We start from the raw sequence: 59474 nt of genomic DNA, 5'->3' as shown, positions 1-59474 counted from the left end.
ACAGCTACCCATGCAAAAATGCATGTATGCACTCGTGACAGTGCACTTCAGAGCACTAAAGCACTAAACCATTCACTTCACGGCACCTGTTAAAACCTTTTAAAACCTGGTTATACCGAGAGGCAGGTCCTAGTAGAGCATTCTTGTCCAGAGGTCAAGTGGCTAAAGAAACCAGCCTTCAACTAAAGTTGTGATTTTCTTTGTGTGTCCTTATACAACATGCCCAATGCCTGCCTGCTCAGTCTCTGTATCTCAGTCACTGTGGACAAAAGCGTTGGCATACTTGGCTAAAATGTAAGATGCATCTGTTTCTGTGAATAAACCAGGGGCAACAGACAGATATAATTTAGAAATTCCTTCCTATTTAATGTCGCTGTTGTGTCTGAAAGACAAGGAAGAATCCTTGAATGTGCTTGGGTTTTCCTCTCTCCACGATGTCTACAGTGCACATTTTCCACCCCTTTTTTTACAAACATTCCGTAACAGTAACAGCCCGCCGATGAAGGGCTCTTCTGAGGACGACCACGTAGTAGTATTTGAATGTTTTAGACAGAGCAAAACTGTTGACACTGTAGGTCCCAACAATGTGAGTCTATCTCTATATAATAGTACACATATCATAAAAAATGGTTTACAGCTGAAAGGAAAAATATTTAGCTGTACTGTAAGTCAAATGAACAATATCCGGTTCTCCATTCCTTGCTGTTCTGACAGCCTCAATCAGCCCTCGCAGGTATCTGACAAAGTTGTCTTTCTTTGGCTCTAAAAGTCCAGCTCCATCTCGCCCTGTTCCTTCTCAATCTTTTCCTCTGCCTGTTTTCGGACCTTGTCGGCATCTGGTTTCAGGCGCTTGGTGACCAGCTTGAGGTTGGCCTCGTGGATGATGACCTGCGTCAGGTAGCGCTCTCGTTTGATCTGCTCCTTGACCACCTCAGGTACATCTGGGATCACGTAGGACAGGACAAACTTTGTCAGGTAGACGATGTGCTGCAAAGGAACAGAGTGGAATAAACAGTTCCATTAGACAGAGGGACAGACAGATAGACAGACAGGCAGACAGACAGACAGACAGACAGACAGACAGAGAAACGCATTCTCTCATTAAATGTAGCATTTGTCTTGTGCATTTAATACACAGGTTTTTATTAATTCAAAATGTAAGTTATAGATGACACAGCATTAACCATTTCATTTTCCTCCTCTTTTTTCTCAGAGACAGTGGCATTCGTTACTCACCTCTAAAACAATTATAAAGGCCATTTTGGCGGCGACGACATGCCAGTAGTAGGTATTGTACTCATATTCTCTGTGGTGTCCTGGTGGATATCGGAAATCTCGGTATCTGACAGGGGACAACATTGTTTGTTACACGAAAACCAAAGAGAGCCCTTCTATATAGGAAAAGATAAGATAAGATGTCTTAGCAGCGGCAACAGTAAGTGTGAATCGAAAGGGCTTTTCACACTGACACATATAGTACAGTAATTAATTTTCAGTGAGAGGTGAGCGGGCAGGTAGGAAGGCATGGGCAAACCGACAGGTTCCAGTATACTGTACATACAAGTGACTGAGAGCTCATGACATAGTCTTGCATGTCAGGGGCGCTGATTTACGTTTCTGCCGGTGGGTGATCAAAACAGTCGACTGACAACTTGTCTCAGGAACCAGTCGGTGCACAATGCGCTCTTCTGACACAAAGACCTATAATCAGTGGGTAGATCCATCACAAACAACTCGTCGACCAAGTTTTAACCCTTTAACTAAATAGTAAGGCTACAGTTTTTACTGAGAGACAAGATGTGGGCCTTTGTGACACACATCTCTCTCTCCTGGAACACGGAATCGGCACCTATGGCGCTTGTGCTCGTCTCATGCACACGCTTGCCTGCATCAAGGTGAATTGTGGAGACGTGCATGGTTTACTCGCATAGCATTTGTCTGCTTTATTTTACATGAGAAGCACAGTGAGACCCGCCTATCCAAGAACGCAGGCGTTGTGTTTCTTCCCGAGTGAAAAGGGTCTCAACCTACAATTAGTCCTTCGCTAAGCCCCTCCCCAAAAGCGATTGTCCAATGCTAGCTTAGCAACCACTGCTAAACTGGCAGCTTGCCATGGCAAGCTTCCGTCAGCAGTCATACAGTAGCTGTCAATGTTATTTCGCCCGCTCACACATAATGAAGTTAAAGTTGATTGAGTTGATACTGTTTCTCCCTCTAGCCCTGAAACATGACGGTCGTATCTCACGGCCATCATGGGTCCACCTCACCATTTTAATCCAAACGTTTGCTATTTTCTAAAAATGTTTTAATGTATCAAAGTGCAGGATACGATACGACTGTTCAATGTTTATTGAAATAATGTCATGCACATTTTTCCAGTGCATAGCCTACTGCAAGCCTTGTTGACTAGATTTAGGAGAACTTTTGAAGCTTTTCCTCCTGAAATGATAGATTGAGTAACTCATTGCTAACGTGGTATTGGACAAGGATGGGTTGGGGAGGGGCTTAGTGAAGGCCTAATTTGAATGAGTCAAAACTATGCCCCTTACCTGCAGGTGGTGCTGTTGTTGAACCAGTTCGGCGGTGGGTTGATGGGTTTACTCCGATTCTTGAAGTCTTCTATGTTGAACACAGACAGGGTGTTATTAATGTATCCCTCCATGGTGTGGTCGCTGTGGTCTCCGTACGGGTGGACAGAGAAAGACCAGTAGTACACCAGACGAGGGATCATGTCTGAAGTGAAGGCGATGATCATTGCCTGAGTGAGAGGGAGACAGAAAACAGGAGCCTACCGTAAATGTCGATGGTAAACTTTATATGCTCAGAGAACATTGGGTATAAATTCATATGGGCAGTTGTTGACGGAAATGAAATAGTATTTGTTGTTAGATGTCATGGTTTATTGTCATGTTGTAATATAGGACAGCGTTTGTTGCAACATATATACAAATAAGAAAGGCAATAGTACTAAAATGAAATGATATCCATAATGTCAGTATGTCAGTATGTAGTATTGAACATTAACAGTGAAGCAGTAACTAGGAGCATCTGTGTGTTGTTTCAGGGGGGAAATGGCAAAGATCTGTTGAAGAATGAAGGTAATTTGTCAGTATGCATCCAGATAGTAGAACATGCAAAGTGTAGTGTAGGTAAAATAGAATGATAGTCTGCGAAGTGTCTCTATAGCAGTAGTAACAGCAAAGTAACATATTTAATGTACGAAAGGCTGTTTGAATGATTGTCTTTGGCTAATTAAAGGAGTTCGCTATAAACAATGTTGTCAGTAATGCGTAATGCCCTTGTCATTATCCACAATGAAAACGTGTACAGTGCTCACTGCTGGCTCTCTTTCCCCTGGAAAAGGCTGTGTAGAATTGACAATGAGCGAACACAGGTTGAGGCAAGTAGATGCCAACTCGTTCATTCTCTTGGCCCTGACCTTTATTGATGGTAACTAGAGAAAGCTAAGCGGATAGGGAACTGTCGTCTAATGAAGGTGAATGGAAGCTCATCACCTCTGTCATTGTGAGGTATTCTTGGGAAGAAGATAGTTTTACCCCTGTTTGTGCCTACTGCAATCTCACACTCAATGACTTTCTCCATCATTTGTATTACCACCATTCTGGTGCCATTCTTTAGAGAGCGGCCGGGACCTGTTTGCAGGTTTCTAATCAGCATGACTGGTGCGCCTACTTTCAACTTGAGGTTTTGATCAGAGATTCAGAGGGTGTCCGTGATCCCTGATGACATCAGTAGGACTAAGTCTGTGCGTGTCAGTGTGACGTAAATCGCATATGTGCAATATATGGAGATCTCTATCTCTCAGTCCTTGTCCCCTTTTATGGGCATATTGGTTGGATCGGCGGACTATTGTAAAATGTTGTTTTGTACAACTGTACATCATGCAAGTACAGTAACAGCAGGGGGAGTAGCTAAGAACGTAGGCAAAAATCAGATCTATCCGTGCGAAAGTTGGAGTCTGTAGAACCAACCATGTGCTCTGAGACCCCAGATGCTGATGTGGGACCCCATGGGTCTCGGCGTCAATTAGTAGTGCTGTTTCTCTATTGTTTTCCGTGGCAATGAAGTGACTTTCCCTAGAAAAATGTTCTGTCCAGTAACTGAACAACCTGTACGACCATGCCATTTATTTACAAATGTTGGTTCATTAAACAGTAACTGCACCTAATGAAAAATTCAACAATGTAATGTAAGAAGTAAGAACTTGCTTTTGAATAGGACCACATTTTCTGAACTAAAGGTGTGAAAGGTTGGATAAAGCCAAGAGAAAGACGTGCTGGACTCTCTGGAATCCAAATGAGTAAAATCTGAATTTTAATCCCTAGTGTCGTCAAGACTCACATTTGTTGCCACAGCCAATATGGCAACACCCTGCAAGATGGGCTGCCAGGCTCCAATGTCTTGGGCCTTCTCAGGCACCATGCGGCGGAACTGGGTGGTGATCTTCCAGGCGTCCACCCGGATCTCAAACAGGTTGTTGACCAGAGCCAGGACCGGAGCCAAGGGGAAGGAGGCCACGAACAGAGTCACAAAGCCAAACTGGATCACTAAGAGATGACGAGATGTGATGTGATGAGTCTGCTGCCTCTATCTAATGGTACTATTCCCCTGCATGGTACCAGCATAACTTAACACAACTCAAAAAGTTCAATTTTTACGCATTCCAATTTTCAATACTTTTACTTCCACTCCACTACATCTCAGAAGAAAATATTGTACTTTTACTCCACTACAATTATATGAAAACTTAAGTTACTAGTAACTTTGTAGATTTTAATTATTATTACAAAACACACAAACCACTTCAGCCCTGTATATATTTCGGTCATTTGAAAATAACAGATCTACAAGCCCACAATGCTTTGCATTATGAGCTTGTACATCAGTTATTTTCAAAAAAGAAATTATACATTTTGAACTAGTGAAATGGGACATTCTGCACAATCAGTAATTCTACTTTTAGTACATCAATAATATTTTGATGCCGATACTTTCAGACTTTTACTCAAGTACGTTTTCAATACAGGACCTCTAATTGTAACAGAGTATATTCTACATTGATTGCAGTATTGATTATTTTACTTAAGTAAAACATGTGAGCACTTCTTCCATCACTGGCACACACACCACCATCACCGTACCCATCTCAAGGTATTCATAGAACAGTCCCAGTTTCCCCATTGGCTGTAGACGGTAGTCTTGTTCCCAGCGTGGAATGACCTTCTGTGAACCCACACGGGGTCCACAGAACCGAATTATCAAGTTCTTCACCCACCTACAGACGAAGGTGACAGAGAGGGAAATGCACAGAACAGCATATGAGTTAGCAGGCACTAACACTTTTGTGTATAGGAAAGGTTTTGATTAAAGTTTCTCCCTCCAGGCTACAGTGTTTTGCTTCATGTACTACTGTACGTCGGTAATTCATTTATTGGCCAAAAGAAGCTTGTGATTGTGCTTGTGGTTACAATACGTACGGTAGCAGGACCTCCTGGATGTTGTTCCAGATGGCTTTCCCACCCATGATGATGGTCAGCTGGGTGGTCAGCTCAGTCAGACAGCCCCCAGGATCACACTGCAACACCAAGGAACACATACAGTAACCATTACAGCCAACAGAACTCTACGTGCATGGATATCATTATTACTCAACCCTGACCTGGAACGCATCCGTCTCACTCTAGATTTGAACCATTATTTTATGCTTTATAAGATCTACAAGTTCACAGCGTGGCACAGGGTGCTGTGCTGCGAGCTTGTACATCTGCTATTTTTGAAAATTCTTTAAATTTTGTGAAAATCTTTGAATATATATATACTTTAAAGCGAACATTTTTAAATTAAATCTTTGCTTCTGGGAGTCCCTGGAACGAAATACTTTGGGATAGGGGTCCGTGGCCAAATACATATCATTCTGGGGGTTCTTGACATGAAAAAGGTTTGTGAACCATCAACCACTGATGATAGAAACATGAGTTTTTCAAAAACCTTTAGAAGACATTTGTAGAATCGGGTCAATATATTCAAAGACTTCCACAAATGTTCACTATTTTTGAACAGCTAAAGTATAAAATAATGGTTAAAGTGGTTAGAATCTAAAGTGACACAGATGCGTTCCAAGATCTTAAGGCCCTTACACAGCTGGTGCGTGCGAATAAATATGACTAAATTGCATCCACAAATATTCACTCATCAAACAACAACTAATTTGGTGATGCCTCGCTAAAGTTTAAAAGAGTTAAAAAGAGTTACAAATAAAAAGATCTACCTTGTTTTGCAAATAAATTGCATTTGTGGGATAACTTCTCATGGCATACGATTAATTCACATTCATTTAAACAGTGGTTTAAATTTATCAAGGCACCACATTTGTCCACCAGAGGGCATTAATCCATAAGGTTACAGGGTTTGAATACAGCTATATTGTTGTCCATGCCTTACTGCTTATCCCTAGGCTTCTTTGCCTTTTACTAATTTGAAAAATATTTTAAAATAAGTCAAATTGCTGATCTACATCAACGCGTTGTGAGCTTGTAGATCAGCTAATTGAAATATTAAAACATTATAAGGGGTAAGGCGAGGACGAAAAAAGAGCCCTATAGACTCACTTAAGACATTCATCAGTAGCCTCAAAAAGCATAGGATAGGTGCGCTCAGTAGAGTGCAAATCTCCAATAAGAGGCATGCTTTAATAATAATAGTGATGTATGCAGTGTAATTATGACCTAGAGCTATGACATTGTAGGGTGAGGACATGTCATTAACAGCTGTACAATCTCCAAAGTGTCTTCCACTGTTGTTTAGTTTTTATGTTTAATTGTCAAACATAAAACTAGAGACACCACAAGGACAGAATAAAGAAACTGTACCTCCTCATTTCGGTACTTTCCCAGGAGATAAACAGGGTCTCCTGGGTAGCCAACCGCCTTCCCCTTGAAGAAGGCGATGTAGAAACAGGAGGAGTAGTAGTTAACAAACTGGAACAGGAACATCTTCATGGTCAGACTGTTCTCGTACTCTGTCTTGGTCCGGGGGAGCTCTGTTATCAGGAGTCAGATCAGTGAAACAAGGTGTGAGATTTACCTCTTTGGCTTATTTTCACAACATTACTCATTTGGTGTGTCTTGTATATTTCTATATCGCTGTTGTCGGGTGGAAACCTTGTATGTCCAAAACCGTTTTTATTCATAATAATAAATAATAAGAAATCTATTTAAACTAGTGAAAATAGCCGATCTACAAGCACACAACGCCTCATGCAGTTCTTGTATATCTGCTATTTTTACTAGCTTTGTGCAACAGTCTTATATGATGAGGCGGGGCTTTAAGTTAAGTTCAAAGAAGTTTTGAACTTGAATCCTTAAATCTACTATTTTGTAACCTAAAGTTACTTTCTGGTTTATATACCAGAAACTTAGATATCACTGTCACGGTATATTTCAACTGCAGTTTGTCCCAATCTTAAATTATTCTTTTCATTTACTGTAGAAGTAACTGTTTGAAATCTACATCCTCCCATTCACCTCCATCCTAGTCTCAAGACAGCTGAAATTACGCAAGACACGTAACTTATAGTTTGGGGGAAAAGTGCAAACTTGGTATTACTTATTTACTTCTTTTTCAGGAGGGGAGTTAATGAAAGCGCTGCCTCACCAAAGTCAGTGATCCAGATAGCCACCTTCTCGTACAGGATGTTGAGGGTCATGATGACCACGAAGCTGATGATGGAGGCAGTGACGGAGGTGGCCATCTGAGGCGTCACGTATTCCTTCAGCGGCTCCAACTCCTTCAGGTCCTGACGCCTGAGTCTCGCAGAGAAGGCGAAGAACACGGCCAGACGGTACACGATGATGGCCACTACAGACGCCAGGATCAACAGCACCTGGGAGGAGGAGCAAGAGTTGTGGGGCTGTTGTAACGCCAGAGAGAACACCAACTTTCCCCCGCATGGGAAACCAAAAAGGCCAAGAGGAAATCCTCCCTTGGCCAGGGAAGACATTTATCAGGACCACAATATAGATATATTACGTAATAAATAATATATTAAATATTTGTAAAAGTATAATATGATGTTGAAAAATGTAAAAGGTTTAATAAATCCACCATAGACTGGGAGTTTCTAGTTCAAAGAATGTAGATTTAGTCAGAATTAGTCAAAAAGTAAAAAATAAATATGTGTGTGTGTGTGTGTGTGTGTGTGTGTGTGTGTGTGTGTGTGTGTGTGTGTGTGTGTGTGTGTGCTATGAATACAAATGGGAGTAGCATATCAACATCTTACCCAGAACAGAACGGTCGATATTCCTAAGGAAACACGAATGCATCTTCCACAGGCTGTATAAGGCACTTTTTCCCTAACCTGAAACATCACAATAAAATTGCATTAAAGATCTCTGCTTAGATAACATTGCCATAAATTCATACTTTTGTATCAACACACTGGCAGTGTAAGGGTCCAGAAGCAGACATGTTTGTACTTTGCCCTTAACATGAAGATCAATCTATTATCTATTGTTTCTTATAGTCTAAAAAACATCCTTTTACATAATGGAATATGATGTTAGCCATTAATTACAGTGAGGAAACAGGAACAAACAGAGATACAGAAATTCTGGCAGGACATCAAGTGAATTAATCACAGAATGCCCTGGAAGGGAGGAGAGTTTAACCCAGTCCCTTCAGGTTGCAGAGCTGCCGGGCTCAACCTGATACAAAGACATTTTCACAATAGCTCCCATGGGTTGTACTAGACAGACTCCTCAACCCCACGTCACTCCTTGGTCATTTTCTTCTGACATTGTTTATTTATTTCAGTTTGCACCCTGCTGCAACCACACTGCAGCAACCACCTTAACACTGTTAATATGTGTCATTTATTTTGATCCTGTGACCTACCCGTGTGACGGGGTTGACCCGCTCGTGGAGACACCTGGCCTCGTATTCTGGCCGAGGTTGTTCTTCCTGCTCCAGGAACTCCACGGTGTCCCACTCGTATTCTATCTCCGCCTGGTAACGCTTCCAGAACTCCAGGAACAACGTCACTGTTTTGCAAGGCAAAAGAAATACAAGGTTAATGAGTGGTATGTGAGAGGAATACCAGAATGCTCGCAATCTATCCTTATCCTCAGTAAAACAAATACAAGAATACAAGAACCGCCCCCCGAGCGGTCCTTTTAAGGCGTGCATTCCGGTTGTGAGAAAAACCCATTTGGGATGAGCAACCTGGAAGGAAGCAATTAATCAAATCTGTATGCTTCAGTGACTAAGTATGTGGGTTTTAATCAAGAGTGGTGAGTTGTATTGTTACTGTGTTTTGTGAGGCCAAAGAAGTTTTAAACAGATAAATGATGAAGTTCTATAATTCTGTGTCAGATATAGGCATAATGTACCTCATACATCCACACTCCACAGTCAGCAAAAAAATAATAAGGGAAATAAATAAGGTAAATTACACACTCCACAGTCACAAAAAATGAATAAGGGAAATGATAAACCATGCTGCAAAATCCACGAGTCATACAGCAGTTGTAATAATGTCATAAGACTTGAGAGCATTTTCTATGCAGATCCAAGTTGCTGATTCAGTGCTTATAATGGATCAGCAGATCTGTGTCATCATATAGTGTCATCATGGAAACCATAAGAAATTATGAAAGCTTGGAAATGTTTAATTAATTAAGCGTCTCACCCCAGATTGACATGAAAACAGCAAACACCAGGGTCGCGTAGTTATCAAATATACAAAGTTTCTGGGGAAAAAAAACAAGAAACAACAATATTTACACACATCTTTATAATTCAACTGTCCCTATGCAATTGACTTGAAATCTAATCCATTCAAAGTAGCAGTGCTGGAAACCATAACCATTCATAAACCTGCATGGTTTTAGTCCTAAATGATACAGCCACTACATACACAATGACACATACTACACATTTACATGCAAAAACAAGGGTGAATTATTAGTTATAGTACACTTGAAAGGTAGCAACTGAAGTCCTTAATGAACAAAACAATCACACTGAATGGTAGGGGCTCTTCACAGGCAGGACAGTCAGTAGGATACTGACAACACACAAATGTTTGTGTGGGGAGGAATTAATTGGCTTAACAACTAAATTGGGGAGGAAAAGGTGTACAAAATTTAAAAAAAATACAATTTGAGTAGAAAGGAGTGTTTCACTCACTTTAGATGCTTCGCACGTGCTGTTTAACCTCCAGTAGTCACACTCCCTGTCACACTGTGGGCACATCACTATAGCCCCGCCTATCTCTGGATCACACACCTCTTTACTGTCCAATAAGAGAGGAGAACGGTCACACACTTGTCCAGTAACAAGAGAGAGGTTAACCAATGAACAGTGGTAGTGAGTCAAACTACTTGATCACTGCAATCACAGCCAGGACAGTTACAAATACAACATGCAAAACATTTGTCATTGCTACCATTGTTTACAGTAGGCTACTAACATATAAAAGCTTGATTTAACAAATTTACATAACTTATGTACCTAACTAATAATGTGATATTATTGTCTTCCCCAGGCCACCTGGCCTGGAGGCGAAGACTGTTTTCGTCCCTGTCCATGTGTGTGATCGTGTGTCCATCTGTGAACATCTAACCACCAGATCGATCAACATCAAACATCAAGCCGCTTTCCAATCCGAGGGATTCGGACTTAGAAGTGCGCATTTCAAGGGCTATGACGTCACTGGGCCGCGCCAAGTGCTGTCCCATTTAGTAGACCGCGTTAACCTACCCTTGGAATGTGCACTACTTTCTCCTCGTTTTGAAGCGTACAGCCGATGGTCACTTCAAGCACTTCGTTGGATAGCGACGTCCCACAATGCAACGCGGCGCCTCCACGATTCAACCCGAATCAAAACTAAAACAACCGAGTTTGAGCATCGCATTAAAAGAGCTAGAGATGGGATTTATGGCTTTTTGAAGTGAGCCGGATCTCTGGGATCCGTTCCTTTCAAAGAGCCGTTCAAAAGACTCATTCTACTAGTTACTTTGTAGATTTGATTATAATTATAAATAACTTCAACCCTATATACATTTATTTCGGACATATATTATATAGGTAGTAGGTACAAACCTGCCATTTGAAAATAGCGTATCTACAAGCTCACAATGCGTTGCGTTGATGCATTGTGAGCTTGTAGATCTGCTATTTTCAAATTATTTTTCAACATTTTACTCATTGGAAAACCTGTGAAACAGGACATTCTGCATAATGAGTACGTTCTAATATTGGTACTTTAAGTACATTTTGATACCAATACTTTTTTACTTTTACTCAAGTACATTAACATTCCAAACTTATACTTGATTGCAGTATTGATATTTTTACACAAGTAAAGAAATTGTGCACTTTTCCCACCACTGTTCATTAGAAAGGAACGGCTCCCTATACTGTGAACCGAATCCTATCGTTCATTTCAAAGAGCCGTTCAAAAGACTCGATTCGTTCGCGAACGTCCCACCTCTAAAAAGAGCTACTACGCCTCGGTTCGACTCATGCTGGTTCTCAATTCTCCTCGAACGTCGCAACGATATTTTAAAATAGGCTGTGTCATGGTGAATTATGAAGAAATACTATCCTGAACTATCTAAAAAGTTAATTCCCGGTCGCAAAAAAATAAGTTTGGGGGCGTTTAAGACACCGCGGAGGAAAAAATGGTGGACGAATGATTTTTGCAACCGGAAGTTCTCGGCTATGCACTTGGCAGTGCTGTCCCATTCCACAGGCAAAAATGTGCACTTCACAGGACAAGCACTACACTACACTAGCCCTACCCTAGCTAGGGCTACACTACGAAGGGCGCACACTCTGGATTGGAAAGCGGCTTTTGTCTACCAGTAAGTAGTCCCTAATCGGGAGATAAGCGACCGCCAGGTTGCATACACAGACTTTAGAAGGCAATCGTAGCCAATCAGGAGGGAATATGGGAAATGGGACAGATCCATATTGATGACATGACTTTAAAAATATTGTGTACCGCTTTGCATGATTTTAGGGCAAAATCTGTAGGAGCAGTGTCCAAAAATGTGTTTTGCAAAGATCGGCCTGATGGTGGCGCTAGAAGAGGGCCAAGTGAGAAATCAGGGGCGGAGGTTGTGGTTTGCCAGCCAAGGAGTGTGTGTGCAAAGATGGGCATGGATAGGGGCAACGGTGGCGGAGATAAGATATGGGGCAAAAGTGTGACGTGACGTGACAGACTGAGGGACTGACTGACTGACTGATGGACAGACGGACGGAGGGACAGCCGGTGGAGCTTTTCATAGTAACTTGCGACCAGACGGTCGCAATTACAGATTTTTTGCAAAATTTCAATGAATCTGTACATATTGGGCCTCATTCACTCGCACATTTTGACTATATTCTAAAGTAAGTTTGCCACTTGTTAAAGACAGATGTCTGGTTCTTGATAAGGCTGTGTAGAGCCTTGATCTGTGCACATCTCAGGTGTTTCAGATGATGAATTCCACCTCGTAAATCAAATACCAGTTTGTGTGTGTACCATTTGCATTTTTCCACACCCCATTTAACACTATAAAAGGCAATCAGAAAAAAAGTGAATGTCTATAAGTCCAGTCATGCATCCGTACTTCAAAAACAAGCAATAGATTTTTTTGCTTCTTTTCTTTAATATTTTGGGCACATTTTAGTTTGAGGTTTGAAACTATTGTAATAGATTTTACATGAAGAATAGGGCATTCTAATCTGACGTTTACACGGGTCTCAGAGCAGACAGTTTTCTTGTACCTAACAAACAAATCCAGGTAAAAATAATAATGATGAATCACATTAAGCTCATGGGAACACTCATGTAGGCTACTATATGCACATTAGTATCAAATTTGAACATTGTGAATGAGGCCCATTAAGATCTTTCATATTCCATTCCAATACAATTCTGAAATGGTGATGTGAGATACTGCAATATGCACATGAACAACAGATTCCATACTGTACCTCCAAGTGCTTGTTTCCTGAGTTGTGTAGCCATAAATGAAACAGCTCAGTCCTACAATGGCAGCAAAGGCCAGCATGGCTGTGTAGAATCCCAGCCAGGCAAAATATATGCCGATCTTCTCCCCATAGTACTTCCTGTGAACAGCATTACATGAATCAGTGATGTTTGTGGTTTAATGATATGGCATCTTGCTCCATGTAACGTAATAACGCTGAAAATAAAAATCCATTCATAAGAAATTGTACCAATGGCAACAATGTGCACAGAAATAATAATAATACCGGTAAACTACATTATGTTGCTGAGTTAATGCAGCTAGAACTGGGTGAGATTTAAGTCAAATATGGATTTAGACAAATAGATAGATACCATAACTATGAACTAATGTGCACGCAAAGCTGTGTCAAGTTGTGTGTGTGTGTTGTAGCGTTATCAGTTGTGTATATTGTTAACATGTGCAGTCTTTCTGCTTTTAATTCTGCCACGGTAAACAATCCAAAGCTGTTTTTAGTGTTTCTATTCTATTCTATTCTATTCTATTCTATTCCATTCTATTCTAATGTGTGTACATAATCTGCCCAGTCATCACACTCTGTTATACCTGAGACAGTTTATTGTTGGTACGAACAGTGAGGACTTTATTTAACAGTTACCAACTTCAGCAGTACGATATGTGTACTGACTGAATAGGTTCACCATAAAGCTTTACATTCATGAGGCTTATATACTATAGGATGTCTGTACAACAAAGCAAGTATACAGACAGAAAGTCTTTCTTCAAATGAGCATAAATGGGGGGCTAGTCTGTTGAAGCTTTAGAAAGCTCACACACTAACTTTCTCGCTAAAAGAAAGAGCTGCCATGGCAACCACAGCTTTGACCAATTAAATTGCTTGGCATAATGCTATTGGTAGTGTCTGGTGTGAATGGCGTTTCCGGGAAATGGGAAAAAGTGAACATTCCGAAGAAGACTGGCTTAGTTGAAATGCTTTGACTGGGAGCCTTTAAGCTAGTGTGCAGACTTGATTTTTGAATGGGGAAAAAGACTCCACTACCTTATGAGATCTAGTGGTTGCATCTTGTAGAAGCTTTTGGGGTGAGCCCATTCTTGGTAGAGAAGGAACCTTTCATTGGGGCAGCCATCTTCTTCTGACCTGACGTTGAAGGCACACTGAGTAGGGAAACAGCAAACACTACACATTCATATTCCACATGAAAACAAAATAAATTTGAAAATTAAACAACAAGTGGTCAGATGGATGGCTGCGTGCATTTGCAGAGTATGTTTATTTTAACCCATTAAGACCCGGAACATATCTGTGTCGCATTAGACTTGAATCGCTTTAACCATTATGTTATGCTTTAGCTATTGGAAAATAGCAGATATACAAGCTCACAGCGCCAGGCAGGAAGCCCTATACAAGAATTGTGTTGTTAAAATGTTTCATAAATATTCAATATACAAATGTATAATAATTAAATATTATTTGAATATAGCAGAACTGTAAGCTCACAAGTTACATGTCGCATCACGAGTCACAACACGTTGTGAGCGTGTAGATCAGCTATTCTCAAAAAGCTGAGGCACTCTATATAGGATTAAAGTGGTCTTGATCTTGATCTTGATGCTATATTAAATGATTTAGCTGGGGACCCCCTGGAAACCCTTCAAGGACCTCTGGGTGTCCCCAGGTTCCACTTTGAGAAACACTGCTGTGTCTGTCTAGTGGCGTGTCTAATTGACTGAAACGTAAGATTCACAGACAGGTTCACTCACATCATGAAGAGGATAGGCAGCCTTGTACACTCCACTATCCAGTAACTTTGTGATGCCAAACTTTTTAATGTTAGCTCGTACTTCATAAGGGGCACGGCTGAGGATGTAGTAAGCCTGTGATACATAAAAAACAAATTCAGATTAGCATGTTTAATTAGTGTTTAACAAATCATTTCTTCCATTGTTTTGCAGTGTTGTTTATGCTTAAGTTAAATGAAACTACCTTGCACTATAATTAATTGTATTGTAGTCTTGCACTACCACCGAGAAACATACTGTAACATGACAATAAAAAAACATGAACTTGAACTTGCAATGTTTAAATAATTAAACTGTTATTCATTTTCATGACGAAGCACTTTCTAAGGTTGCAAACTGTTATTAGCAATTGATTGTTTCTGATCATACATATTCTGTGATATCTTCCACTAAAATGATCATTAACGGGACCTCACCATCCTGCTTCTCATGGACGGCGTGAAGAAGTCGTCGTGTTTCTTGACGTAGAAGTGCTCCAGGCGGTCCTTCTCGAAGGGAGCGGTGAAGAAGTCGGCCTCCTTGGTGATGAGGTCCTCGCTGGGGTAGAAGAACTTGGTGAACCAGGAGACGTAGTTCCATGGGGAGGGCTGGGAGGACAGGTCGTTGGGCTGGATGGGCAGCTTGATGTGCAGCACCTCGGCGTAGGTGCACAGCTGTTCCCAGGGCATGTGGACCTTCACAAACAGCAGCTTATCATCAATAACCTGAAGAAAGAAAGAAACAGGATTATAAGTGAGGTCTAATACAGTAATATATCGTCGCTGTTGGGTGGAAACTGTCACACTTAACAACATTCACTTGAAAAAAAGAGATCTTGGTCTACAAGCTTGTAGACCAATCACTTCAAGCTAAAGTTGTATCTTCCTTAGGGATTATACAGCAGCTGTTGAATCAGCACCGCTAGAATGGCATGGTGGGCTGAACTGGACCTGCGAGTCAGAGATTCCCATGAGTCTCAGAGATCCAGACGGTGTCGAGTCTGCTGGCCTAGCGGTCCAGGTGCATTACACATATTAGGCTATAAAGTAGCCTGACAGCGTGTTGCATGTAACTCCCTGTCTCACTCTCCCTGTTTCCTGTTATTCTCTATGCCAACTATCAATAAAGGCAGAAAAGCCAAAAAAAAAAGAAAGAAAAAAATGTTAAAAAAAGAAACTTTGAATGACTTTCTAATTGGATAGTATGGTAGAATACCTGGCTGATGAGACACTGCAGTCTATCCATGTGTAAAGAAACCAACACATAGCAGAAAACACAAGCTTTAACGATTACATAATGGCTGTGTAATGACGGGGCTGGCAGCAAGCAGCACATAAACAGTTTTATGAACATCTCCCTTCCGTGTCCACATTGGCATGTGGAATCTTGGGTGTTTATAGTTTATAGCACATTTTCAGACAAAACATCAACCAAACTTAACAGAACCAGGGTCCAAATGACAAGGACTAACATTAAATGATGTTGATTTGTGGTGTAATTATACTATTCTGAAATTCATGCATACATTAACGTTTATGTATTTAAGCAATAACCACTGTTCACATTTTAACAGAGAATCATTTGTCTCCAGCCACTAAACGACATTTCGTTTCGAGTGCAGACGGCTTATTGATCTCAATATAAAATGTGCAGTGTGTCTACAGCAGAGTGTCTAGTACTGTGTATATAGTATAGAGTTGTATAGGATAGTTGAGAGCACATAAATAAATACCTTAATGCCTGATGGGTTAACCACTTAAACCCTAGTTGACTGGGTTCCCCCAAGGGTCTAAACTATGGGTCCCCCAGGGGTCTACACCAAATCTCTTTGCCATAAACATCCGACCTAACAATCTGACACAATGCATCGCATTGTTCTGATATTTTCAAACAATGTCCGTTGACTGTTATGACATACTGTTATGGCCAGAAAAGGGGCGCTAGGGACGCTTGTGGTTAAACGTGTTTCTCAAAAAGACTACTGTATGCCAGAAAACAACAGGAGGTGTTTGAGGAGAGCAATTTCTATCGAAAAATCTTTATCCCCGTCTTGAAAAATAGTCACATTGTGAAGGCTGCCTTGAACTTACTGATCTGGTGGCCTCCAGCTCCATTCCCATTCCCATCAGACTGGCTTCAAAGTATTCTCTCCGTCTCTGTGGGGGGAGAGGAGAGAGCACACAGGAAGTGGCCTGAATGAGCCGTTGTCTCTGAATATTATGACCAGTGGTGAATAACAAAGTACATTTACTTGTTGATTACCGTACTTGAGTATATATCTTTTGAGTATCTGTACTTTACATTATGTTTTTTCAATGGATACTTGACTTTCACTCCACTCTATTTCAAAGACAAATATTGTATTTGACTCCACTACACTTCCACGAAGGGAAAAGGTACATTATGAATTAAACACTCGATATATTTCCCATCATGCAGACCATTTACACTGTAAATGGAGAAAGACCCTGCTTGTCAGGTCAGAACAGGGTACACAGGGGAACCTGGGACATCATAATCTCATACTGTATATCAGGTTTTACTGTCAGTAGCAGAGTTGCTATGGATCAGTTCTTTGCTTCCCTAGAAAATGGTGCATTTATATAGCACTTTTATCCAAGGCGCTTTACATCGATTGTGCATTACATACACCCATTCACTCACACATTAATACACAGATGGTGGAGGAAACCATGTAAGGCACCAACCACCTCAACGGTTGCAACTAGGTGTTCAGAGTCTTGCTCAAGGAATCTTCGACATTAACTCAGGGGGAGCCCAGATTCGAACTGGGAACCCTTCGGAAACCCTTCGTGCTCTAATGACGGTTTATGTAGCTCTGAGCTATGCCGCCCCATCTAGTACAAGGATTTGCAAAGCGTGGGCCAGAGCCAATTGGAAAGGAGGAGACATAACATATATAAAGACAATTATTATAGAGTATATAATATTTTCTTTTCTTTTTTAAGCTATAATGCTTTGAGGGGTCGAGGCCGGAGGAAAGGTTTGAGAACACCTGCTTTCTACACAGTAAAGGTCTGTGAGCATTAATTTAACAGCGTATAAAATATAAGTGGATTTTACAGTGTAAAGTAAACATGTTTCAAAGATACGAAGTGATCATATACAAGTTTTGTATGTTTTTTAAATATTGACACGCAAATTTGTTATGAGAATAACGGTTCTACCTGTTGGACTCATTATCACCCAAGAAGACATTTTAATTATTCAGAATAATTAAAATGTTTCCTATAAATTTGGAACAGTCCCAAACAAAATGCACTGATAATTGCAAAAAAAATGAGTCCAATTAAACAACAAGAACATCTGTAACATTGTCTTTGTCTACATTTCATCGTTTGTTTATTTTCACTGTTTCCAGGCGACTGAGGCGAGAAACATACATAAACTGAATTGAAACACCCTGGAAAGTTCATTTGTATTTGAGTATTTGAAAATCATTTCAGTAACTGTCATGATGATGGCTGATGCTCTCCACCCAACTGGTGCTTTGAGCAAGTTAAAGCAATTCAGCTAACATCTGAGTCTGACCCAATCTTTGTGTAGGAAAACAAACTCAGGGAGTGTCCCAGTGTTGCATCCCACAGACCTACATTGTTTTAAATGAGGCTCTGGGATTAGGATGTGGGATTGAAGGATTCCCACAGGTTCTGCTGGCTGCTCTTGCGTGCTGGCTAGCAATCAGCCCTGTCCACAAGGCTCTCAGAGGGGGAGTTAACGGTACATAACTGACCTCTGACCAGCTCTTAATCTGGGACATTAGCCATGGATTTAGGTAAGAAACATAGTTTGTTTGACCCATAATGCTTGAGGTTGTGTCTGTCTTCAAAAACAACGTGGTACTAATGGCTATTATGTATTTTAACCTTAAACCCTATACTTTATTGATCAGGGTCTACCAGGAGTCTGTACTTGAGCCACTAATCTTTTCCCAGTATACACCAAATGTCTACAAGCTCACAAAGCGTCTCAACGCAACATATTGTGAGCTTGTAGTTTGTACAACTGCTATATTTTCAAATGTTTATTATTATTATTATTTGAAAAAGAGATGATGCATCTCATGGGGCTTTTCCTCTAGCTAAATTTCATATAAATAAATAATATGCCCAGAATAGAGACATTAGGGTTCATGTAATTAAACCTGTACTTTACATAGGCACCGTTAGAATAAGCATTATTTGCATGTATTAAAACTGAATTCCTTAATGAGATGTGCATTTTCTGCAGTGCTGCATCACATCCCTGCTTCATGGACTCGCTCATTAGATTGCATTAGATTAGATTACTGTAGATTGGATCTCTATTGCCACACGACCGGAGCTGGTGGGAAGCTGCTTTTGGTACAGCATGAAGTAAACATTACAAAACCCACGTAGAGGAGTTTAGTGTAATCTCTTGGATTGATGTATCCTGGCTGCATGGATCTGCAGGTGCCCTGCACATCTCTCTGTGTATGTGTATTGTGACAGATAGTGTTTGCAACACACTGACACACCTGGATATCTGTGTAGGGCTAGCGTTCATTCCTGGAGTTTCCTCATACTGAGCATTATATTCCCTACAGACACACACATGCAGCATGCAAGCACACAAGCATGCACATACAGCATGAACATGTGCGCGCACACACACACACACACACACACACACACACACACACACACACACACACACACACACACACACACACACACACACACACACACACACACACACACACACACACACACACACACTCACTCACTCACACAAAGATGCAGATGCATTATTGTGCACACACAAAGGAGCAGATATATGAGTACACATAAAAACAGAGTCCAGGGAGACATACATGCGTGCTCACAATGACTGGTTCTTTGCATATACGGTACTTTGCTTTGTTGTTTTTCTAAGACTTTCTAAGTCTATTGAGTGTTCTGTCAGTGATGGTTTGGGGTTTATTTGGGGAACACAAAGAACAATCACTCCCTCATGACTTTCAGCACATGGAGAACTGATTTCTCTCCTACTCTGCTCTCTTGTAAATTCCAGATGTCTGATTTGAAACATACGAGTAATTATAATTAAGCAAATATCATGCAGTTATAGCAAATGGTTTATGGCAAGATGGTAATTAATTATTTAGTATAGTCAAGGCATTTATAGTGGCAAATTACAATAGAACTTATCTCAAGGCACTTTTTATGTAGCGTATGTGTTAAGATTATACACTTAATGGGAGGGCATATAATGTTACATAAGTAGGGATGTCCAGATCAGCTACATCACACAAAATATGTTCTCTATTGTGAGACTGACTCTCCACTACATACAGTATGTCATATGTAGTGGAGTCAGTCTCTCCACTCAGAGAAGTGGTGGAAAATAACTAAATACATTTACTTAAGTACTGTACTCAAGTAATATTTTTAGGTGTTTGTACTTTATACTCTACTTGACCAGCTACTCTACTTCTACTCCACTATATCTCAGATCCAAATATTGTACTTTTACTCCACTACATTTATATGAAAACTTTAGTTACTCGTTACTTTGTAGATTTTGATTCTTATAACAAAACATACATTAACCACTTCAACCCTACATACATTTCAGCCGTTTGAGAATAGCCGATCTACAAACTCACAAAGCATCGTATCGCAATGCATTGTGAGCATTAAAAATGCTTTATTTTCAAAAGATTTTTATACATTCTGCATAATGAGGACTTTTACTTTTGGTACTTTAAGTACATTTTGAGATCGATAATTTTGTACTTTTACTTTTATTATCATTTTCATTTATATTAATGTTATTTTGTCATTAAAATCTTAGTGTTTTGCCTATTATTTGAGGGCTCACTTTCAACACCCTCGCCTCGACCCACATGTTGAGAACCTCTGGTCTAAAGGGCTGGTCCTGCTGGTCCAGCCAAAAAGTCTGACATGATGTAACACTCCCCAATGAGAGCTCTGTCTGTGTTGGAAAATCACCTCCAGGCCGGCCAAGTCAAATGAAAATGCATTTTATACATCAAACACACGGATTGTAGCCATTGTGTTATTCCTATAATCATGCAAAGGCTACAATCTGTATGTTTTAAGTCACGTCTGATGCAGAAAGGCAAGTGCATTGATGCATCTGTTGGACTACAATGAAGATTGAGATCTAGTGTCCAATCTGGTGTGTTTCAAATAAGTTTAAAATACATTTCTCAATGGAAGAGAAGGAGACCACCTCCAACCACTGCAGATGTGCAAGTTAGATTGGTTAAAATGCTGTAGCGTTAAGCCTGGCTTGCTTCACTGGCGTCTTACTGGTAGTACTGTGCTATAGTAGGAGAGCTGGAGAACCGTATTGAGGTCTATGTTGTATGTTGTAAGATGTTGATGAAGCAGTGAAATACAACACATCTTTCATACTCCGTGCAGTAGTTCTGAAAGCCTTTTTGAAGCACTTCTCCTCTCTCTCAGACAAACACACACTCTCAGTCTGTAACCCTCTCCCGTTTCTCTCTCTATTGCTCTATGTTCTGTTCGTTCTTTCTCTCCCCTAGCTCTCCCTCACTCCTTGTCTCCTTCTCTTCCACTCGTTTCTTATCATATATTATCTTTCAATCTTGTTTCAATCCCTGGGCCAGCTGGGAAATCCCCACTGGGGATGTAGATATCGCTCTCTTATTCCATAGCAACTACACTACTGTGAGTGCCCTTGAGCAGGACACTTGACACCACCCAGTTGCACGACTTTGCAGCAAAGAGTACAACATAGTAGCTGAGTTGGCAGCTCACACGTGTGCATTTCACTGTGTGTATTGAAAACCTGTTCAGAAAAAGCTTTTTTCTGGGTATGTCTGGGTAAGGTTGAACGAATGATATTACAAATAGCTGTGAAGAATATTAATTTGATTTAATCTTAATCCAAATTCTGACACAAAGAGGCAAACAAGAACTCCCTTCCCTTTACAAATATTGAAAAGTAAATATGTTAAGTTGTGGCTTTGTTTTCCAGACACTCATGAGTCATGAATCATCATCCGTTTTTGCCTACCTCCATAGAGAACACCCTAAGTAACACCTGGGACAAAGTTTATTTATGGTTTAGGTCAATGGCATTGGCAGATAAAATGCTACCACAAGCTCATACCTTCTTCCTTGCGAATGTGTGTCGCTTGTCAAAGTCTTTTTTGTCCTCATCCTCGTAGACCAGGACAAAGTCAATCCTCCTCAGGCCGTCGTTGAAGAACAGCGAGTCGGGCTTGTCGTTGAATTCGGCCTGGGAACAGAAAGTGAGCTCGTCCGGTAAGTCTGGTATGGTCTCAAACTCGTACTCCTCTTCTTCGTCCATGATGTCGTACATCAGTGTGCAGAGAAAAGACAGCTCTGTGCTGTGTAATGCTGTTTGTTATATGATTGTCCCAGGGTGTTTCATCCGTGATTGAAGTCACCAGAGAGAAGAGAAGAGGGCAGGATCAACAAACACTGTGTGTCACCCGCCCTTCTTCTTCTTGCTCTCCGAGGATATTAACTGTTGGCTGACATACAGCCCACAGTGGAGTAGGTCAACCAAAACACATCTAAGTGGGTGTTGCTCTTTGCAACACTGACATCAAGACTGTTGTTATTTATTAGGGGGATTTATCTTCACTTATATGAAGCGTAATTCTAATGTTATGCGTTTAATTTGTAAATCCTGTGAGGGGGTGGGGGAGAACCAAATGTTTTAGGTTTATATAAAAATGCCATGTGTTACAAAAAAAGAATGAGACCAAGGCACTCTTGCAGAAAAGTTAAATAGCCTTTAATAAAGTGGCTAATGCATTGCAAGAATAAAAACAGCACCTACACGTTGCGGCAACAATGCCTTCACAGAGTAATTAAACAAAATTGCAGAACAACATGACACACATAGGACATGGCATCATAGGCTCATTACCATACAGATTGGTGGCAGGCTAAAAAAAACACACCAAGACAAAATGTAAAGCCTTACAAAAACCACCATGAAAACCTAACATATACTGTACCACTGTGATGTCATCATGTCCTATAAAAAACATGTTTTTTCTGCAATTTTGTCACCCTGATGAAGGCATTGTTGCCGCAACACTTAGTTTAAGTTTTATTCTTGCAATGCATTAGCCACTATTAAACTTTCCTTAAAGAGTGCCTTATGCCTTAGCCTTATGTTTTTGCATAATTTTTGTCACCCAGTTTATCCAGACATTTTCACTCTAGGAAAACAGATGTGCTCTTCCTCCTGATTTTTCTATGCCATGTGTTAATTTAGAACTGATCGATATCCGAAACTGATCTAGGAATATACATTCTACTTTTTGAGCGGTGCAAGTGCTCCCATGCTTGACCACCACCGCCACCACAGTATATGAAATGAATATGGTGAATGAACACTGTTGACTCACCTGTGGAGCCTTGGTTACTGCTGCTCCCTCCTCTATAGACTGATATGTTGGTAAAAACTCCTGGGGGTAAACTATAAGACAAACAAGGGATAAAAAGAAAAAAAGAATCACATAAACAAGAATGAGAGTGTAAGCATTGTTACTGGCAGGGCTGGAAACAACCTTCCTACATCACAATGGCTCGTACAACATTCACAAGCCACTTTTTCAATTTCACTCACCAATTATACTGTATATATTTTAGGCCTGCTATAGCTAGATTGCTGTGAAACTTGCTAAGCTCTTTCATGCTTTGAGGACTATGCATGCAATAGATTATGGAGTGAGTGACCACATGGCCTTTCCACTAGTGCCAGCCTCAGGCCACAACATCACAATTGTGTTATATACTACAATATAATTGGATTTTATAATCTAATGGGCAGATTACTGTTTGAGTTCAACTAGTGGTGACCATAGCCTTTTCTGTACTGCCTCCTTCAGTGAATTCAGCTACTATCATTTTAAATATTTGTTTGTTTGTTTTTCACATTTTAGCCAAATCTCCTTTCTCTGCCTGGGTGGGCGTAAGGAGCAGCACAGCCTCTAGAGGCCGCTAGCAGGGCTTTATACTCTTAGTCTTGCATGGTTTCAAAGGAAGAACGGCCAGATGATGCTTGGTGACCTGCCAAATGCACCATTCACAACAAAAGACTTAATCACATAGACGTTCGGTAGAATGGAACAGAAAAGGAGATCCAAATGATGTCAGGTTACATGGGTGGCAGGGTTGTTTCTGTCAGTTGTGCCAAAATCTAGCATATTTACTTGCCTAGTAGTGGCTAGTGTTAATTTACTGTGTAATGGAAAATTAAATAATTACCATAATCTGTTCTTGAGAGATTACATAGTCTAAACTTGAAGTACTGTATGATGAAGTGAGAACAAAATGTGTTTGATTTGATAACTGTGCTGAAGAGCTGAAGAACCTACCAGCAGATGTTAGCAATGATATTGACATAAATGCCTGTGCCTGTCTGGCACTAGCCATGGGGAATGCTATAAGAGACACACCCTAAGGACTCAAATGTATTTAAGTGACCACCAGCATGACATCTTATCTGGCCTTTAACTGGCAAACTGACTACGACAACCTGTCTGACAACTGGGCTTCTGTGCACAGAATAAAAGCTTTAAACTGCATTCGGTTTTCAAGACTCATTATTTCAGGTCTCACCTCAATTCTTTCATAACACCTGCTCTGGTTTTGAAATATGGATAGTGAGATGTAGTATAGTAGTTTGTATAGTAGTTTGTAGTTTGAACGTTTTGATTTCATTTGCCACATTATTTTTGAACAATTCACTCATAATTCAGATGTTGAATAACCTCACGGATATTCTTTTCCTCAGACAAGAGAAGGTGACTTTGTGTTAACGACAACACTGTATATTCAAGCTTAACTTGAGAGATTAATTCTGTATATTATCTTTATTTATTCAGTACAGGGTTATGCTGAGCTGAGTACACATACCGTACTCCTTTTCTGCACCACCCTCATTCAGGGTAATGACTGAGGTTACACAACACAGGTAAGCTACAGTTCCTGGAAAACTGCACTCTTCCAGTGACCAGCTGCACTGCGAGTGACTCAGGCTTAAGTGCCTTGCTAAAAAGCACCCCAATAGCATTTACTGAGGGGTGGTGGGGCGTTACTAATTTGTTTTCTCTGCCAAGACTTTTGCTGCTGGACCAGGGGATTCAAACTGGCATTTTTCCAGGCACAAGCCAGCCAATTTCACCACTCAAGAATGCTTTCAACCACAAAGAGACAAAGTCGTCCACCCTCGTCTCCTACGAGAAAGAACAAATCATTCAACAGCTGTTGCAGTTTCGTCAACACTCTTTGGCCAAAACAACTAACTATCACTCCCTCTTGTTCTGCTCCATATACATTTTGCAGTGGTCAAGTCGCCTCACAAAGAAATACAAGAACCCCCACATACGTGTTAGCACATTACAGTAAAGTCTAAACAAACTGGTGGCTGGGAAATAATTGCATTACGATCGTTGCATCAAATCTTTACACAAACAGCAAAGAGCATTCCACGCTGAGAGTTCTCATGTTTCCACGGTCAAGCAGTGCATCATGGGAAATCTAACTGGAGTCAGATGTTGTTTTGAAAACACCGCCCATAGAGACGCAACTCTGGAAAAGGGAGCTGTGGAATAATTGTTCGTCCAACATAACATTTTCCTTTGTGCCGGCAGTTAATATGTCTGAACTGCATTTTGTCCCCAGCTTTAGGCCTAAGTGCAGCTTTCAATTGTATAGTGCCAAATCACAACAGGAAACTTTACATATAGAGCAAAGACCTGACGTTTCCCCCCAGAGCAAGCATTTGGCCATTGGGAAGGAAAAACTCCCCTTCAACAGGAAGAAACCTCGATCAGAACCAGACTCCAGGGTGGCCTGACGAGAGAGTGTGAGAGAGAGAGAGGGAGAGAGAGGGAGGGAGAGAGAGAGAGAGAGAGAGAGAGAGAGGTTCAGAGAGAGAGGTTCAGACAGAGAGAGGTTCAGAGAGAGAGAGAGAGAGAGAGAGAGAGATAGACAGAGAGAAAGAGAGGGAGAAACTCTTCACAGATGGACAATAACAACAATAACAGCAACAACATCCACAACAACAACAACAACAACAACAACAACAACAACAGTAGTAAATAGTAAATACTATAATGACAGCAATACCATGTAAGTTATAACATACAGTAATACCAGGATACACAGCATATGCCCCCTTGCTTTATCTGCAATACTTAAATCCATTCATATAATCTCATGTATGCAGCAGGAACACTTCACTGTACATTCTTTTCCCACTGTACCCACCCACCCAGTCACTTCCTCCCTCTAGAATATCCTTAACAACAGACAGCTGAAAGAAAAACAAATCAAGTTCAAACACACTGAAGAGAAGGCAATGAATGCTGCATCATTCTTCTCAGCAGAGAAAACAGCAAAGACACTAATCTATGTCACTGAAGGCTTGCAACATGGTAATAATCATTATTAAACAGTCGTTCAGCAGTTTTTTATTTGACTCTTTCTATTTTAGTTCACTGAAGTGACGGCCTGCCGGTCTGCACACTGGGCAAGACCTAGCTGGTTTAGTGTTTAAAACAGAAGCACCAGGCCTGGGCCACAGGGTAGTGGTCCAGGCACCTAGGCTGGTAACCCAGACCAGCCTTGCAGCGTAGCAGGTTTGAGTCCCAATCCTGACGACCTTTGCTGCGTGCCATCCCCCATCTCTCTCCCCGTTTCCTGCCAGCCTACCAATAATCTATCAATAAAGGCAGAAAAAGCAAAAAAAAAAAAAAAAAAAAGAACGGAAGCACCAGAATTTGGCAGAAGTACCGCTCAAGGAAATAACGTTGATGCTTTGCTAATCTGTTTACATTATCTGTGGATGAGTGTTAAGATTGGTCGAAAAAAGATTGTTTCTGGGGGGAATATGTACGAGTCCCGCCCCTATAGACACTCTGCATTAGATTGTTACCAGACTTTTCTCTTCGCAGATGAGAAAGGCTGGGAACGAGGCTAACCAGTCTGAGGGTGGCACTTTCCCATTAGGAAGAAGTGATTGGCAGCATGGGGTGGGTCATCAGCTACTGGGCCTCACCTGGGGGCAATTGGGGTAACAATATAATGGACTGAGGAAATTGTTCTTCCTCTTCTCCTCCAGTGAGCAGCAGTGTTGTTTTAACCTGGCTCCGGCCCCTGAATCGCTAGCCTCGCATTCAGGGTCTGGTGACGCTATAGAAAGGCAGGGTTGAAAATCTAACAAGCCCAATCAGGATCGGGATAATCCAGTATGAACCAGGCGCCAAAGAGTTCCACTTTGGTCACGCCTCCTATCTCAGAAAACGGCTGCACTGAGAGGGCTTTCAGACTGAATAATGGATTGAAACTAAATTAAAATATGGGTTTAAAGTCAGGTTGTGTTGTTTGGGTTCCTGCCTTTATTTTTATTTATACATTCACACACATGCATTGCGCACACTACACTCCACTGATGCATACACAGCAGACATTAGTCACACATCATTGTTTTTATGTTCATTTCTGTTTACTTTGTAGTATTTATTTCAATTTAAATAAATTACTGTTTCAATTTAACTATTGACTATTGATAGTTAGGAAATTTAAAATCATACAGTGAGACACTGTAGGAATTCAAACCAGCAGACGACACAATAGATTACAGACCAGGTAACATTACAGTGTCATAACCATAGAAAATATCAGTAGGATTGGAACACCTGTTTGACAAATTACATATCTGTACAAAAGCCTATAGCTGTTGTAAACAGAAGCATACCGGTATCGTCACTGTCCCGCAGAAACCTAGTATTGCGGTGCGAGGCATTGTGTACTATTGTTTAGATTGGCTAATTTCCCTATTTTTCCCCCTTTTTTATGATGAGTAAAAACGGTTTTGTTGTCAGGTTTCCACCTGACAACAGCGATATCATGCACACTGCACAGCTTGTTGACTTCATTGTTGAAAATCAGGCGTAACATTTACGCAGCTTTCCTGTTCAGTGCCAGCCAAAATCAAGTGTCTTCCTGTGCTTTTGATAGGAAATTATGAGCCACAGCCTGTGTGTGTATGTGCGTGTGTGCATGCATGTCTTTGATGTTTCCTCTGGAATTCATAGCAGCAGTGGGTAATCATGGGTAATCATGGGTAAAATGTATTTATGCTCACCTACAATGAGGGAAAAGTATGTAATATAACAAATCATGTTGAAAAGTCATGTGGAACAACTATCCATCCAAAAAGTACATCCAGCAAACGGAAGCAACAAGATAACAAAGAATAATGATTAGAACAATTTGCAAAAAGTGAAGAATACTCCAGTATCTGGGGGTGAGGGGAGTTTCTCACCTGAACTGAGTCAGTGGGTCCCTAGACATGAAAAATCACTGAGGTGCTCGTCCGCTATAGTGCCACGAATGGCGCAATGGCCACATCAAATATGGCCACCATCGGCTATGATAAAAATCCAACTTCTCTGTTTCTGGGTGTATATGCACATGTAATACCTCCATTTGGACTAATTTGGGTGTGGGGAATTCATTTCTGATATTATGAATAATGTTATGACCTGATCCATGTTCTATTGGTTCTAGTCTTTCCGCAGGTTCCTTGGCTGTTGCAAGCAGGTGGCAAGAAATTCTCTAGAAAGGTGCCTTGTTGGTCTCAGCAGTTGTACTTCTCTACTACCAATGCTGTGTCTTGTTCTGTCAAAGTCTTTTCCTCTCAGTCTCCAAAGTTTGTTAGATATATTGTACTCGGTCAGAAGCCATAACTGCATGTTTAATCCCCACCTGGCCCATGCAGTCATCTCCAGTCTCCAAGGCATATGTGCCTTGATCACTGTCTTAGCTTGTGGTGCTCCAAGATGAGAGACTGCTCGATGCAGTGGAAGCATATTCCAATTCTCACCAGTGCCATACTTCAGCCAGTGCTTGTAAATATGGGGTATAGTATAGCAGTTACGCGAAAGAGACAACAACTCTCTGGGGTCTGCCATAATTCCGACATCCCATTATTCAGACCATTAGGTTAGTGAAGGTTAGGGTTGGTTATAATGGAGTCAGTACATGCACCATGTGTCAGCCTCCTCAATCCTATTCAAGATGTCTGGGATCTCTACTCCACCTTTGTCATCTTCATCAGAGACAATGGTAAATGGACTGCATTTACAGTATATAGTGCTTTTCTCCAAAGCACTTTACAATTCACCCATTAACACACACATTCACACACCATGAAACCATGCAAGGTTCCAACCTGCTCATCGGGAGCTGTAAGGGATTCAGTGTCTTGCTCAAGGACACTTCGACACATAACCAGGAAGAGCTGGGAATCGAACCTGGAAGCTTCAGATTTCAATGCAGGTGCTCTATACTGAGCCACTGTCGTCCGACAATGATGGTAACATTGCCACAGGCTTGATTGGACACCATATTCCGAACACAGCTGGAGAACTGTTTGTTCTCCTCAGACACCCAGAATTTGGAAAGTTGCTGAGGGATGGGTGTGCCCTAAAGGGCGAGGTCGTGCCAATTCTTGGCCATCTGGCCAGTGATGTATATGGGACCAGTTACTCATATATGGAGACCACTGCATGATAGTCAACAATGTTGTCAAAACATGCCCATGTCAAAACATGCCCATATATGGGCATTCCCAGATATGTCCTTAATATTGATGAGATTGGAACAGGGATCTCCATATAGATTGAGGAGGCTAGTGTTACATGTGGAGTCAATTGGCCCCATTATAACTAAACCTGTCCATAACCCTAACGTCAGGATTATGAGCAGACCCCATAGAGTTGTCGTAGTCTCCTTCGCATTAATGCTATACAAACATCCAAGCACTGGGGATGAAGGAGATCTGGCTGCAGTATGGCACTAGAGGTGCACTATGGCACATGCTTCCACTGCATCAAGCAGTCTCTCATCTTGGAGCACCACAAGACAGTGATCAAGGCACATATGCCTTGGAGACTGGAGATGACTGCATGAGCCAGTTGGGGACTAAACATCTAGCTATGGCTTCTGACCGAGTACAGCACAATATCTTGAAAACTTTGGAGAAGCAAAGACCTTGACAGAACATGGTAGCAGAGAAGTACAGTACAACCGCTGAGACCAACAATGGCACCTTCCTAGTGCATTTCTTGCCACCTGCTTGCAACAGCCAAGGAATCAGAGGAAAAGAAGGAACACTTTGACTTTAGTACACTCCCATGTCTGAAGCGTGACACTCGTCGATATGGTTGCTGGGCTGGTGGAATTGATGGGTAGCTATGCCCCTCCCAAAAAGCTTTTGTCCAATGCTAGCTTAGCACCCGGCAGCTTGCCAAGGCTGTTGCCAAGGCAAGCCTTGGCAAGCAGGAAGTTATTCTAAGCTAGCATTGGACAAAGGTTTTTTGGGAGGGGCATAGCTACCCATCAATTCTGTGCATCATATTTTGCCATGGAACAATGGCAAATCCATCCTGTAAAAAACACATCATACTAACTTGCATCATACACAACCAAAATATGGTGCATTTTGAGGGAAATTGTTATTTGCTTTTGTTATGTGATCTTATTTGTCACTTTTATTCATAAATAGTCTTATTTGCTCATTTAAACACCTATTTAAAATCCCCCTTTAAAGTTAAATGGGGGTGTTTACTTGTTCTATTTCTCACTAGTATGTATTTTGTTATAAACAAAACAAACTATTAAGAAAAAATCACACCCGTGTGAAGTGGAGCTGTGTGTGTGTGTGTGTGTGTGTGTGTGTGTGTGTGTGTGTGTGTGTGTGTGTGTGTGTGTGGATCATGTGTACCGATTTTTGTGACATTTGAAGAAAATATGTAGGAAAAGGAGCAAAAAGTGTGTTTTGGAGAAAATTCAAGATGGCGGAAAATCTATCATGGCGCAAATGGGCGTGGCCTATATGGGGAGATGCGTCATGGCCCAAGGAATCCAGGGAAAAAATATTTTTAATTTTCCGACCTACGGTTCAAGAGTTACAGGCCAAAACGTAAAGTGGGGTGTTATGGCGCCACCATGTGGCCAAATGACACAATAATTTTTTATTTAATCCTTGAAATCATTATGAACCTCCTCTCCAAGTCTTGAAACTCTAGCCCCTATGGTTTGCGAGAGACAAATAATTGAATGTGAGTTTTTGCGATTCCCATTATAAGTCAATGGGGAAAATTAATTCACTAATAAATTAATATCAATTAAACTATAGAACCTTTCTCTTAGAAAAGTAATAGCCCACGATTCCCGAGTAAGCCGGTCGATTTGACATATGGCGCGAGTGTGTGGTGGCAAAACTGTGGGACTAGTGGCGTGCCGAAGTTTAGGAAGTTCAGGCTACATACACACAGACAGACAGACAGACACACACACACACACACACTAGGGCTGCACGATTTTGGGAAAAAACCTAATTGCGATTTTTCTGACTAATATTGCGATTGCGATTTTATTCGCGATATTTACAGGGGCTAAAGCAAAAAAAATCCTAAAACGGAAATTTATTTTGACTTGACTAGCAAGTATTATGCTGCATTTTGACGATTTCGGTCATGTTATTAACATCACGGCCATGGCTACACCCCCCCACCCCCATTTTTTGTTTTCTCTTTTTTGGCAAATCTGCCTCGATCTCATAAATGGCCCCTAGAGACTCCTCAGGACGGAAATCCATCCCCAGGACGGAGAACCTTAACCCCTGTATTTATATATGTATTTCAAGGTAGGATAAGTGATAGTTTTTTTTTTTGTTAAAAGGATATAATAAATTATTTTAACCATAGGAAAATCATTTCACTACCTTAGGTCAAGCTTCCGTTGAATATTTATTGTGTAATACATTTAAAAATAAATTGATTATTATTAACTAGGCTAATTGGCAATCATGTAAATGGTTTGATTCAGTTCAGTTATATTTCCAAAAGATTACCTTTTATTTTGCTTTAGCAATATAAAACGTTTTTATATTCAGCAAAATGTCAGTAATGGTTTTGTCTGCCTCTCATTATTGTCAAGGAAGAAAGTACTGTATGTCGCTGCCTTGCTTAAGTTTTATCAAGGCAAAAAAATGCACCCTAAGACACGCCATACGTTTCATGTGTGGAGGAGGAGGAGCAGCCACCGTTGCACTGAAATCACTTTCACTTTCAGCTTACGACAAACGGGAGCATTTAATCTATGCACAAGGATTTAAGGATGTTATATTTATAATGATTACCAGAACATTCACTACCTGTAGCCATGGAGTACTCCGTTGGAAGGGATCATATACGTTTACGTGCTGTTAGACAGACAGTGTCATGCCTTGGCTTGGCTCCTCTCCTCTGAGGAGATTGGAGCAACCTGTAATGCTAATCCTCGGTGCGGCCGGCGATGCGCAAAGAAAGACACCACAGTTTGATTTGATCATTCCTTAGTCAATTATGAACGGATTTCTAAAATTAAAACGTCTGCATAATGCTTGGGAAGTCAACTTCGCAGAAAATCGCCAAAACCGCGGCCTTTGCGATTCGCTAATCGCGACATTTCACATCGCGATTTCGGTTTGAAAACGATTAACCGTGCAGCCCTAACACACACACAGACCCACACAGCCACGTATAGGGAGCCTGTGTTTCACACAGCTCCAAAAATTCAATAAAAGTGCTAGTAAAGACAAAATCGTTTTTGAAAAATGGCATTGACATTGATATTTCAAAGACAAGATGATCCTTAATATAATGGTCAAAACAATACCAGAAATGAATTATACATGTCAGAATTAGTTGGTTTAGACCTACAGCACCTGTTTTTACTCCTAACAATGGCCAAGTTGTGGCCATGGTCTTCGGAATTATAAAATGACCTTGACCATGACCTTTCAAGGTCCAAATCACCCAAAATGGTCAAAACAATATCAGAATTGAATTCCCCACACCCAAATTAGTCCAAATGGAGGTATTACATGTGCATATACACCCAGAAACAGAAAAGTTGGATTTTTATCATAGCCGATGGTGGTCATATTTGATGTGGCCATTGCGCCATTCGTGGCACTATGGCGGACGAGCACCTCGGTGATTTTTCATGTCTAGGGACCCACTGACTCAGTTCAGGTGAGAAACTCCCCTCACCCCAAATTGCGAACAGGAGTATAGGCCAGATACTGGAGTAGAAACAAATATAGTATCAAACAATATAGCAATGCTATATTTACAGAATTCGCAATGTACAGTATCAGTAAGGGGGGAAAAGCCAATCTACTATCTCAGAATGCATAGCAATTTGACATTGTTGTTGTGGGCTTGTAGAACAGCTATTATTAGATATTTGGTGTGTAGAGGGAAGAAGGAGAGGACGTATAAAGACCCCTAGGGGATACAGTCAACAAATAGTTTACTTAAAACCCAGCATCCGTATTGTGGGGAATGCTTTCACAGAAAATAGCAGATCAATAAGCTTGTTGTCCGGCTATTTTCTGTGAAAGCTTTCAGAAAACAGAAATTACTCAACCATAGCCTGGCGTAGCCAGACTATGTACTAATGCAGCTAACTAACTGCAGTTAGTTCATTCCCACTGTGTTAACATGGGTGGATTGTTTAGCTGTGCTAGGCTAGGTCAACCATATATTGACTAAGTAGTTAAGCATGCGTTATTATGGTCTACAGTCGCAAAATGGAGAGACAGAGGAAAGAGATCAACATTAGACAGATATTAATGATAAGTTGGCATGGTACACTGCAGAGCACACACGTAGGCCTACGTTGTTCTGTCTGCTCTGCAGTGTTACCATGCCAACGTATTATAAATAAAAGTGCCTTAAAGGACAGTTCCCTAAGTGCTGGTATTCTCTCATAGAGAATTATTATTGTAAAGTCTTCTAGACCGTGCACCCGATAAGAAAGCTCAGTGATATTGAAACGGGTTGGAGTTGTGCTTGCAGCCTTTGTATAAAGATATTTATGATGGCATGACATTCCCTGCTGATGACATGGCATGCACACAAACTGGCTGAGCCACCTGAGGCCTTTTACTTTTAGAAGTCCAATGTGGACGTGGCCGCAATCCACCGGCCGGCCCTCCCAGCTAATTTTAATATAGCATTGTGATACCGATAAAAGGAACTAGATGTAAGTTCCATTGATCCAAGCACACCCAGCAAACTATTTGAGCATAAATGATTCCGATTCAGGAAACTCATAGTCGTAAGAATTCCACTCTGTTATGATGAGCAAATCAATAAAACACCAGTCAAGTCCATTACACCAGAGCACAGGCCCATGTGATTCTGCTATATAACTATAATAAATCCTGGATAGAATAGAACAGAGAGTAAGTAAAGTTCACCCTGTACCCACATAGACGACAACAGAATGACTATACATCATCTACAGTACTCATACCAGTAAGACTCCCTAATCGGGAGATAAGCGACCGTAGGTCGCTTATCGGCATTTTATGTGAGCTGCAGTGGAGGGGGTCCTCCACTGGGGGCGTCACCACTTTTGCATCCGTTCTGGAGCACGAGGAGTGGGTGGTCCCCGGGAATTCCCCGTGAGCAGCCCCGTTGGGGTGGTCATTTGGTCATTTTTGCACATTTGGTCATTTTTTACACTTGGGGTCCCCCAGGGAGCTGGGGGTTCCTGGGGCTCGGGGGGTCCTTGGAGGTTGTAGTTTGGCAGGCAAGGAGTGTGTGTGCAAAATGTGGCATGGATCGGGTCAACGGTTGCGGAGATATGAGCAGGGAAAAAGTGTGACGTGTGACGTGTGACCACATTTGGTAATTTTTTACATCTGGGGGTCCCCCAGGGACCTGGGGGTCCCTGGGGCTCCGGGGGTCCTTGGAGGTTGTAGTTTGGCAGTCAAGGAGTGTGTGTGCAAAATTTGGCATGGGTGGGGGCAACGGTTGTGGAGATATGAGCAGGGCAAAAGTGTGACGGACTCACTGACTCACTCACTCACAGACAGCCTGTGGAGGTTTTGGTAGTAAATGCGACCTACGGTCGCAATCAGGAATATTTGAATATCTGACCTGTTTTCCACTATTCTTCCCTTTCCTGAAAACTACAAATGCTGGGAGCTTGTACGAAAAATCTATTTCACCCACTTCTTTACACCTGTAAACCTGCGATGTGACCATGAATTTGAAGTTGATACATGTACGGTACTGTATGCTGAAGTGCTTGAAAAGGGCAAGTATGGTCAAGCCACCGCAGAGCTGCAATAACAACAGGTTTAGAACACAGGTGATTTTCATGCCATGTCATGTTGATGTTGTCATTTCATTCAAAGATGAGACACTACAGCTACCTTATGTCTGCTCTCCAACCGTTGCTTAACCACACTTAAGCCACACTATGTATTTCATCACACGGCAGACAGAGAAAATAGATGCGCTCACAGCGTGTCACATCGATATTTTTGCTGTTTTTACTTCCACTTTTCTTTAAATACTTTGCCTACAATGACATGTCCAAAATAAGACCAATAATCATATCCAAAATAAAGAGATTAAATTGCTGTTTTAGCTGTAAGCAATGGGTGTCTTATTATGATTGATTGATTGATTGATTGATTGACTGACTGACTGACTGACATCTTTATTGACAAAATGCATAGGCATAAACATGAGGTGCATGGTGGTGTATAGCCTACAAGTATATGTGCTCTTGTAAAGTCACTCTCTGTCCTCAGCTTGGGAGTTCATCCATGACCACGGCACACATTTCCATATTAATAAACAACTTGTTTGTTATGAAGTCCAAAAAGACCATCATTTATGTTGTGAAAGTCTAGCAACAAACACCACATGCTCCAACAACTGAACATCAGACATTGTTTGCATGCTGACAGTAAGGGAATTTGGGCAACAAAGCTTGCGGCCAACAATGACTCAGAGACAGCGGAATGTCTTTCCACTTTCAGTGTAGGGGGCGAATGAATGGAAAACTAACCCTTCTTCTCCCATGACTGAGTCTACACAGAAAGCACAGAGTGTCTCATCTCCCATGCCCTCACGTTAAAGAAGGTGAACTATTTGGAATAACTTCCCAAATGCCAGTATCATGGAGACCATAATAACTAAGACTTGTGTTTTGTAAGTAAAAACAAATAAGAAGTTTATCTGTGTCATGGATGTATAGGCCTATGGATCATGCATCATAAAGTGGTTCTCAAAGTGGGGTGTGGGGGTCCCCAAAGGGGTCCCCAGCTAAATGATTGATAGTGAGGAACCAAATTGACCCTACAGGTCTCTAACTCTTGACACTCTCTTTAACCTTCTGTACACACAGAAATAACAGCTGTCAGCTCTCATACCTAGATGATAAGCACATGCTGCATGCTCAGGTCCTTTGATGATGTTGTGAAAGGGTGAGGGTGACACACTTGTACAAAATATTACACAGAGGTTGAGTTGCAAAAGTAAATTAAACTTGTTGTTCAATCGTCACACGCAAACACACACACACACACACACACACACACACACACACACACACACACACACACACACACACACACACACACACACGCGCGCACGCACGCACACACACACACACACACACACACACACACACACACACACACACCGACCAACATGAAGAAACATTGCGACGTGAGCACAGATCTTGACTCACCGACGTCTTCTTGTATCATCCCCAACTCTGTGTCTCCATCCACCAGATCCAGCTCCTCCGTGTCGGACAGACGGTCCATTTCTATATCGTTGTCACTCATTTTCTTCTGTACTTCTGTGTACTATTATTTATAGTGCCGTGGTGGGTAGTTCACGTCATCTGAACGCAACCCCCCAAAATGACAATAAAAAGGTACAATGGCTTGAACCCCACCTACTGTGTCCTATGCATATTCCAACTTTATTTCTCAACCCTCTCGCTGATCCGCTGGGATTCGATGCGGCGGGAGCAGAAAGATTACTCTAGAGGTCCAACCCCAACATCAAGTTGTAACTTGAAAGAAAAGAAAAGAAAAGCGGGTGGGGTCGGACTGTCAGTTGTAGGCCTGGCTACTGTACTAGAGGAGGAGGGATTTTAGACGTTGTTGAGCAAGACTCAGAGACAGAATTTTTGACAGATTGTGTTACGCCCACATTTGGCAGCCGCGTAAAGTGAAGAATATAGAAACACATATTATTGTATGTATGTCAAGAATAAATACGTTTAAACTACACTGGCAAACAAACAGCACGTTATAATGTGAATGTAGCCTAATGTAATGTAGACCTATGTGGGTGTTTTGGCCGTGTTCAGTTAGGCAGGGTCTGTCTGTAGTGTGCACTGTTTTCCAAACACTGGTTCGGGACCCGTTTGTGGGTCGCGGACACATTTTTTGTGGGGCCCTTAATTTTTTGTTTCCTTATATTTAGTTTTTAATTTTTGTTATTTTTTTTTTCTTCTGTGAGTTGACAGCGTCAGCAATATTATTTGTAATTTTTTTTTTTTTTTTTTTTTGATTGAAGAATTCAATAGAAGTTTGCAATAGGAAAACGTACAGTTTAATGACAGCGCGAATAACTGGTACACTGTCAACTAAAGGAGATCCTATACGCGTTTTACAGCTTATTTACACAATACACATGAACCACTTTGAATCTCATATTTATGTATCTGTTCGTTTTAGGCAGTTTATTTAATTGTTTGTGAAACTTTGGCATATAATGTAGGCCTATCAGTGGTAGACCTACCCATTGATTGATTGATTCATTCATTCATTGATTGATTGATTGGTTGATTGATTGATTGATTGATTGATTCAATCAATCAATGATTGATTGAAGACTTTATTGGAAGTTTGCATAAAGGTACAGTTTCATATGACAGCATACAGTTCACTGGTAGGCTACAGGTCAACTAAAAGGATAAACACCTTTTGAAAATACCAGATTTACAAGCTTGTTGATTGGCTTTTCAAATGGCCGAAATGTAGAGGGCTGAAGTGGTTAATGTAGGCCTATGTTTTGTAATAATAATCAAAATCTACAAAGTAACTAACTAAAGTTTTCAAATAAATGTAGAGAAAGTAGGCTATAGGCCTAAGCCTATTTTGTTTGCCTATATTTGCCTCTGAGATGTAGTGGTGTAGCTGTAGACTGTAGAAGTAAAGATTGGAAATACTCAAGTGGGCTAAAGCACAAATACCAATTGATTGATTGATTGATTGAAGGCTGTATTAGAAGTTTGCATAGGAAAATGTACAGATTCATGACGGTACAGTTCACTGGTACAAGGTCTACTAAAAGGAGATCCATGAAAAGACTAAGCTTATTTCAACAGGAAACCATTTAAGTATCTCATATAACATTGAATGACAGACAAATAGAACACAGTACTATGCAGTAGATATGTAAAGAAAAAGGGAAAAAAAAAAGAAAAGAAAACAGTAAATCTAAACAAACAGTAAGTATATACAAGGAATATACAGTAAATCTAAACAGACAGTAAGTATGTACAAGGAATATACAAGTATACAAGTATATACAAGTATATACAAGGAAAACCAAATAAATACTTAATTACAGTAGGCCTACATAAGTAAATGTGCTTAGTTACTTTCACTACTGATAATGTATGCACATGCACAATGTACTTTTTTTTAGTTTTGTTTTGCTGTGTGTTCTTGGTTGCTAGGAACCAGTGAACTGTAGCTCGAGGAACCGGCCGGACCATCATACGTGACGGCTCCACCGGAAGTAACTAGCTTTTGTTTTGATGTCGGCGTTAATTCTTTTCATTTAGGGATAGTTACGAAACATTTTGAACGTTTTATACAAGGGTTGTTTTAGCCTACGTCTTTTAGCATAGAGATCTAGATGCAAACCATTATGTTTCTTTATTTGTATAGCTGGGTAAGAAAACGGAAAGAAATAGTTGTGCTAGCGGTAGTGAGCTAACGGGCTAGCAGTGCATGTCATGCTCTTGTCTTTGGTTAAAACCTCATTATTTGATTTATTTTGATTTAGCTGACATGTTGTCATACTGACTGAGTCTCACTGACGACATATAACCATTACCAAAGATAACTAAAAAACCCAGGGCGGGGCTTCCATCCATTCGCCTGAGAAAGTTTGATATTTCTTCTTCAGGTAAAGTCTTAAACTATAATATTTATTATTTTAGTATCTGTTTAGCGTATGTTTAATACACAGTCTGTCTGTCTGTCTGTCTGTCTGTCTGTCTGTCTGTCTGTCTGTCTGTCTGTCTGTCTGACTGACTGACTGACTGACTGACTGACAGATAGCAAATGAACACAAATAGCATGTGTCAACCAATCATAATGTATCAAATGTAAAAAAAGAGAATATAAATATAGCCTACATTATGGTTATATTTGTTGAATTTAGTTGCAGTGAAAGCTTCCACAAATGTGTGTAACCACGCATAATTACAGGTTATCTCAATATTTTATAATGCATCATTTTATAATTCAGACTAATAGCAGTTTCTTTCTTTATGTGCTCATTTCTCAAAGTCTCAAACTATATGTCACAGAATAAGAATTGCTGGGAATTAGCCAGCGAACTTGACTATCCTGTCTGTTGTGTTCAGACACCAAAACATTGTGTTTTTAACTCTAAATGTTTGATAATAAGTAATTAAATGGACCCCTAAAGTTATGTTACTCTGAGAGTGTACAAATGGAACCAAATGGATCGTCAAATGGCTCTATTTATACACATTCAACTTATGGTAATCTTTAACCTATGCCTTAAAATGAAATGTTTGAGGGCCGCTGACCTATAGACACCTGTACATAGAGGAAATAAACCATTCCTTTTTCGTTCTCCAGCCGTGCCCTCATAAGCACACACCCACCCCCTCTGATCCAAAATGAAGATGTTTGCTGTCTCCCACAAGACGGCCTTCGTGGTCGATCACTGTCCCTACATGGCTGAGTCCAGCCGGCAGCAGGTGGAGTGCGACGTGTTGACCAAGAGCCGCGGTCAGGGAGTCATCCCCCTGGCCCCTGTGTCCAAGTCCTTGTGGACCTGCGCTGTCGAGTGCTCCATGGAATACTGCCGAATCCTCTACGATGTCTACCCCACCAACAAACTGGTTAGCCTCAACTTATAGAGTTGTTCCAATAACTATCACGAATGCCTCTGATATGGCCCAATTTTTGGTTTGGTATTGGCGAATGGCGACTACGCGAGTATCCGATATTATTTATGTGATTATGGCTCATTCGTGTTACACAGGCAAACAATAATGTATGGTGCTAGTGGAGACTAAATACTTTTGAACTAGCAAAACTGCATTTATTTTGTGTATGTATTGTTTTACAAATGGTTTAACATAAGCCACAAGGCCATGCAAGCTACAAATAATAACAATCATATCACATAATAGATACAGTCTCAGCAGAGAAAAAGCTGTTTAAAAGGCCTTTTTCTCTCTATCTCTACACACTGATAATGCAAGTTTAGGTATTGGGAAGGAACACCTTGTACACCTTGTGTTTTAGTTATAAAAACAACAACAACTGAGGACATTTTGCTATACTTGTACTGAATAGAGAGAGACAGGAAGGAAAAGGTGTGCATACACACGTGTGTGCTTGTGTGTAAAAGTATGTGTTTGCAGTTTGCACTAGAGACAAACTGTGTATGCTTGGTACAGGACTTGGTAAAACATTGTGTATTTGCCACACTTTGACATGGGGACTAGCTGTTTTTGGTGAATGTTCGCCCCAGTATAGGGACGATAGGGTTCGAGTGATTAACAATCCACGTTTGTTATTGAGTATACACTGATGAACATCTTGTTATTTTTCAGGTCAATTACATAGTGAGTGACTCAGAGTTTCACATCTTGAACAGCTGGAGACAGGAAGACCAGAGCACCCATGAGGTAAACCACACTTCCTGTTGTTTACAAGCCATGTAGAGTAGACTACTTCAAGTTGTTTCATTTCTAATTAATACAAAAATACAATTAAAAGATAAATAATGAGGAAAATGTAAGGGGAAGAAAAATGCCAACAAATGGCACTGGTTGAAGATCTTCGTTGAAGGTCGTATCATGATGTTAGTGGAACCATTTTAGACATTAGTTCTATCATTTGCCAACCTGATCTGAATGAAGCCCAGATGACAATTTTTTTCGTGGTATTTTACTTTACCACATTGTATTCATGCATATTTCCGCAACATTGTCACTAAACATCGCCCATGTTTTGTACACCTACCGTTGCTTAATACAATAAAGACATCCTTAGCCACATATATTCTCCTTTGTTTTCCTCCCCCTGGATGCTAGCTCATGGCTGCGCTGGCAGCTGTGGGGCCACCTAACCCCTGCGAGGACCCAGAGTGCTGCAGCATCCTGCATGGACTGGCGGTGGCCGTGGAGCAGCTGTGTAAGATAACGGAGCTGCAGCACGAGAAACGCACAGCGCTGATGGACACGGCTGAGAAGGTCGCCAACAGGGGGCGCATTATCTGCCTGACCAACGCTAAAAGGTGAGCAGTGACGCAGGCAGCAGTGACATCAGGATGGAATGGATGTGTTTTTCCACTCGGGTTTTGGGGGCATTATCTTTTGGAAACCTGAATCGACGATCCCTGTGGGGACTAGGGGAAATTTCGTTCCCTGCATTTGACCACCCATCCTAACTATTAGGCTGCCACCTATGGGTGCCAGGGAACAGTTAGGGGAGCAGTGTCTTGCTCAAAGACACGTCAGCATGAGGCCAGGAGATTAACGGGAGTATCTTGTTGTTCATCTGTTGCACAGCGACACCCACGTGCGAATGTTGGAAGACTGCATCCAAGAAACCATTCAAGACCAGAACAGACTGGCAGCAGGATCGGACAGGTCAGTGTGCAATATGAGGTGTATACTGTGGGTTTGTTGTACTGTATCTTATTGTGGGACTGAAAGGTGTGTGTGTGTGTGTGTGTGTGTGTGTGTGTGTGTGTGTGTGTGTGTGTGTGTGTGTGTGTGTGTGTGTGTGTGTGCGTGTGCGTGCGTGCGTGCGCGTGCGTGCGTGCGCGTGTTTTCCAGGCTGATGGCCCTGCAGCAGTGTGAGTTGGTGCTGGTCCACATCTACCCACAGGGAGAGGACACACTGGTCTCTGACCGTCCAAAGAAAGAGGTAGGAGAGCAACCTCAACCGGTTCAAACACCTGGTACATGTACTGACTGAGACACTGGTGATCGAGAAACAAAGATGGACCCAGACCCACGCATCAGTAATGTGTGTGAGAGAGAGAGGGGGACAACATATCGTGTGACCAAAATGTTTCTGCGCACACAGTAAGGCACACGTCTGTATAGTGTGCGTGTGATGTATAGTTTAATACGTTTGCACATTGTCCACAATCAATCAGGATTGTAGACAATGTGTTGTGTGACTTTTGCAACATTAATGACTTGTTTCTCCATTGATCATTAATTAATTATCATGACAGTTGTCGTGTTTTTTGTTCCAGTTATTAGTGGCATATAATAGAGTAAGATTTTGAGATTTCTCATTTCAAAATGACCCCCCCCCCCCCCCTTTGTTAAATCAATCAACCTGGCTTTATTTATATACCATGTCATACATCAGATGCTGAACAAAATAAATAAATAGAGGTATATGGTATATTGAACAAAGCATTGCTGTTTCTCTGGAGAGTTCCAGTGTGGAGTTCTTAAAGCCCTCTCCTCCTCCAGATTTCTCCTCTGCTGACCAGCGAGGTGCACAGCGTGCGGGCAGGGAGGCACCTGGCGACAAAACTCAACGTTCTGGTCCAGCAGCACTTTGACCTGGCCTCCACTACCATCACCAACATCCCAATGAAGGTGAGGCTGGTTCCGCCTGCAGCCTGACCACACGAACCACAGCAAATCATCTTATAACTCGCACACAACAACTCTTGGTATTGCAGATGGACATTATCTAATGCATGAACAATGTTTTATTAATTTAAAAATGAATGCCTTCTGCTCACCTCAGCTTTCTCCTCTCATTACTTACTTTCTTTCCTCCTTATTTTTGTTTTCTTCCTGTTTCTTTACTACCTTATTTGATTTATTTCCTCTCTTCCTTCTTCCCTGCCACATGTGCACCATGTTCACCACTCACCGTCTCATAATATTCAGAACTTATGTTTTTATTTGATTTCATCTGCATGTTGATATACGTCTCTTTGGAGCTGCTGCTGCTGCTGCTGTTTTCATGCTGTATTTTCTGTTTTGCTAGCCCACATTAAATGTTTGCGACCAGGTCAGTAGTTCTCTCTCACACACACACCTAAGTGAGGGAGCACAGCCGTTTGTACAGCAGGCCATCTTTTATTAGGACAGCCAGAATGAGCAACTTGGTGGTGTTGTTACGGCACAGGACAGGCAACTGTGGTCTGGACCAGTTGAGACTAGCGTGACCTCAGCATACATGATGTCCCTGCATCGCAGAATCTGCCAGTAGTGGAAAAAGTGACAATACTGCAATGTAGTATAAAAGCATTGACATCAAATTGTACTTGGAAGTACCAAAAGTTAATGTACTCAAAAAACGAATTATTAAAAAAAAAAAATCATACTTTGAAAATAGCAGATCTACAAGTTCACATTGCAAGCATTGAAATGCTTTACTCAGGATCTTTTTCTACATTGTGAATAAAATAGATAAATAATAAATAAACGTTAAGATTCAAAAGTGAATAATGAAATAGTAGAATAAAGTGAAATTGCAAAAGTATCAACAATTGTGTACAGTAAGCTATATTATGTTATGTATATTTTAGTGATCTGATCTGAACAACTGTAGATTTTGAGGCTGTAATCCTGTATTATTATTGTTATTATTATTATTATTATTTTGTCTAACAGACACACGTTATTAATAGAGTAGAGTATTAATAAATCAGTACTTTTTTTAGATCAGATTCAGCAGGACCATGGACAACATCCTAGTGAATAGGGTTAGCATTAACTTCATGTCATTCACACAGCAGTGAGTGAAGTGAACTTGGTTGGACCGGTGTTGCCTCTCCTTGCCTTGTGACGACATCCATCTGATGTGGATAGACTTTCCTCCCTGGCCTCCGTAGCCCAGTCAGCCTCCCCTCCTCCCTTTAACGCTGTATATATTCTTGATGTGGTGTTCTGTGCTGTCTAGGGATGGGACGATTATCGTTCATCGTGATTAAAAAGCTGCTCACAATAATCGCATCACAGAGATTTTAATGTATCTTGAAATTCAATTGGATGAATTCGCTTTTGTTGACCTGAAGATTCAGTAGTACCACTCTATACTTGATAAAACGGAACTGTAAAGAAAGAGTGCATTTGGTACGCTCTTATTTCACTAGTCTACACAAATCGATTTGCCTAAAATAGCAGATCTGCAAGCTCACAACGCCTTTTGAGCTTTTAGATCGGCTATTTTTGGCGAACATTACCCTCAGAATATGTATGCTGGGGATTCAAGTGCCTAACGAAAGTGTCATTTTGAGTTTTTAAGTATACATTGATTATCGCAATTCTTTTTTGACACAATAATCGTGACATGTAGTTTTCATATCGTCCCATTCCTACTGCTGTCTTTATAAATAGTCTTCTATCTGACAATCTGACCCCCTCCTCGCCCCCCCCCCCCCACCCACCCACCCACCCACCCACTTTCAGTGTCCTTGTTGACTGACTCTCTCTCTGCAGCTGAACTCCCTAGATAGTAGAGATTTGAAACCATAGACGTAATTCAAGTAACAGTCATACAATATTCAATACAGCTTGAATATACCATAGGCTGACTGACACACATCATGACATTTTACTTGACAATTTATTGTCATACAAATTTGGGCTTTGTAAGCAAAGGTTGCACAGGGACAAAAAAGAAATGTAATTACAAATGTTATACATTTGTAGATCTGCCATTTCCACTATTTTGTTTGACATTTTTGAAAATGTATACATTTTTATTCGGCCGATAATGCAAAATAATTGTGATTATCTTGAATCATTTTCATTTGGCGATTATGCAACAATAATTGTGACAGGCTTAGTCATACATTAAGACAGATACAACGCTGATGAAATTATGATGCCAAAATGTGTACGTTGTGCAGCGTATCATGCCAATTTGTTTACTGTATTTAGATAAAAGTCAGAACAGTTCTGTGAGATTTTCTTGTAAGAAATACATTAAGACAGGCCTATGGGCCTGTATCCACCAAAGTTTTTCTTTTTTTCCCCCTTTTTTTTCGCCAGAACGTGTACGTATTTACACTGCTGGAAATGGCAGCAGCATAATTAGTAGGGCTGTCACTATTATGACATTTTACATGGCGATTAATTGCCACACAAATAATGTAATCAATAAATGATTTTATTGTGTTTTATGTTGCTGAAAATTACATTTGTATTAGGCATTTAGGCTTTGAAGTTGCATGTGGCAGATATGACACATAACCTATACTAAGAAATGCCATATTTAAATAGCTTTATACATTAATAGTGGAAATAGCTGATCTACGAGCTCACAACGATGCGTTGTGAGCTTGTAGATCTGCTATTTCCGCTATCTTTGAAAGTGTTTTAAAAATATGACACGTTCAACATTATGATTATGACAAAATAATTGCGATTACCACAAATAATTGTGATTAGGCAATTATGTCATAATTGTTACAGTTCTAATTATAAGGCACTGAGGTTCTATTCTGTACTGCATGTTCGTTCACGGTTGGCCTTACCTTTCCTCTGAGCATCCAGAGTTGATAGAGTCCAGCTGGAAAACTATATCTTGGTGGACACAGCCCTCTAATGGCAAGACGTTATGGATTATCATGTGTCATGTGTATTCTACACACTGTAAACTGAGCTTAGTGAAAACCATGTATGACTTTCAGCAGCGAACCTTTCTATCATCCTGTTCTCCATCACTTTTTACCCCTCTGGGCCATGAAAGCAGCTGTGTGTGTGTGTGTGTGTGTGTGTGTGTGTGTGTGTGTGTGTGTGTGTGTGTGTGTGTGTGTGTGTGTGTGTGTGTGTGTGTGTGTACATACATATATAATGTGTGTGCGTGGTTAAGCACATGTATTTCTGTATACATTGTGTATGGCATGTTGAATTCACCCTAACCTCTGTGTGTTATTCATGTATTATTACTACTGTGTGGATGTACAGGAGGAACAGCACGCCAACACGTCAGCCAATTACGACGTGGAACTCCTCCATCACAGAGACGCTCACCTGGAGTTCTTCAAAAGCGGTGTGTTCACTGTCTTTCGGGATTTTGAGGATTCATCTTTGTATTTGAATTCTTCTCTATGCTTTATTTGGATCACTGGCTCTCAACTTGTGGTCCAGGGACCCTCAGCTCCTTGGTGGTCCGCAGGGAAATAAGAACAGTTTAAACATTTGAGCCCTATTTCATTTGACAGCTGTTTGAAAATAGATCTAGAAGCATGTTGTGTGACCAGGTTGAAGCTGGAATTGAAGCTCACTTCCAGGTTCTCTTTCAGCCTGGTGTTCCTATCTGCCCAGCAGATGTCGCTATTTCACTGTCTACCAGTCACAATACATTATAATCTCAATACAAGGTTTTGTTATAGTATAAACTTTTAACTGTGGCCATAACATTTGATGTTAATGTGTTCAATATAACACATTGCCACATATGGCAAAATACGTATTGCCTTATATTCAATGACAGCTAGTCAAGGTTTGTCAATGTTCTTTCAGTATACACATGGTAGTGAATACATTTTTCCAAGTTTCTTCTGCTATATCATGTACACATGTGTTTCTACAGTTAAATGGATAGGCCTTAACCCATGGGATGCTCAGGTTTCTAACATTTCTAGCTGTTGCTGCTGCCGCCGTTCACTCACGCTTTATTTTGAAGAGCCTCGGAAGCTTTGTGCGTGTGCACGTGAGTGTCCGCTGACGATTGAGGAAGAAAATCCATTTGTTTACAAACGCTCGCGAAACTAAAATCCAAACCGCGGGCGACCATCGCGGTAAAGTGTCGCCGTGAAAACAATCAGATCTCTGCTTCCCTGGCGTTCTTTTCACCTCATTCATAGATAAAGCCCTTTTTATGTTTCAGGCTAGAATGGAAATCAATGAAGCCTAGAGCATCCATTTTCTCTCTCTCTCTCTGAGCTACGGGGTGACGTATGGACTAGGGTCATTCACAGGTCACAGCATGCACGTAGAGCTGTACCAGTTAACCCCTTGTTGTCACGTTCATGAACGAGACGACTCCTTTTGGCAGGGTGACCCCTAGTGGCCTTAACTTGTTACTGAACGGGTTTGGCACCCAAGTTGTTAATACACATTTATGTGCCTCATGCCTCATTGCACAGTTTATATACCTACTTCTTTGTCCCCCTGCCCTTATTATGTTATTATGATGATGTAGATGCTGTTGAATGCTTCTTCCTTTCTTTTTTATTACTATTGTCCTCGTTAACACAGTACTTTGTGGACCTTACACAATTGCATTTGGCTTCTTGTACCTGTATGAGTGGTGACACAAATAACCTTTTTGATTCATTAAGTCTTACTGATTGATTCTCCCTCTTCGTCTCTGCCATAGGTGACCTGCACATGGCAGGTAGCACCAGCAGAGACAGTGGACTGAAGGAGACGGTTACACTGAAGTGGTGCACTCCCAGAACCAACAGTATAGGTAGGGTCACCTTGTATCACTCCTAGAACCAACAGTATTAGGTAGGCACCTTGTATCACTCCCAGAACCAACCGTATTGGTAGGGTCACCTTGTATCACTCCCAGAACCAACATTTTAGGTAGGCACCTTGTAGCTCTCTCTACGATGGAGAAAGGTCATTTGACAACTATGTCCAAACTACAACAAAGGTGGCAGTGCATTTAGTGGCCAGTCCGGTGCGCCATTTGTTTCAAATAACATTAGTTCACAACAGTATCACAACAGCTTTTCTCAACTAAAGAGTGGGGAGACTAGCTTTAGATAGTGTTTCTTAATTTTTCAGGGCTTAAATATTCTTAAATACGGTTTCATTTGGCGTATTACTGTATCCCTCATTTCTCATTCATGCTTTATTCACCAGGGAAATGTAATGTTATATTTCTTAAATGTCATAATAAGTGTTGTACATACTTATGTTATTGTATAAGACGTCATGAAGACAAATGCTTTTGCATGGAGGTTTTTAGAATACCATTCCTAGTTAAGAATACTACATTGTGTGTGTGTGTGTGTGTGTGTGTGTGTGTGTGTGTGTGTGTGTGTGTGTGTGTGTGTGTGTGTGTGTGTGTGTGTGTGTGTGTGTGTGTGTGTGTGTGTGTGTGTGTGTGTGTGTGTGTGTGTGTGTTGATTTCCCCCAGAGCTCCATTACTGTACAGGAGCCTATAGAATCTCACCGACAGATGTGAACAGTCGTCCGTCTTCCTGTTTGACCAACTTCCTCCTCAACGGTAATCTCAAGTGGTCTTGTCACAAGGAACACTTCGTAATGAATACATATATTTTTTCTTTTTAATTATTATTTTCTTTTTTAATAAATGATTGACAGGACGGTCAGTGCTCCTAGAGCAGCCCAGGAAGTCGGGTTCAAAGGTCATCAGCCACATGCTGAGCAGCCACGGCGGTGAGATCTTCCTGCACGTGCTCAATATGACCCGCTCCACCCTGGAGGACCCACCCTCTATCAGCGAGGGCTGCGGTGGCCGCGTCACCGACTACCGGATCACTGTGAGTTAGAACTTAAAACTGCTACAACATAGTCATCTATTCTAAACCACTGATTATTAGGGGTGCAGAAAAAAATCGATTTGAATTCGAATTGGGTTTTTTAATTTCGATTTTTTAATTATGATTTCTTTTTATTAGATATTATGTTTTATTTGTACAAGTTAAAAGAATGTGTGCAAGCATGAATAAATCAGACATGTTGTCTTGGATTTACCTTTGTGTGTTTACATTATTGCAATAAGTTGATAAAACCTTTACAATTATAAAAGCCACGTAAATGTACTCTGCTTTCATGCCAGCAGACTGGAGTAGATCCTGATATCCTATTAACTGAATAGAGAATCGTTTTGAATCGAGACCGATCGTGAATCGTGACCCCAAGAATCGATTCTGAATCGAATCGTGGGATACCCAAAGTTCGCAGCCCTACTGGTTATCAAATCTTTTCATGTTGAGGACCCCCCAAGTTGAATTATATTTGTCCACAAATCCAGATTAGAAAAGATTGTGTTTTTTCAATTTGCCCAAAATAGGGACACCAGGGTTAATGTGTTTACGTTCAAGAGAATCATGTGTGTGTGTTTGTGTGTTCATGTTGCCATCCTCAGGACTTCGGGGAGTTCATGAGAGAGAACCGCCTGACCCCGGTGTCAGAGTTGACCCATGACCCCAGTGGGAAGCTGCCTGCGGAGAGAGCCAAAGCCCAGCTGGAACGATACACACGCTACTGGCCCATGATCATCTCCCAGACCACCATCTTCAACATGCAGGCTGTGAGAACTTTAACTTTATTAGGGCTAGGCAATTACTGCTGTTGTGCTCCCACCTTTTTCACATTATGTCTAACTTCATGTTAGACATACGGTGCTACGCTATTCCTGCTGCTATGTGGACCTCCCGATGCGTTGCCAATTTGCAACTTCTGCCTAACCGTTTCTGTCTGTCCGTCTTTGTCCTTCCCCAGGTTGTCCCCCTTGCTAACCTGATAGTGAAGGAGACGCTATCAGAGGAGGACGTACTGACCTGTCAGAAAACAGTCTACAACCTGGTGGACATGGAAAGGAAGAATGATCCTCTGCCCATCTCCACTGTGGGCTCTAGAGGAAAGGGACCCAAGAGGTACACTGCTACACTGTGTGTGTGTGTACATTGCTTTTTTAGAGGGCTATGGTATGCACAGGATAATATCTGCCCCACCGGTTGTCGTTGAGAAATAACTCCAGACAGGATGATTAGACACTGAGGCAAAGCTGAGGTGTTTAACACCTGGGGAGCCAAACTCGTTCAGGGACGAGTTATGGCCACTAGGTGTCCCCCTGCCACAGGAAGTTATATCGTTCACAGACGTGGCAACAAACAGTTAACTTTTTGAGACTGGAGCTGCCCTTTGAATGACCCTAGTGCATTACGTCACCCACTCAATGCAGGCAGCCCCTCTGGGGAAGACATCACGGAAGGACTTATCATGCTTTACATTCTACTTTGAAACATAAGAACGGCTTTATCTCAGAATGACATGAAAACTGCCCCATGGAAGCAGAGAGCTGATTGTTTTCACGGCGACACTTTACCGCGATTTTACCACGATTTTTGGATTTTAGTTTCGCGAGTGTTTGTAAACAAATGGATTATCCTCCTCAATCTTCTCTGGACACGCACGTGCACACGCACGAAGCTTGCGAGGCACGTCAAAACAAAGCGTAAGTCAATGGTGGCAGCAGCAACAGCTATAAATGTTATAAACCTTAGCAGCCCATGTGTTAATCAGGGAGTTATTTCTTATCAACAAATGGCGGGCGGATATTATCCTGCTTATTACACAGCTACTGAATAAATAAATGAAGAAATTGACCCAAAAGGAACAACAAAACAAAGTATTTCCTTGCTTACAAGGAAGTGAAAGTTGTTAAAAGTGTTACACTGGCCATCTGCCCAGCGCAACACGGCCGCCTCAGAAAACAAAGAAGTGTTGATCAAATAGCATACATTTTTGGTTACTGCGTCTTTCTCGCTTCAAATGTTTTCAAAAACATTCTTGAGAACAATGTTTAGTTGTAAATGACATTGTGTTTTTGTTGGCTGTCATGTTGGATACAGCATAAAAACCAAGCAGCGCAGCCAGGTGCTCTGAGTGAGCCAGAACACACCACTGAAGTCAGCGATTGACCCATCAGAATCAAGCATTCAACCAAGCGGTGTAATAATGTCATTTATGGGAAGCGCTAAGATAAAAGGTTTCTTCCCGTAAGCAACGATACATACGTGTGCTGACAAAGAAGCGTGTGTTTGTGTGACTACAGAGACGAGCAGTACCGTATCATGTGGAACGAGCTGGAGACACTGGTGAAGACGCATGCAGCGGCCAGCGAGCGCCACCACAGGGTGCTGGAGTGCATCGTGGCGTGCCGCAGCAAACCCCCCGAAGAGGACGACCGCAAGAAGAGAGGCAGGAAGAGGGAGGACAAGGAGGACAGAGCGGAGAAGAACGGTAGCAAAGACACCGGCGACGACAAGAACTGGCAGGATGCCGACAGGTAAGGAGAAAGACGTGAGATGGCAGTGGTTCTCAAATTGTGGAAAAAAAAACTCTCGCGGACTCTCACGTGTCCCTAGCAAAGTTGTGACATATTTGAAATTCTACAGTATTTTAAACCACCAAATATTCTCACACAGATTATTTATCATTTTTGGCCCTTAAATCTTTGCTTTTGATTGTACTTTTTTCTGCCTTCTTCCCATTTACACACTCGCACGCATGCACTCATGTACACATGTTGCGAAAGTAAATCTTCAATCCAACGCCCTTAGACTCTACAAGTTTGAGCTGTGGTCTAACCCCTGATCGTAAACATCATATCCACCCCTTGTTGTTTTCACCCTGACCAGGCTGAAGGGGGCGCTAGACAAAGAGGAGGAGTCAGAGCTGATTATAAAGGACTCTCCGGACTCTCCAGAGCCACAGATCAAGAGGCCTCGTCTCATCACAGAGGAAGTCCAGCCACCAGAGAAAGCTAAAGGTACAAGAACTCACTCAACTGCTTGACTCTTATTCAGATCAGGACATGTAGCGGTGCAACAGTTCATTGAACTTGAAGATTTAATTGGTTATAAAAAATCCATGTAAAAAAATAATAATAATCATTGTTATTTTCATCCCTACTAACGTGTAATATCCATGTGTGTGTCCCTGTATTCCAGGGCCAGTGTCTCTGCTCAGCTTGTGGACCAATAGGATCACAGCTGCCAACTCCAGGAAGGAGTTCTTTGGTAGAATCAACTCTGTCAACAACCAGGCTGACCTGTACCAGCATCTGAAAGAGGAGAACGGGTGAGTGGGGCCTACGCTTAAAGTACCAGTATGATGAAAACGAAATAAAAACTATGTTATGACAGGGACTAAATGTATTGTATTGACAATTTTGTCAACAAATAAAAACTAGACTAAAATGTTACGGGTGAGTGGGGCCTACGCTTAAAGTAAAAGTATGATGAAAACTAAATAAAAACTATGTTATGACTGGGACTAAATGTATTGTATGGACAATTTTGTCAACAAATAAAAACTAGACTAAAATGTTAGGGAGGGACAAGTGGAGAAGAGAACTAAAAGTCCTTTTATGTTTGGTTGCGCTCGGCGGTTGCGCTCTGAAGATCTATAAGCTTGTATATCAGCTATTCTTAGCATGCAACCAAGTGTAAAATTAGTATTATGACGCCATGAAGGCCTAGCCTGGAATTTCTCATCCCGAAGAGTTGGGTGACCAATCAGGGCTCAATATTAGTCTGGTCTAACCAATTGTGTCCAGAGCAATTCTTTTAACCCAGCCCTTGGAGAAAAAAAACCTTCTTATAGAAGTACCAACCAGACTCGTATCCACGCAGTGATATAGTCTGGCTACACGAGGCTAATGCAAAAAAGAACTTTAACAGTCTGTTCAAAACACTGCATGCTAACAAGAAATCTTCATGATATTACTCTTTGCTTATTTTTCTTCATGATTAACATCAGTTCATGGTTTATATTATTTGCACACACAAAACGATAGAAACCAAAGATATAGAACAAATTATTTGTATTTATTTCTTTAATCTATTCTTTTCAGCATGGATGTTCATGAAAATGGCAAAGCCTCCAGATGATGACAGTTTCCAGACATCTCATACTGATCTTGATGGTTGGGACCACAGACTGTTCTCTGCAACTCTTTTCCAAATAAGGGCATGCCATGGACATAGACCTGCTATGGCAGAATCTAAATATGGACATGGAAATGGAATTGCAAAAAAGAAATTACAATACAGGATTTTATACAGTACATGTTTTGCTGTTGTTGTTTTTTTTTGTGTTTTTTTTACAAAAAGGCTTTTGTAGTTGATTTTGTGGAGAGGGACGTTTATCTTCTGTTAAATTAGGTTAAAGGACAACTTTGTTTTTTTACAACAAGGGTTCATATTTTAGAGAATATGAAAGAGGAGTGTTAAAATGTTTTCATTTACTGCTTTCTATTGTTTTAGCGATTTTAGTATTTTGATTTCAGTGGTTGGGGGCATGCATACAAGTGGCTAAATATGTATTTTTAGACATAATAAGCCGCCAACCTGGGGGCATGCATGCAAATCAAAATCGTTAAAATCACTAAAACGATTGAAAGAAGTAAATGTAAACATTTTAACACTCATCTTTTCTTTTCTACAATGACCATCTAAAATATGAAACCTTGTAAAAAAACAAGTTGTCCTTTAATCTCTGGTCATTGTGTGGTCCTGATAGTTAAGTCGATCACTTAAAAATATGACCACTCTTTGATATTGTACCCAGATGGTTCATTGGTATGATGTACCTGGGACCTCATTTATAATAATAATAAAAGAGGAGACAAAAAAAACCCAAATAAAGAATCTTCTGTCAAGTTGTATGATGCAATAATAGAGATTTGAAAAGTGGAACTCTAGAATCACAACTTTAAATACTAGAGCCTAGTGTCAGATTATCTTACTATAGACCAAGACATTGAGAAAAGTAATTGCAGTGTGTTGATCATGACACCACAATAAATACAGTATTTCAACAATTCATAACTTTGCTTGGTTTTAACAGGAAACATCACATTTGTGTGTTAAAAAAATATAATCCTGGTGTAAGTGGAATTTATGTTTTGCTTTTATATTGTTCAAAACGTATTTTTTTTTGTGTTCAATATAGTTAGATTTGGACAACTTAAGACCGTAAAGTCGCTGTCAGGCAGAAAGATTGCATCTTTAATACATTTATTTCTTAGACTTGATCGAATGAGTGTTGCACCAAAGTAACCGATTTACAAGCTTAAAATGTGCCGCATTTGCTATTTTATAACATTTTGGGAAAAGTTTGCACATTTCATCTATGACACGCCCAAAGTAGGGACACTGGGTTGAAAGTGGGTTTATGAATATTTAACCAATGAAAAGTATTAAGAGCTTGTGACTACAATTTCTTCATAAGCTCCAGGTAATAGTTTTCAATAATAATGCTACAAATAATACTTTTTCAATCTTGTAGTTACAGATGTTATTTATTCCATTTCCTGAACAGTTTTTAACTTGGTTTCCGCTCGACAGCAACTATAAAATAACTAAGTCCATGAAGTTTTTCATTATTGCCATATGTTTCCAAATTACTTAATCAACTAAAGATTAAGTTCATCTCTGCATGTCTTCTTGGACCCTTCCCCCCATGTCCTGCTGTGCGAGTGTTGTGATGGGAGACGCCTGTATTGCTCGTGGCGGTGAAACACCTCCTTGTTGAAGGTCCCTCCGCCCTGCCCATAACCTGAGCTAAGCAGCCCTTTATCCTCTGGCGTCAGGCTGATCCACAGTCTAGGTGGCGGTGGAGGAAACTCGGGCTGGAACAATGGAGGCAGCCTGGGCCTGATTGCTCTCTTATCCACGGTGTGAACGGAGAGCACCCTGCCCGCAGGGAAAAACGTAACCGTTCTCATCCTCCTGTGCCTTTTGCTGAAGTAGAGCGCCGCAACGACGAGGATGACCACCAGAATGAGGAAGCAGACGACCAGAAGGGCGGCAAGCACGCCGGCCATCCACTGTTGAGTGTCTGGTTGTCGTACGGAGCTGATAGCAGTAGTATTCGGCATTGATGCTGAGACACTGCTATTGGAAGTGGGCTTTGGCGGAACACTGGTAGTGGGATTTGTGGAAGGACTTATGCCTAATTTAGGAGTCGGAGTGCTTGTGATGCTTGTGATGACCGTAGGGCTGCCAGTCCCACCAGGCGTGGGACTGGAATGATTTGAGAAGCAGTCAGGTCTGTAGTGTACAGGTCCTACCTTGGTGATGGGGAACTCAGGGAGCATTGCCTTGCTGAACGCAGGGTTCACCCTCCCATCCTTGGTGCTCATCTCCGACCACATCCTCTGTATGTGACTCACTTGGCACCGCGTCTCTGTGCTGTGACTCCTCTCTCTAGTGCTGTCGCGATCATGACATTTTACTTGATGATTAATTGTCATACAAATAATTGCAATTTAAACATCTAATCATTTTGGCATTGGAACATTGGAAAATAGACATAATACCCTTTAGGGTTTTACAAAGTATTGCGCAGGGCAGAAATAACTTAAATAGGTCTATATAATGAAATGTCTGACAATGACCGGTACCAATGATAAATATAATAATGTACTCAGTGGCAAAAATGGGACATAATTATTCTATAAATGTATTCCTAAAAGATTATAATAATGAAATCACTGATATACAAGTTAACAAATCAACGCGCTATGAGCTTGTAGATCTGCTATATCCGCTACTTTGAAAGATGTACATTGGAAACAATTATGACCATTATGCAAAATAATTGCGATCAGGCCATTCTGTAACCATAGTGATAGGCCTACCTCTCGCATAAGCTGAAATTGTACCAAGTCACCACGGTGGAACCAGGTGTCATGGAGACCACGGAGAGATGGTCGCCGCCGGAGTCGTTGAAGAAGCCAGATAACTTGTCCAACAGGAGCTCCACCCTTCGACGCTGGCGTAGGATGGAGTGGAGGCTTCGATGAGCCGTGAGGGTGAAGAGGTGGCAGGGGTCCGCAGAGCTGCGACGGAGGTCTAGGGTCAGGGGCAGCCAGGCGCTAAGACCCTGTCGATATGGGATAGTCAGCCTTGCCGAGCCATGCGGCCCATAGGGCAGGAGCCTATCTTCTGTTTCTATATACTCGATCATTTGATAGTACTCAGTAGAATAATCGGTAAGACAATTACTGCATGCAGCCCTACCTGATGGTCGTGGGCGGCCAGGACCAGATGCTGAGGTGCGAACTGGAGGTCTACCTCCAGAGGTACACCGTGAAGCTCCAGGCCGTCCAACCACATCCAGGAGCCAGCGTTTAAGGGAGGCCCGCCAAGGGGCCTCATTTCCAGGGAGAGGGAGTCCGCCTGCCCATCTTCCGGGTCCAGGAAGGTACCTGGTGGGATGGCGTAGTGGAACGGGAACCCAACGGTGGCCATCAGAGCTGGGATGGAGTGCAACACTTTAGGGGGTAGATTTGCAGGCCCTGAAATGATATTTATGAGATGTTTAGTCACTTAATCATGCTAGTTTATCGCTTTGAGTAATGTGCTATCTTATTGTCTGAAGTTTATTGTGTAGTGAGATATGCACTTTATGCAAACATAGTTCTTTAGTGTATGCATTGCATCTACAGTACACTATACAAATGTTTTCAGAATTTGCTATTCTGAACAACTGTATGTTGTAGGTATAGGGTAAATTCTGTGGAAGTGTAGTCATTCACAAAAACACAATTTCTGGTGTAATAACTGTGGTCTGGTGAGGTTTTAATACACTGGTATTTCAGTGCAATAATTTCACAGAAACATCAACGCATTAAAACCTTCCAATCAGTCATATTCTAATTGAGTCTGGACATGTAATAAGCCTACGTTCATACTTGAACTTGGAAAGCCCCCATCCCCCCTAATGTATTGTTATTTCAACGTAAATTGTTAGTTATCATGGTGTTGGGTAGGGTACAGTAAGGGGCACATGTAGCCTAAACGTGTCATTTTACAGCTAAACAGTAAGCCTACATGAAATAATGGTTAAAAAATATATAGATTATTATTATCATTGGGAATGATACTAGTAGTGTACCGACCTGAGAGTGAAACTATGGTACTGGTAGATGATGGCAGGACAGAGCTCTGGCTTGTGGATGCTTTAATGCCCAGATCCACCTCTCCTGCCTGCGCTGATGTTATTACAGTGGCTGAAGTCCTAAGAGGTGGACTGACACTGGTACTGGGGATCAGTGGAGTGTAGTGTCCTCCTGTGAACGGACACACTGGGATTGCTCTGCTGTCTGGAGCCTTTGGCAGCGTAGAGGACGATTGGTCGATTGATGAGGGCTTCTGTGACACGACTCCATCTCCACTGTGGGGCGTCCCAGTCCATGCTAAGGTGCTTGGTGAGATCACTGAGAAACCGCTGCCCACAGAATTGAACAGTGAGTTTGAGCTCGGCCCGACTTTGTGTGTCGGTGCTGTGGGGATGAGGTTGAAATCTGAGAGGGTAGGAGCAGCACTGGAAGGCATTTCCATCAGTGATGGAAACAGTGTAGAGGGCATTCCCTCTGAAGGATGTGGTTCCTCTCTGACATCTTCAGTGGAAAACACTGAAATATAATAATTCTCAGACACATCTGCCCCGGCCTGGATGGAGAACAGTGATGCAGAAGCAGTCCGGTATCGCTCATCTTTATGTGACTCCAAGTCCAAATGATCAGTAGAGACAGCTGCAACCCCAAATCCAGAGTGTTCAGAGTAGCTGCTGTTCTGGGGGTGTGTTGTACACCAATGTCCACCTACCATTCCCTGTGCCAGAGAGGAGTCACACTGTGGAAATGAGGGCTTTTGGCTCGGAATGTGTGGAAGAGAGAGCTTAGTATGAGCTCTTTGGACAGTAGATGGAGCTATAGCACCAGAATATGCTTGGGGTGTTGGTCCAATGTCACCTAGAAATGTCAGAAAGTCTGTACGAGTAATAACACTGTAGGTCGGGCCTGGTGAAATGTTGGTCACTGTGAATGCGGTTGGACCCGGGGTCATCCCAGGCTCTAAGGTGTATTGATCACTTGTAATTAAGGTGATTGACGAGCTTGGTGTGATAGAAGCTGTCAAAGCTGACGGCACTGAAATGATCTGCGTGCTTTCGATCAAATGTGAAACTGTTCTTGGATTCCAGGATGATTGTGTTGATAATAAAGCATTGGTCACTGTCTGTGTTACTTTGTATGGGTCAAAATATACAGGTGTGCTCATCATCATCACCCCTAACCCTGGCGGCAAGGTCACTGAAACCAGGTCACCGAGATCCAGTTGCGAAGCAGTTTTAGTCTGGCTGCCAGTAACAGAGAACACCGACATGGATACTGATTGAAGTGGCGGCAACAGGGAGGATGGCGCCTTTAAACTCTCTTCAATGAGCAATGGAGATACAGTGTTGGATGGATGGATTAGTACACTATACAACCCAACGTTTAAAGGTGAAATTTGTGTAGCTGTTGTCAGAGTTGTGCCCTGTGTTGACAACAGTACTGGCATCGAAGACTCCAGTTCCGTTTGTTGATGTACTTTTGACACATCTGGTGATAAGCCATATAACTGTTCTCTCGGGAGAGATGGGGTTGGAGGAAAATAGGGAAGCGTGTCCGTTTGTTGGGTTAATGTCTCAGTGAGGATAGAAGGCCTTGCTGTTATACTATTAATAATTTGATGTTGTACAGGTATAGTTACGTGCTCAGTTATTAACAAAGGATTTGGGGATTTGTTTTGAGACATTTTATGTGTTGATACCTCTGTCCTTAGAGGTGGGGTTGGGGACAGCTCTTGCATCAAGTGAAGAGATTGTAACTTGGAAAATGCTGTCACTAATACTGTCCAAAATGATGATGAGGCTGTTGTTGTGTTCAGTCTTACACCAACATCTCCTGTTAGAGTTTGACGGGGAGCCAATGAGAATCGATGGAATGACAGTGTTTCTCTGGCTGTAGTTTGGTCTTCTGTGGTCTTTAGCATGTGTGTGATAATGTGATCTAAAATAATAGAAAAGAAGAACCATGAATTTCTAGAAGTGCAGGATTTAACATTGTTGTATAAATGTATGAATATAAGACAATCTTTTATATTGATATAGAGCTAGTGTTACCCAAGCTCGCGAGTATACCAAAAAAAAAAAAGAAAACGTTAACAACAAACATTATTTTTCAGAGGGAATAAAATCAGGCTTGTAGATTGGCTATATTTTAAACAGGGACCCAACAATCCTGTATATTCAGCTAGGTGTATAGAATACCAGAGAGCTTATTCATTAAAGCACTGGGTGTCCACTTGACAGAGAAGTCACTGGGGTGCAGCCATAGATGACTGGTCCTAGAACAATCATGTTTAGTCATATTTCCACGTGACTAACAGAACAACACCCCAAGCCTTTGCCAATGACCATTTGGCTGCCCTTCAGTCAAACCAGTCATTAAACGCAGGGCTTAGACACAAACATGAATGACTAGGGACCCAGAACAATCCTACGTGGTCATGCACAGGTCAAAACACCCAAGACTTACCCAGTGATCTCACTGAGATCTGGCTTTCTGATTCAGCGTGCCTGGTTCTATGAGACCCAGTCATCCAGGCGGGTTTTCCCTCTGCACCGGGGTTGAGAGTCTGGGTAGCAACAAGGGATCCTCTGTTGTCAGGTTCATAGGTCAACATGTGAGAAATGTTGGAGGAAACCAGGGACTGTGTTGTCCGTGAAGGGTAAAAATAGTGACCGGCTCTGGTAGTGGATGGTTGTGGCAGCAAGGGATAAACACCATCTGGTCTCCAACTTGATAATGTAGGGCGAGTGTTGTCGACAAAAGGTTCCTCTCCGACCACAGTGTGAAAAATATGACTTAGTTTTGATGGCTTCTCAAACTCCCAGGTTGTCCTGA

At 41.4% G+C, this 59474-nt stretch overlaps 2 protein-coding genes across 2 annotated transcripts; one reads left to right on the top strand and one right to left on the bottom strand.

Annotated features, from left to right (window-relative positions):
- Nucleotides 1-304: 304 nt before the first annotated feature.
- Nucleotides 305-36533, bottom strand: ano6 (anoctamin 6; the record flags this gene model as incomplete). The annotated part of the gene is made up of 20 exons (XM_080754135.1): nt 305-987; nt 1237-1342; nt 2550-2758; nt 4363-4568; nt 5163-5296; nt 5499-5596; nt 6891-7060; nt 7675-7903; nt 8300-8377; nt 8914-9059; nt 9707-9767; nt 10207-10312; nt 13003-13137; nt 14059-14174; nt 14781-14894; nt 15236-15523; nt 16889-16954; nt 21948-22076; nt 23224-23294; nt 36434-36533. The coding sequence occupies 20 exons, from the start codon at nt 36531-36533 to the stop codon at nt 763-765; spliced, it is 2787 nt and encodes a 928-aa protein (XP_080610261.1). The 3' UTR covers nt 305-762.
- Nucleotides 36534-38508: 1975 nt separating this feature from the next.
- ints13 (integrator complex subunit 13) lies at nt 38509-53434 on the top strand. The gene is made up of 17 exons (XM_080754579.1): nt 38509-38898; nt 39603-39868; nt 40589-40663; nt 41072-41274; nt 41549-41629; nt 41819-41909; nt 42473-42601; nt 45932-46016; nt 47349-47441; nt 48120-48209; nt 48308-48486; nt 49095-49259; nt 49451-49605; nt 50787-51020; nt 51373-51503; nt 51685-51814; nt 52590-53434. The coding sequence occupies exons 2-17, from the start codon at nt 39644-39646 to the stop codon at nt 52624-52626; spliced, it is 2103 nt and encodes a 700-aa protein (XP_080610705.1). The 5' UTR covers nt 38509-38898; nt 39603-39643; the 3' UTR covers nt 52627-53434.
- The last annotated feature ends 6040 nt before the right edge of the window (nt 53435-59474 follow it).

The sequence above is a fragment of the Nannobrachium achirus genome (genome assembly GCF_963921795.1).
Source record: "Nannobrachium achirus genome assembly, chromosome: 23".
NCBI lineage: Eukaryota > Metazoa > Chordata > Actinopteri > Myctophiformes > Myctophidae > Nannobrachium > Nannobrachium achirus.
This window is presented reverse-complemented; position numbering and strand designations above follow the sequence as displayed.

What these genes read in the sequence shown, in the direction of transcription:
- ints13 (XM_080754579.1), top strand. Translation starts at nt 39,644, where the DNA reads ATGAAGATGTTTGCTGTCTCCCACAAGACGGCCTTCGTGGTCGATCAC. An exon ending in AAGACCAGAGCACCCATGAG is followed by an intron (nt 40,664 to 41,071) that starts GTAAACCACACT and finishes CCTGGATGCTAG; the next exon opens with CTCATGGCTGCGCTGGCAGC. An exon ending in AGAGGAAAGGGACCCAAGAG is followed by an intron (nt 49,606 to 50,786) that starts GTACACTGCTAC and finishes GTGTGACTACAG; the next exon opens with AGACGAGCAGTACCGTATCA.